We start from the raw sequence: 72,089 nt of genomic DNA, 5'->3' as shown, positions 1-72,089 counted from the left end.
AACATCAATATCCTTCAAATCTGAGATAATCCTGTCAAACCTATTCACATATTCTTGAATAGAAGAACCCTCTTCCATTCTACATGTGAATAATTTGGATTTTAAGTAGACCCGATTCGTTAAAGTTTTCGTCATGAAATTGCTTTCTAGTTTTAACCACACACCCGCCGCCGTTGTTTCTCCGTCTACTAGGAACGCCACGTCCCTCTCAAGACACAACATAATGGTAGCCCGTGCTTCGAGATCTAACTCCTCCCAATCCTCATCTGACATATCTCCTGGTTTCTTTCCCGTCAACGTCTTGTGTAATTTCTGCGAGATTAACAGATTCTTCATCTGCATCCGCCAATAAGAAAAATCGTTTTTCCCATTGAACTTCTCTATCTCATATTTCCCTGCTTTGACCGTACCACTTCTCGATCCCATCTTCTCTTCGTTCAATCTCAACAAGGCTCTGATACCAATTGTTAGAACTAAAAGTCGCGGAAGCTATCGAACCTATCCTAGAAATTGATCCGATTATGAAGATTAATCGAAAAACTAAGTCAAAACCAAATATGCGAACAGAATTTAACGAGGTTCGGCTTTAAAGCCTACGTCCTCGGGCGAACAAGAAATCTTTATTGAAGGATAGATGAAGACGACTAACACAACCCGCAAGTTCGTCCCAAGATGGTACCGTATAGAATTTAACCTTCTATACTAGATCTTCGAAAACCGAGAACACCGCTCAAAACTATGAACAAATTTCTCTCTCACTTGCTCTCTCTCTTTAGCTCTCTCTAAAGAAGAGTTGTTGTTGCTTGTGTTGGTGTGTATACATTGGCCCTTAACCCCCTATTTATAATAATATAAGCCGGGTCCAATTTGTGAATCCAATTCACAATTAGAAACTGCCACAAATTGGCTCCATAAACCGCCATTGGACAAACCGCCACAAGTCACCTAAACCGCCTCTCACAGTTCATATTCATAAATTCATAGTATGCAAAAGTGGTAGCTAGTGTTAAACCCAACATAAAAGTCCAATAATCTTAACTACAAGATTTAGTTCTCAATCATGTGTTAAGTTCAGAAACTTTATGTTTGTGTAAAAATAAATGTTTGTGCAAACAGATAAGGAGAAAGGGGAGATCAGCTTGAGGGTGATGGTGGTTGATGAGATTGACAATGTTGGTGGTTGGTGAACTTGACAGTGGCAGCAGTCGATGAGGTTGTCGATAAATATGGAGAAGAAGGTGGTAGTTGTCGATTAATTTGTGCGACTAACACTTGGTTATAGAAAATTTACCAAATTAAATGTCTTTGTCAAGTTTCTTGAGTAGTTTGGGTATGTAGTGATAAGGCTACTAAATTCCGATTGTGCTCATAAAATTTTCTTAATCCATCGACCAATGGGAAAGTTCTATAGAGGCCCCCTTATAGTTTATAACTTGGCGAAGATTCATTTAGAAACGAGCGCCTATAGAGAGTTAAAAGTAGAAGTTGAATTTGGGTACCTTTTATAGGCACCTGTTGTAAATACTAACATTATCTCATTCATTTATCTCTTCTTCTTCTTCCGTGGCCGAATGGTTGTTAATTAGAGAGTCCTAATTCAATATCGAACCCTGAACTTAAAATACAAGTTCAAAATTCGAGCCATTGACATTCAGTATCGTATTTGACAACTTATAATTAATCATAGAAACCCATGATTATCATATCTATATTTTAGATTTTCTTACACATAAAAGTTGCCGCATTCATGACAATTTACCAACCATTTATAACAAAACAACCCAAAACTTTTTGTAGGACCATGTCTTTTTAGTGACAAAATGATGATAATCTTTTTCCTCCCAATATATTTTGATATGTGAATGTGATGCTTATCAGTTTTACCTATGGAGCTTTCGTACCATGTTTATAAAATGACCTTACAGACCAAAAAACGTACGTTACTATTATAAAAATATCACGTTTCGGAAAATTTGAGGTGTCAAATCATTTCAACATCCTAACTTAACCGTGTGATACTTGAGAAGGATTTCTTACAACATTTCAATTAGGTGTCTCAATTGAATACGCTATGAAAATGACCACTCTAAGAAGAACAGTTTTACCTATTCTTTAATTCTTTTATACACTTAAGTCTTTTATTCACTTAAACGTTTCCATCAACTTAGCATACTTTGTACGGATATTCTATGATGATGACCTTATTTTCATGTAATCAACAAATTATTTCTAGAAAAATAATAAACATATCCTTCATTTATAAAATGTAAGATTAATTTAATCCGGTATGTGAGTGAGGCTAAATGCCTAAATTATGAAATGTTTTGTTCTTGAGATCATCATATCCGCCCCGATTTTGTTATTAAACCTTCGTTTCGACCAACTAGTATTTTATTTTCCACCGACAAACTATTGCCCTTGATATATTCGTAAGCAAAAGCATGAAAATGATCTAAAAGCAAAATGGAGTCTACGCTTTATATCTAATATTGTGTCGTATATGATATTTTATTATCAATATATTTTACTATCAATATCATCAAAGTATATATACATACATATATATATATATACATACATATTATATATATATATATATATATATGACCCGTTTAAAAATAAATGGAGTGCTATTACTCTAGTGTTGGGTAAACCATATCGTTTTGGGTGGTTATAATATCCAATAGGAAATAGAAATGTGGGTTGTTGTTGCTTAAAGAAAAGAATCAATAAAGAAAGTTTGGTGGGGATATAATGGGGGACTGCATCTTAGTGAGGGAAAAAAGTGTGGCCTTTTTTCACTTTTTCTTTTCCAAAGGTGGGTGATGTGGGAACCTTTTTGACCACTAATTCTTTATTCTTATTTATTATTTATTGTTTATTACTTGAAGAATGAAGGCTAGCCTAGAGAAAACAATTATAGGATCAAATTCCTTTTTGTGTGGTTTTTCTTGTTTCCAAAAAGATTTTAAATTTATTAAAAACAATAAATTGAATCACTTGAGAAAGCAATGTCTGATAAAATGAATTTCATTGTATATTATTGTAATTTTTTTTGTATGAAATATTTTTTTGATAAATATGTGATAGTTAATTTGACTATAATACTAATTCATAATAAAATTTAGCATTGTGGTTGTTACTATTTTTGCAATCTTTTGTAGAATTAATAAAACATATTTGTACAAATTTATCTAGATATTTATTCGATTTTTTCGAGTGAACTAAATTAAAGAATCCTGACAACACACTTGTTGTAATTGAAAAGGTGCATTATAACTGCAAAAAAAACACCCTAAATATCTCCGGAGATTAAACAATAATGAAAAATGCTCATTGTATTTAGATAATTAACCATTGATTTTCACCTTTTATTCAATTTAATTGAACAATTTTTTTGTTAATTGTTGCTATTATTACTATTATTGTTCCTGGTATTATTATTAAATTTCAACAAAAGAAGGTATTATTATTAAATATAAAATTATTTTGTGAATTATTTCTCTTTGTTATAAACTTATATGTGGTGGTAGTGCAGCAGACTTTCCTTACTGGGAAGTCAAAAATGGCAAAAGTGTTTAGTATAGTGGGTCCCTATTTGTGTTCATATGTTATATAACACCTGGCGAGAAACTGAAGATTCCTCCTATCTTTACTAGTAATATTTAGGTTAAAAGTAGGATATTGAGTAGATTGTGGTTTAATTTAGGGCATGAATTTTGTTTGTATTGTCCCCCATTCTTTTGGGGACCTCATTTCCTTTTGCCATTGAACAATTTTTCATATGAAAGAAGAGGAAGTTGGTGGGAGGTCTTCTGTCACAATATTGTTAAAATCTTTTGCACAACTATGAGAATAAATTAAAAGTATGTTTTTTTTTGGTAAAATAATTAAAAGTATGTCTGGAAAATAGAAATGAAAAGAATAACTGGAGGACGTCGACATGATAGTTGCAAGGTTTAATATTTTTTACACTTATTTTTATCATTGACCGTCAACAAATAAGTTATGTACTTTTGAGTTGCCAATTTGGATATTTAGGACTTTGACTTGGTCTTGGAAGAAGGATAAAGAGTATTGGTTGTATACTAATAAAATTATATTCTTTCTAACTTATTGTTTTTCTCCTTAATGGATTTTTACGAACTTCTTATGACCTAAGTGGGTTGAAAAGGTAAAAAATACGTGTTGCCATGACAACTTGATCTCATAGCTAAATAACTTCATTATCCCTCCTTTAATTTGTCTGAATGCCTCCGACAAAATAAAGTTAATTTCAAGTAATTGGATGAATAGTATGTGAGGTCAAGGCTGTTTTAAACTCAATCAGAACATTTAAACTTTTTCACATTTTTTTTATCTTGATTTGAGAAATAGAATATAGCCCATGAAATTGTTGGACTTGAGCTCTCACTGAAGTCACACATTTAAATTTGCTACATTTTTTTGTTGTATGTTTTAATTTGTATGAAATCATTTTTTTTTTTACAAATTTCACATTTTTAATTGAGCCGTATTTGATGTTTCTTTAACTCCCATTCATATTCAAAAGATAAGTCGACCTACTATATAAAAAAATATTGGGTGGAATTTTAATAGGTCAACTTGTTCAGCCTGTTTTCACATGGTGGGACCTTGTTTACCCATGTCACTGTTAGGTCAACATAATCAAACTCTATCATTGTAGATAAGATTTTTTTTTCCTCATTACTTCAGGATATTAGTTTTCAGTTTTGTCACAATTGAACATGGATATGATAATATCCCCATGTGTCTAAAGTCTCTTTTTCTCAATTTTACCCCCTAAATTTGTAGAAGTCAATCTACTTTACCAAGATTTTGATAACTAAGAATTGGATCTAAAATCAAATACGGATATTTAAGTTTAGAAGAAATCCATAAAACTAGAGCCCTCCAATTGAACTTTGAGGGTTGTAATTGCTTTGTAGACGCCTTCATATGATCATAATCGACTTCCAAAAAAAAAAGATAGATATTAAACAATCCCAAATAGCCCCCAATTTTGTGACCAGCTTCCTGTCTAGCCCCCTACTTTATCAAAAATATCCAGATGACCTTCTTTTTCATATTCTGTTATAACACCGTTAACTAGTCATCACCTTTCTCTCATCCAACTCATCACCTCTCTCTGCCACATCATCTTCTCACCACCTCACATCTTCACCGGCAAAGGTCGCTGGCCGGCCAATTTTCCGGCCGGCGATCTTCCAACATTAAAAACAAAAAAAAAGTTTAATGTTTGAATGTCGTCGGCCGGAAAATTGGTCGGTCGGCAACCTTCGCCAGTGAAGATGATGAGGTGGCGAAAAGATGAGGTGGCAGAGAGAGGCGATGAGTTGGATGAGAGAGATGTGATGACTAGTTAGCGGTGTTATAACGGAGTCTGAAAAATGAGGTCATCTGAGTATTTTTGATAAAGTTGGAGGCTAGGCAGGAAACTGGTCACAAAATTGGGGGCTATTTGGAAAATAACCCTAAACAATATTATCTTTATCTCGAATTGGCGATATTCATCTTGGGCAGTGTATCTCTAATTGTAGTTGTCAATTTTATTGGCGGTTTTATATGTTTATCACGCATTCTAGTGGTTTATCCATGTAGTGACTTTGGTCTAGAGTCTTTCTCGCCTGTAATAGTCGTCTGTTATAGTCGTGGGTTTGTTCCACCAAAAAAGCTATTCAAGATGGGAAGTTTATCATCACACTTATAAATTCAACGCCTATTTCACAACTAATGTAAGCTTTCTCCAACCATCTTTTTTTTTTTTGGAGAGAACGGGGATGTATTGATTTCAAAAACCGTAAGATGGTCGTGAGAAGGACTTTTTTTTGTTGCAAGGTGAAAAGGAATTAAGACACGGTTAAATATCTTTCACAATTGAGATAACATTATATATTTCCAACAATTGTTTTTCGGATATTCGAAAAACACTCCAAGTTATATTCCAGCATCGCACTCTAAAAGCTAGCGTGAGAGGTAAGGTGTTTCTCACACTTATAAACTTACCTCCTTTTTACATAACTAATGTGGGATTATTCCACAATCTCCCCTCAAACATAAGTTATTAACTCCAATATTAGGAGCTTTCATAAAAAAAAAAAAAAAAAACCTCCAATAGTAGGTTTTTTTAGTGAAATAGGTCTTAGCCTTTCTTTATTAACATTCCCTCTCTTTAGAGAAGTTTGCCTTATCAATGGCTAATTGCCTTACAATACAACTTGGAGGTTGTAGTATCTCCTCAGTTGTTTCTAATTCCAAATTAAACACATAATGCGCTAACAGATGCGCTGTTAGGTTGAGATTTGGTATATTTGGGCTCTCATACTAATTTTGGGTGGTTTTGGATATCTCTCACTTCAAAAGCTAGTTCGAGAAGTAAAGTTTTGAGTTAATTTCTATTTGGCCCCCTACTTTGTGATCAACTTCCTTTATGACCCCCTATTTCTGTAAATTCAATTATGACCCCTTTTTTTGAAGTAAATGTCCTAACTACCCTTTCTATATTTATTTTTTTCAAAATAAAATCAAAAAGAAAACTTCAATTCCACCTCATTTCCCTCTCCCCACACATATCTCTCCACGTCACCTCTCTCTCTCTCTCCAACTCACCTCAATTTCTCTCTCTCCAACTCACCTCTCTTCTCCAACGAAGGTTGCCAGCCGGAACCTTCATAAAAAAAAACACTCATCTCTCTCTCTCTAGAAACTCCGGTGAAGGGGTCATCCTTCGCCGGAGATCTGGTCTGTTGAAGAACAGTTCTTCAACAGACCAGATCTCCGGCGAAGGATGACCCCTTCGCCAGAGTTTCTAGAGAGAGAGAGAGAGATGAGTGTTTTTTTTATGAAGGTCGCCGGCCGGAAAATTTTCCGGCCGGCGACCTTCGTCGGAGAAGAGAGGTGAGTTGGAGAGAGAGAGGTGGGTTGGAGAGAAAGAGAGATATGTGTGGGGGGGAGGGAAATGAGGTGGAATTGAAGTTTTCTTTTTTATTTTATTTTGGAAAAATAAATATAGAAAGGGCAGTTAAGACATTTATTTCAAAAAAGAGGATCATATTATAATTTACAGAAATAGGGAGTTATAAAAGAAGCTGGTCACAAAATAGGGGGTCAATTAAGAATTAACTCTAAAGTTTTGTCCACAATTATAAGCTCACTTCCTACATCTTCCACAATCAATGTGGTGTTGGTGATTTTTGGCTTCTCTCACCCCAAAAATTAGTTCGAGACTTAAAGGTTTTTTCCACACTTATAAACTCACTCCATGCTTTTTCCACAACTAATGTGAAACTATTCCAACAATGAGAGCATTAAGAGTTGTCTTCACTCCTTGAGATGCCCCAGTGCTTTTATATTTTTCTGTAATTCACCAAATTGAATTTTTCCAACTTCCATTGCTCACGTGACTTCTTGGACTGTTTACCCATATAATTGAATCACGATTGTTGCCCAAATCAGTTATAGGGAAAAATAAGTCCAAAATGTCCTTGCTATGGGGTACCTAACTAAAACGTGCTCATGTGACTCCTTCGACTGCTTACGCATATAACATCGATTAACCACTAATTCTTTTGTGGGGACTTTATGTTCAATTATTGACCACATAAAAAAGTTTGAAGGGATCATCATCTGCCACGACTTCTAGTCAAAGGTTGGCGAAGTCTCCTTTAATTCGTCCAAAACTTGGCGGCAAATTGAAAGTCGTCTTCTCAGAGAATCCTTTGACGGGTCAATCTCCATTTTCTAACATCTTATCCCTATCGGAAAAATTGGCGGCTGTTGATTTTTCCCAAAAATTCAATGAAAATCGATAGTACTGTATTAGTAAAAGCCTAAAAGGACGGGTAAAGTTCTAAACCGAACCACAAATGTCATTATCATACAAAAGATTGCCAAAAGGCAAAAGGGTCCCCTATGGACCCATCGATCCCCCAAAGGAAGTTCACGTTCCATTCCTGACCTTGATCAAGGAGTGTTTCCCAACTATTTAGACTTAATAAGATGGTTGGGCCCTAAGTTTCTAGAATCAATTGAATGCTCTTGATTCTAGACTTTACATGCATACAAAGCTCTTGATTATATATTGTACTAGAATGCTCTAGATTCTGTATTCCGGACATACTAGAATGATTTTGATCCCATACTCTTGATTTTATCTTCTTATTTAAGCATATTTCAAACACACATGAAATGTTTAATGTATTCAGAAGAGAATGAGAGACTGAATGGAATCCTTCGAATATTCGCACCGAGGTGCTATTGTAACACACTACAATGTTCCTAACTTTTTCCAGAGAGTTGGTATTCTTGACACAGAAGAATATAGATTTTTTAGTGTTGAATGCACTGGAGAAAACATAATAAATTTTGGAGTTCATTGGGGTGTTATTTGTAGGTTTTGAATAGGTGGGTGATAATTGACCCATTTAGTGTTTGTTGAGACTAGAGATTAGTGTATTACAAGTATCAACAATGATTAGGACCGCTAGAGTAGAAGAAAATGCGTGAAAGGAACGCGAGTCATGCTGACATATTTAATTTATCCCGATGATACAAGGCAACAACGGTTGATTTTGCTCTTCGCAAAATCCCACATTTGCCCGAAGTGTGGATGTTTCTGTCTATCATATCTCTTGATATGGAACTTTTAAACCCTTATCTCGAAGAGCGTCTGAAGGCTTACACACGAAATGGGGAGTCGAACATCCATCGTTGGATGTGAGCATTCTCGCTTCCCATTTAACCCCCCTAACTAACTGTAATACTTTACTATTTAGTCCTCAACTTAATGGAACTCGGATAATTTTAACCAATTTTTTTTTCCAAACTTTACACTTGAATATCTCATTTATGTGGTATCTAAATTGAGCGATTCGTGCTCTAAATTTAAGAGCTCAGCAAGACTAACACATTGATGTGTTTCGTTTATGAGTTTGACGAGCCAAACGTATCTAAAATCAACTCCAATTCTAACGTTTTGCATTCTTAATAATCTGACGTGTTTAATTCTAGTTTGGTGTATCTGATTCGTTATCATTTTGGCATTACCAGTATCATAAAAGGAAATGTTCTTGGGTATAGTCTTACTACATCTTCAAACTGTATGAATCCTACTGGTAGACTTCATCGTATCCTTAAGGCATAATCTCTAGTGCATTAGTAACTTCACCGTTTTCTTTGATTCTCTCATTTGCAATGTATTTTTTCCAACACAAAGTAGCAACTAGCAAAGTTAATGATATGGTTCTAAATACTAATACAATTTGAGAGCTCTATCTTCTCTGAGGACCGGAAAGATTTTTGCGATCATGGAATTTGATACGATTTTCCGTTGTACCCTTGGATGTTCCTTGTTTTCAAGTGGTTTTGTGCCTTCCTTGCCTCCAATTGTCTTGAAATGATGCTTTCCTGTATGGGTAAATCCGTAAATGGATAGAGCCTCAGCCTTAATTGATTGATATGAAACTGTCCAGAGAGGCCGAGACCAAAACTAAAGTAGAAGACACAGGGGCTTGCAGCCTGATGGTTGTCTATTCTCTTTGAAAATAAAAAAGAGTTGTGTTCAAAACTAGGGATACTTATGGATCCCTACTTGTAATTACTATTTATACATTAAATAAAGGAAGGTTTTGACCTTCACCCTCGTTATTATAGCTATATTTAGACTAAACCCTAGTCTTTTAAAACTTTTGATTATTACCCCTACGGTGACGGAAAACATCAAAACTCTGTTAAGTTTGAAATGTGTGACTATGGTGTAATAAAAACACTCGAAAGTGCAAAGAACCCATATGTGGGCTTTACTGTCCTATGATCATAACCCAATGATAAAAAAACATGATTTATTTTTGTCATGTTAGAAAAATTATGTTTAGATATTTTTTTTGTAAAGATCGTTTGAACCCTATCTAGAAGTACATTGAAACACTTCAATTAAATTATAGCACAAATAAGATGCAAACAAATAACTAACAAGAATGATGGAAATACTTAGATTAGACAAGGGCTTGAATATTTTTTTTCATGAACTTGCAACTTTGCAGGGGCGGCCCGTGATCAAAGCCACCAAAGCGGCCGCTTTGGGCCCCAAATAATCAAGGGTCTCATGTTTCCTATTTCGTATGTAACTTTCGGAAAACTAATTACACTTTAAACCAATTTCAAACATAATTTAAGGCATAGCTTAATGGTAAAGAGTTTACATCTTACATAAAAGGTGAAGGGTTTGTGTTAGAGAGAAGAAGGTGTATTTGAAGTGTCATTAGAAGAAGGTGTAATAGGAGTGTTAGTATAAAGTAAGAACAAGTATTAGGGGCATTTATGTCTTTTAACCCTTCTCATAATTCTGTTAGAATTAACAGAAATATGAAAGTTTGTTATAATAACAAACTTCCATATTCTCTCTCGAATGAACTCTGCATTTGGTCTATATAAGGAGATGATCACTCCTGAGATTGGTTAATAAGAAAATATTGTTTCTCTCTCTATCTTACTTTGAGTCTCTGATCTAACATGGTAACAGAGCTTCTAGGTTTTTAATTTGCTTCCGCAACTAAATTCTAGAGAGAGAAACCTTCGTTGATCATGGAGTCGTCTTCATCATCATCTTCTTCTTCATCACAACCTTTAACTCTTAATATCACAAATTACATCTCTGAAAAACTTGATGAGAATAATTTTTTGGTGTGGCGTGATCAATTCTAATTAGTAATGATCTGATCGGTTATGTGGATGGATCGATATCTCAACCAGAAACCTCGATCATCGATTCCGAAGGAAGAGAAATTCTCAATCCCGCCTTTCAAGTTTGGCGTAAATATGATCATTTTGTTAAATCATGTCTCAAAGCTACTTTTTCAAGATCAATTTCAGCAGATGTTCTAGGTCTTCCAACTTCTCACAAGATCTGGAGTTATTTGAATGAGGTTTATGCTGAGGAATTTGAGGCAAAACAAGACTTTCTTCGCAAACAAATTCAAAACATCCAAAGAGGTAATGCTTCTATCAATGATTATCTTCGAAAGATCAAATCCTTAGCTGATTCTTTAGCTTCAGTTAATGATAAAGTTACTGAAAAAGAGATGATTAGAATTGTTTTGGCTGGATTAGGAAAGAAATTTAGTCAATTTGTGATTGCTATAGATAATAGAAATGATAGAATTCGATTTCCTGAGTTAAGATCAAAATTACTTCATCATGAGCAGTGGCTTCTTTCTCAAGAAATTGATGAACAAACTGCCTTTTATGTTAATCAAAATTCAAATCGAAATTCTACATCCTATAAACATGGCTTGAATCAGTCAAAAACAAATCAACAACATAAACCTGTGATCTCTAAATCTGTGCAACCTAAAGGGTTTAAAAACCAGATAGAGTCCAAAAATCAATCTTCCTCCCAACAACAATCTTCTCATCCACTTATGAACCAGAAGGCAGTGAATTTTGACTTCACTTCGATTCCTTGTGGTATCTGTCACAAATGGGGACATCAGGCAAACAAATGCAGATTTAGGTATACTCCTTCAAAACCCCTAAATTCTCAAAGTTTTGCTGGTCTTCATATTGAAGAAAATATAAATTCAGAAGAAAATACTGAATCTTCTCAAGAAGAATGTAATGTTGCTATTGAGGAATGTCAATTAGCTGAGGCTACACCTATCTCTTCAAAAGTGTGGCTTGCTGATTCAGGAGCCTCAATTCATATGACAAATGATCCTAAGGTACTAACTCAATCTGCTCCTTATCTAGGTCATGAATCAGTGATGGTTAGTAGTGGTTCTTCTATACCTATTGTGAGCACTCGTCATTCTCAGTTGAATACTATAGATCATGATTTTGACTTGCATAATATTTTAGTTGTTCCTCATTTGAAGAAGAACTTACTGTCCATTGCCAAATTTACAAAAGACAATGATTGTTCTGTTGAGTTTTTTCCATGGGGCTATAGCATAAAGGATTTGCTATCAAGTGATGTTCTCACAGAAGGTCCAATGGTTAACAACTTATACCCTATTGAGTGTATCACTGAGTCTTCTCCATTGAGTCTTAACACTACTTTATCAGCCTCTCCTTCCTTATGGCACCATAGACTTGGTCATACTGCTAAAGGTGTGCTAGAGAAACTAAACACAAGAGGTCTTATTCAACTAGACTCTAATGATTTTGTAAAAGTCTGTCACTCTTGTCAGCTTGGTAAGAGTAAATGTCAACCTTTTACATTATCTACTAGTAGCACATCTTCTCCACTTGAGATGATTCACTGTGATGTCTGGGGTCCAGCTCCTGTTGAAACAGTAAATGGGGCAAGATACTATATTCTTTTTGTGGATGATTACAGTAGGTACTTTTGGATTTATCCAATGAGGCAAAGATCAGAAAGCTTGACCTGCTTTAAGAAGTTCAAAGCTATGTATGAGAATCTCTTGTCCACTACTGTAAAAAAATTTCATAGTGATGGAGCTCCTGAACTATCTAAAGGTGATTTCAAGCTTTTCTTAGATGAAAATGGTATTCAATTGAGGTGTTCATGTCCTTATACTCCCCAGCAGAATGGGATTGCTGAAAGGAAGAACAGACAGATTACTGAGGTTGGGAACACTTTATCTTTTCAAGCTTCTCTTCCTAAGTTTTATTGGTTTGATGCATTTGAAGCTGCAACCTATGTCATAAATCGATTACCTTCTAAAGTTCTTGATCAAAAGTCTCCTTATGAGGTATTATTCTCTCATACTCCTGATTATTCCTTTCTCAAGGTGTTTGGGTGCACTTGCTTTCCTCATTTGGCCTCTACAAGGCAAGATAAACTTTCACCTAAGTCTGTTAAGTGTGTTTTCTTGGGCTATAGCCTTACTCATAAAGGTTACAAATGCTTACACCCTGAAACTTCTAGGGTATACATATCAAGACATGTTATATTTGATGAGGATTCATTTCCTTTTGCTGAATCCTCTTCTCCTATTGCTAATACTTCTCCATCCACACAAGTGGTGTTGCCTATGCTTACCACTTCTTCTGTCTCTCCTCAAATTCAGAATACTTTTGTGCCTGCTCCTTCCTCTTCAAATTCTCAAGTTCCTTCAAATTCTCAAGCTCAGACTACTCCTGTGTCTGTTCCTTCTCCCTCTACTTCTCAAATGCCTATTCCCACAGAAAATGCAGGTTCCTCATTGGTTCATAATGTTCCAATTCATCCTATGACTACAAGATCAAAAACTGGCACTCTTAAACCAAGAAATCTCTCTGATTTTGTCACCCATCATTCTGTGTGTCATCCATTACCTCAATGTTATTTGACTTTGCTTGAGCATCCCTCAGACCCTACTTGTTATACTCAGGCTTCTAAGTATCCTGAATGGAAGAAAGCTATGCAGGAAGAAATTGATGCACTAGAGCATAATCAAACATGGACTCTTGTTCCATCAACTTCTTCTATGAATATCTTGGGTTGTAAATGGGTTTTTAAAACAAAACTAAAAGCTGATGGTTCAATTGAAAGGTATAAGGCTAGGCTGGTAGCTAAGGGTTTTCACCAACTTGATGGTTTGGATTATTCAGAGACCTTTAGTCCAGTTGTGAAGTCTTCCACAATTAGGGTTGTTCTTACTATTGTTGTAACAAATCAATGGCACATCAAGCAGTTAGATGTGTCAAATGCTTTCCTCTATGGTGTTCTAGATGAGGATGTCTTCATGACTCAGCCTACTGGTTTTGTGGATTCCTCCAAGAAGGATTGGGTTTGTCACCTTCATAAGTCCTTATATGGACTCAAGCAGGCTCCAAGAGCCTGGTATACTAAATTTGCCTCTTTCTTACTTGATTTTGGATTTCAGAAAAGTGCAACAGATCACTCAATGTTTGTTTATCAGGCTCAAGGTGACACATTGGTCTTGCTTCTTTATGTAGATGATATCATTCTCACTGGGTCTTCTACTGATTTGCTTCATTCTTTGGTGTTATCACTTCAAGAAGCTTTTGCTATGAAAGATTTGGGTAGCTTGCATTATTTTTTGGGGATTGAAGTGTCTTCTATTTCATCTTCTTCAGGCCTTTTGTTAACTCAAAACAAATACACATTGGAGCTTCTTCAAAAAGCAGAACTTCTTGACTCGAAACCAATGGCTACACCTATTCCTTTTGGGAAAAGACTCTCCAAAGATGATGGTATTCTGCTAGAAGATCCAACTCATTATAGGAGTCTAGTTGGTGGACTTCAGTATCTCACCATGACTAGACCTGATATAGCTTTTGGGGTTAACTATGTGGCTCAGTTTATGCAAGCTCCTAGAGATGTTCATCTTCAAATGGTTAAAAGGATTTTCAGATATCTTAAGGGATCTCTTGGCTCTGGCATTTCGATTAATCCAGGAGATTATACCTCTCTTACTGCCTATAGTGACTCGGATTGGGCTGGATGCCCTGATTCCAGAAGGTCTACATGTGGGTTTTGTGTATTCCTTGGTTCCACATTGGTTGCCTGGTGCTCCAAGAAGCAACCAACTGTGGCTCGATCCAGCACAGAAGCCGAGTATAAAGCTCTTGCACTTGCCTCTTCTGAGCTTCTCTGGCTTTCTTATGTGCTAACTGAATTGGGTGTCAATGTTCATACTCCTTATGTGTTGAAATGTGATAATCTTGGAGCTCAACATTTGGCAACAAATCCTGTGTTTCATGCTCGTACCAAGCATGTCGAAATTGACTACCATTTCGTGAGGGAATTGGTTGCTTCGGGTACACTTCGATTGGATTATGTTTCTTCTCAAAATCAACTTGCTGATGTGTTTACTAAGGGACTCTCCAACCCTTTGTTTCTCTCTCTTCTATCCAATCTGATGCTGTTTTCATCAAAATCATCTTCAGCTTGAGGGGGAGTGTTAGAGAGAAGAAGGTGTATTCGAAGTGTCATTAGAAGAAGGTGTAATAGGAGTGTTAGTATAAAGTAAGAACAAGTATTAGGGGCATTTATGTCTTTTAACCCTTCTCATAATTCTGTTAGAATTAACAGAAATATGAAAGTTTGTTATAATAACAAACTTCCATATTCTCTCTCGAATGAACTCTGTATTTGGTCTATATAAGGAGATGATCACTCCTGAGATTGGTTAATAAGAAAATACTGTTTCTCTCTCTATCTTACTTTGAGTCTCTGATCTAACAGTTTGATTCCTACCCTTTGCATTGTTTAAATTTTATTTAATTTTTTTCTAATTATCCATCGTATGCGGCTCCAATTTTTAATTTCGCTTGGGGCTTCCGATATACTTGGGCCGGCCCTGCAACTTTGAGTTGTAAAATTTTGTAGCTGGTAAAACCTTTGAGACCTATAGAAGCAAATTTGCAAATACTTTGATCTAAAAAATGATAGAAAGCTTAATACTAATAGTTCTTATTGCTTTGTTTTTTTGTTCAACAACTTAACTAGCTCTCCTCATGTTTAGGTATGGAATAATGCATGAATCAATTATGAAGTACACTTATTGGTTATATTAAATTGGCCAATTTGGAAGTTTAAAATGGTTGAAAACAATGTAATGGATGTGGAGCTTTTTGACATGTACTTGTCATCAACCAACCAAATCCCTACTTTAAAATACATCAAAAAATAAGTTTTGTTAGGAGTAGTGGTGATGTTAGTTTACCTTTTTAATCTCTTAACAAAAAAAAAAAAAATAGTTTACCTTTTTAATATTGCATATAATATGATATACATATATATAAGTATAATATATATATAAGTATAGAATAGTAGGTAGGTGAAGATTGGGTAAGATAAGGTCTAATGATTGAATAGTCCATGGCTTTGGCTTCAATGGTGACCCAATGTTAATGAAAGGGCATTAGTTAGTTAAATCATTTTAATTCCTTAAAAGAATAATCAGCTTGACTGCTTAAGTATGCAAGAGAGAATAAAAGGCAGAGAAAGGGGGCTCTTATTGTCCTATGTCAATGAAAATTTCATAGTAAATTGATAGAAAGTTTAGGTAGTTGTATTTAGAGAGCAAATCTTTTTTTTTTTTTACTTTTTGTTCTTCCTTTCCAAATAAACTTTTGGTATCGAAAAATTACTTAAGGGCTAAAATGAAATTTTTAAGGGACCAGATTGATATTAAGTGATACATTTGTTTTCTAGATCAAGAAGATACTTTTCTTTCTTCATCTTCAAACTCCACCATTACCAATCACCAAAGCTAAAGGCTAACACATCACTTAAGAAGTTTATTTTTGCAATAGACTACGATCTACGTTAGTCACTACATGACATTGATATATATCTAAATGTGATAAGCACGATAACTGCCAAAATCAAACTACGAATAGAAGGGACCTAACGCCCAATAACATTTATAATAGGAAATGCAAAAAAGACGTAAAAAGGTATGTCGGTATTGAACAAGACTGTCAGCTCACAAGGTGCATGGATAAAAATGGACGTAAAAATAAATATCATCGTTACGCAAAAAGACTTTGATTCTTGTAGCAACTCTATTCAACTCGAATATTTTCGAAGAGAACAACAACAAATAATATAAAAAAAATATTGGAATATATAGGTGGTCAATCATGTGACATAGTGTTAAGTTTGTGGCCATCCAACTCAAAACCAATTGGCAATGAGTGGAGAGGACCAATACTTTATATTCTTGGTTGCTAGTTACCCATTCTCCCATGTGGGACTATTCTCACACGCCCCCTCACGTGTGCCGTTCTTTGAGCCTAACACGTGTGTTTTTTTTTCTTTACGGGTGACGTGGAGCACGTGTGGTTTTTAAACCTATCACGTGTGGGCCTAGCTCTGATACCATGTTAACTTTGTGGCCATCCAACTCAAAACCAATTGACAATGAGTGGAGAGGACCTATACTTTATATTCTTGGTTGCTAGTTACCCATTCTCCCATGTGGGACTATTCTCACACATAGCAATTACAATAGCTTCAACCAACATGAAGTTGGGTTCAACAAAAAAAAATGAAGGTGAAGTTGGAGGTGGCTACAATTGTGGAGATAGCTACAGGCTTGGGGATGGACGCAGCTACTGTTGGAAAGGAGAAATACCACCTGAGTTTATGATTCAATTTAATCCTTTTGTTCTTTAATGGCCCAAGTTTAAGTTTTTATAATTCTTTCAATGTCACATCAAATGAATTCTACTAATAAGTTCCAAATAATTCAATCAACTTCATTAAAAAGTTATTTGAATTTGAATGTTTAATTATTCTTATTTGTTGAGTTCGAAATAATAGTGTTTTTTTTTTTTGTTATTCCTATTTAACTATCGATATAGACAAATAAAATTTATTTATGTAAATATATATGACAGCTATGTTTTTCTAGTATAATTTTGAAATTAGACATGTACTGGGAGCTGCATTTGTAATTGCCTTTTCAAAACAAATTTGATTAGTCATACGTAGGCCGTAGCTATCATATTATCAATTTTTTGCATTTCACTTGAATGCTCTAACGAGATATATTATGAACAAATGATAAACTCCAAGTATTAACATTTTAAACACAATACAATTGAAAATATGTATTATAACTACGTAACCAAAACAAATACCTAGAAATTCTTACTCATAAATAAAATTGGTAGAATAGTACTGAAAATCATCAATCATTTATAAAAACTAAATTTCATTAGCAAGAATAAATAAGTAAAACAATATTGTTTTATAGAGAATTATACAATTTCATGGGCTTTAATGGAGGCAACTGCATCCAACAGTCTTGAATGGGGAATTAGGAGCTTCATTTATTATAACTTGAAATACTGACAAAGGGATCATAGCAATTAATATTTCATGTGCCTTATCTGATTTTAATATTCATTTAATAAAAGAAGTTTGAGCTTTGATTTCATACCAATCAAAACTTCTAACATTGGTGGCACAACTACCTCTCATCGAGTTATGATTTACTCAACAATCTTTCCATGAATGTGGTCAGAAGAATTTTTGTTGTTTTTTTCGTTAGAGAGATGCTAGAATGACAAAAGATTTTGACAAAAAAAATTTCCCAGCTGATGTGGCGGTTGTGATTTTCATCTCTCAACGACCTAGATTTGGTCAAAGTTTGAAACCACACCCGCCACATCAGCTGAGATTTTTTTTTGTCAAAATCTGTTGTAACTTTATCATTTCCGTTTTTGTTATGAGTTTACATGAAGATGATTTAACTTTTTTTGTTTCATGAAGTTCATTTTAGAGCATCTTAACTATTTTCATACATGCATGCGTCCTAAATGCTAACCTAAAAGTTTTTACGAGATGCACAATTTATTTTAAGAAAAAATTTAACAAATGTCATGATTCTGATTGATAATACTACATAAATCAAAGATTTCTACCAAAAACATGAATTGACAAATTCACACTTTTTTGTTTGATTATTTAAGATATGATGTTGTTTGGTTGATTTTATTATTAAGACGTACAATGAGTACGAGTTTGGGGTACCCTTGTCGAACTAGGAATATCCATTTGTATTGAGAAATAATTATTTTTCTTCCGACCAATATATTTTCGTCAAATACTTCTTGGTTATGTCAGTTATATAGAATTAAATGTGCAGATTGTGTCGTCAATATTCTTAAACTAATTTTTAAGTAAACTTTAATGAGTATAACATTAGACTCATTAAAGTTTACTCGAGACTTCAATAACTATAGAATCTATCACTTTTAGAATCGAACTCGAGGCTTCTAAGATGTTATAGTACATACACCATCAACAAACCTATCAGTTGTTGGCTGAAGATTACTCGATAAACTTGCAAGCTATTCACCTGTAATTTATTTCATGATAACATTGAACTCTTATATTTCATCAAAAAGGTATATAGCATCGTAATTTAGGCCTGACCTTTTTATACACAACATGAAATAGAAGGTCATTAAAATGTCAAAAAGGATCCTTGAATGTTCATAGACTTTTCATTATCATTGAATATTTGAAAGTCTGTATATGTTTGAAAAATCTTCTTAGACTATCCCTCTACAATTCTCTTACATGACTCTCATGGATTTTTAGGTTACATGTTTGTACACATTGAGTTTGTATGTGTTTTGGACTTAACACAAGTGTCAATGAAAGTCAACTATTATAGAAAGAAGAAATGAATGCAGATAAGACGGATCTATGTATGACATAATTAGTCTAGCCCCTGAAACACTCAATCAAAAATTCATGAGAAATGTCAAATCCTCAAAATTCATAATAACCCCCTACAAAATCGTAGGTTATTGGGAATCGATAATCCCCATCACATCGTAATATATATACTTACAATCCCTAGGAACTTAAATGGTGGTCAGGTGGGTTTACTGATTTTGACTCGTTTCTCAAAGTATAAAGGGTATTTTTGTCATTCTCACTCACGTCTTGTTTCCTCTTTATTCTTCTTTGTCACTTCATGCCAGTGCTTCGTTGTTTAGACCTTGGATGGATCCCCTGTTTTCTGGGTTGTCGGTGCAGGAACAGGAAACATATATTCTTCTTTTTATTTTTTCACTTTTGAAGATTTTCCAGCTCAATTTACACTATAATAGGAAAATTTCCACGTAGATATCACCACGTGGATTTTCCAGCTCAACTTATAATGGGAAAGTAATAACCCTCACCTAATATAGTTGGACCTTTAACAGAAAAAAAAATAGAAAATATAACTTTGACTTTTAAATGGAGTATCATTTGTGTTTTTATATTTTTATCATAATCTTTTTTTTAGGACCGATATAACATCTAATAGTTTCGTGCAACACTACACTGACAGAAAACTAGATCATGGACGAAAGATTTTTGTAAAAGTATTGTATATCCAGTTTGGTCGAAAATTTGAAATTAATTCTTTGTATGAACATGATTATCGTTTTAGAACAAATTGTTCACCTACACATTTGAAGAATTTCAAAAATTCCCCAAAAAATTGAACAATTGCGTCGACATAATATTCTCTAGGAAATTTTGTCACTACAAGTGAAAATTATGTCCATATGGCCTTAAATTAGTGCAAGACTAAAAAATTAAAATTCGAAGACCTTTGAGTTTTAAGTGTATTTTGGGTAAAGTTAGTAGACTTTTACAGTATTTTATTTATAATTGTAAGAGAGGCTCTAAAAACAATGAATTAAACTAATCATTTGGTAGATGTCATGATCGGATAATTACTATATTTATTTATTCTAACTAATTGGAATATGATTTTTTAATGTATAATTATTTTATGCATATTTGATTATCATGAAGTGGGTTTCAAAATCGTTTCTCCTTGTGAAATTGTTAAAATATGATGCCCTATAAAGAGAAAAATCAACAATTATTGGATTACATGAATATGAAAAAGTGATGGTTTTTTTTTGTTGAAATGAAAAAGTGATGGTTGTTACATTAAAACAAATTTTTATACGTAGATGGCAATTTCTAACGTAAACAATTTAATCAAATATTTTATACTTATTCATCCATGATTGACTTGATAAAGATAATAGTCCTCTCGGGATTTAGAGGAGTTTATTTCTTTCTTATTATTTTCTCCAAGTTCCTTCCCCTCACTTTAATTATAAGCCAGAATGGAAAGTAAAAAAGGGGATCTATACGATCGTGAATTTCAATTTTTATTTTGTTACGAGCAAAACTTTTTCCTGTATAAATCTCAAAACAAAATAGTCTCGGTAGTAAAATAGGCATTGACTTCCTGCTACAGAGATATTAAAAGAAAAAGGATTCATGGGTATAACCGTATAAGGCCCAAAATAATGTTGAAAAAGGGTTTAGGGTTCAATCTTCTCAAAAAATAGGTTTTTAGTCTTTTTGCACTTTGGACAAAAAACCCTTAGTATACTAAAATTTTGTTACGAGCAAAACTTTTTTCCTATATAAATCTCAAAACAAAATAGTCTCGGTCGTAAAATAGGCATTGACTTCCTGTTGCGGAGATATTAAAAGAAAAATTACATCCTTCTTTATAAAGAACGTCAAAATTAAATATTGCTACATATTTTACTATTATTCGAGAATACGGACTTTCTGCAACAGAATCATCACCTCCAATTTCATAAAAGGAACTCATGTAAGTAAAGTAGTACATCATTTTAAATGATTGTGGTTCACTTTTTATTGGAAAATTATCTTTACATATCCCATGGCCAAACACTACTGAGAACAACTCCACTCGTTTGACTTTAGTTCAACAAAAAAAAAACTCCACTCGTTTCACCATTTCACCAAAATTAGGTACAATAACACACCAACCTCTTGCTATACCTTAACACGAGACTAGGATTTGGAATCAAGTTGTTATAGCCTAAAACATAAAGACCCATAAGAGTCTGTTATTCGTAAAACAGTTTTACATAACTTCAAAGTTCTGCAACTTTAAAATTTTTAGAGCTTTTAGGAGATTTGGGACATAAAGGTTCTTGAATTTGAAGGTTCTAAAACTTAAAATTCTGAAAGATGAAATTTCTGAAACTTTAAAGTTTTAGAATGTTTTAACTAGAACTTCAAACCTAGAATTTTAATTAGAACTTTAACAATTCAACTTTAAATCTAAGTCGTTCGAAGAAATGGTCGAGATCAAAACAAAAGCTAGATTATTTTAAGACTTAAAATTTAAAATATCTGACATCTTCATCTTTGTCATCACCACCACCACTAGTGCCACCAGTCTCTCTCTCCCTCCCTCCCTTTCCCGTCTTTCTATTTAACTTCTCTCTTGATCGACAATTGAAAAGTTTAGGTAGTAATTGTGATCTCAAAACTAGCCTCCCTTATGTAATGGTTGGATCCTCATATCATGTCTGACATCTCATATAATTTGGTTTATATGAAACGGGTTGTAGTTCGGGTAAAGCTTTTGTACGAGGGGTCTAAACTTGCCCACCAAAATGTAACCGGTAATGTCCGTATCAGACGTTAGACCGTCTGTTTTTCCTTCAGACCTAGGTTTTCCGGGTCCGACTCTGGATCCCTGACTCGAGTTCCACCTTTACCCCATGTCATCCACATGAAGACAACAAATAGGTGCCGCTGTCCATGTAAGCAGTCTGAATAACCAGTCCAAAATCTTTTAATGTGAAAAGAAGGAATCTACTATGACATGTGGAGAAATAATAATATTTATAAAGGCACAAAATTATAAAGGCAGTTACCAAAAAAGATAACAAAAATGATAAAAGACAAAATTATTAGGATGACTTTCCTTCAATTTTCTTCTTCAGGATATAGTAAAATAGATATCCTGTGATCTAGACTTTGGTACAATATGAGTGAAAGGAATTTGTTTATTCTTAGGTGGTCTTTTTCTTTTTCTTCAACAAAAAAAAAAAAAAAAAGTAGTCACCCATAACTTCTTGTTTTCTAAGATTGGACTCCAAGAGTCATTACATTTCAATGATATTGATACATCATGAATACAATATACAATACATCATGAATACGATATGCAATACATCATGAATTTGAATAAACATTATAACCGTCAATTAAGACATCTTTGGTCCTAAAAGCCATATAAAGGCGCCTAGGGTCATTCTAGGGGGCATGGGAACCCATCTACTCCTACCTCTACTTTATTTAGTGCTTAAATTGCATGAGATAAATCTTGATGACAAACTGCGTCCACCGAAACTCGATCTCACAATCTCATGGTCTTAAGAAGGAGTGTTCAACCACTACACTAAAGGGTGGTGGACTATTAACCATATTTTGTTGCAACAATAAAACTTCCCAAAAAATTAAAATTAAAATTATGTGTTTAACCTTATTTTGTTGCAACAATAAAACCTCCCAAATACTTTTTGCTGGTATTAATTTTTTTTTTTTGTTATCAGTAGGTTATTGACACAAATGGATTTGAAATTTTGATATGGCCGTGGCTTTGGGGAATAAAGAATAATCTCCGAAGAATAAATTCTTTAAGGAATTTATGTTTTTTTTTTTACATTCATGGGGGAATATTTTTTTTTAGTCCAAAAACTCACTTTATCAAACATTGCCTCATAACCTTCATCTTCTCTATCACCATAACTTTCCACCACCACCATTACTACCTCTCTCTCATTAGATCATTCTCTCTGTAAAATTAGCCAAAAAAAAAAAAAAATTAGATCCAGATTTACATCTGAAATCTGTTGACGGAAAGAAAAGGATTAATGCATTCAAGATCCAAATAATCTGATTAATTTGCAGGGTGAATGATCTAGTAAAATCCTAGGTTTTCGCTTGATAAACCTTTCTCTATGTTGATGAAAAAAATAGGATTTTACTTAATCAATGAGAGTACGAAAGGGGGGCAGTTTTAGTCTTGGTTCAATTATTGTCGACCTTTAGGGTCTTTTCATTCTCGATCTTTAAGATTTTTTTTGTCGACCTTTAGGGTCTTTTCTTTGAGTCTGTGTCGTGTTAATTTCTTTCCCTTCATGAGGCACTTTATATTCGAAGTTCTGTGTAGAACTTTTCTTATGTAACTCTCATGTAGTTCTCAGAGGAATAATAATTCTCATACCATGTAATATTGTGGTTCGATTTCATTATAATTGTGGTTTTAAAAAAAAAAAGTACGAAAGAATTTCCTATCTCTCTCTCTCTCTCTCTCTACTTCCATCTCTCTCTCTCACTCTCTCTCTATAGACCTCTCTACTTCCTCTCTCTCTCTCTCTAGACCTCTCTAATTCCTCTCTCTCTCTCTCTAGACCTCTCTACTTCCTCCGAAAGAATTTCAAATGATACATTTTAGGGTTCGATCAAACCTTTGCTGTACCGACTTCACTAGAAAGAAGTCTGAAGTTTGAAGAGTAATAGCATTTCATAGGGGTTTTAGTTTTGTATGTTGGCGAGGTTGGAACGCAAAGATAGACAGGGACATAAGAGAGAGGTAGGGAAAGAGAAGATGAAGATTAAGGGGCGATGTTTGATCAAGTCAATTTTTTAGGTAAAAAATAAGCATGCCCCTAAGTCAATGTTTATTGAATAAATCTTTGTTCCCCGATGATTTTTTTTGTTCCCCAAAACTGCAACCTTTGATATAGAGATGGAAGTCATACATCAATAGACTATATATATATTCTACCGCGTCCGCAGGACACGGTGAAGACCTAGTGTGTGTGTATATATGTCTAAACGGTAGTTCATTCGATCAAGTACAGGGCATTGTTGTTATGATATTAAATGGAAAACATAATTTTACATATAGATAGTGTAAGTTTATCCGATATTGGTTACTACTTCATCTTTTACTATACGTTGTGTTAATTTCTATAGTTAGAGAAAAATAACTTAACCTGAAATTTTGACTATTATAAATATACAACATGTTTACACACAAATGTATGTATTCTAAATAAAAGTATTTATGTATGTACAAAATACATGTATTTTAGATTAAAAGTATTTACCTATATGTGCAACCGATGAATGTAACTAAATTGAAATAGAAAGTAATGATAAGATAATTAGCAAATTAAATAATGTCATATCCGTATCAGAATATTGTAAGTAAATATTTATCCATAATAACATTAAAAAATCATAAATTTAGAAAAATAGCGTTATACTTAATTATTAGATACGAAATCGTATATACATAAAATTCTTATATATTCACCAACAAACTTAAATAGACTTGCAACAAAAAAAACAACTTAAAATAGACTACCATTTATAGTCAAGCTTCAAGAATCGGTAGGTTTGAAGCCCCGGCGCTGAGGCATATGAGCCGATAAATGACCAAGCTTACGCCACACTTCAAAGTTTCGTTTTCGCTGACTAGAGAGAGAGAAAATAAGAACTACTACTACTACTAGTAATCATTACACCCCAACCTCCGCGTAACAAAATCAAAACCGTCAAACTGCCATTAGACGGGTAAATCAAAACCGCTGATCCAACCCGAAAACCCAATACGAGAAACCCGAAACCGGATTTTGAGAAAGAAACTGGTAGTAGTATTTAGGAGGTCTCGTGAGTTTTGGCGCGTGAAAACTGCTGTAACGGACAGCTAATTCCGTTCTGTCACTTTTGCTTTTATTCCGCTAACTGCACAAAGCAACAATCAACTCAAAATAACAAATACTAAAAAATTTAAAAAGTTGGTATCAATGATATGTCCAATATCTAGTTTTCTATTGGTCCATGTTTATATCCATTTTTTACAAATTTGTTCATATTTGTTTTTCTTTTTGAAAATTGAATGTGAAAATCACTAGAAGACAGTGTGACACATCGAAGATGTGATAAACACGATAACTATCAAATTTTAAACTCTTACATGTCCGGGTCTAAAGTCTAACTAAATTATGGCCTAAAGCCAACAAAATTACGTGTTTAAAGCTCAACTAAACTTCTTTATTTATATTAAAATTTAATAAATCATGGACTTCACCTCATTTGGATTACCCACTTGGGCAACCAAATGTTGACGTTCATATTGGTTACTACGTAGTACATTTTGTTCGAATACAATTACTCATATCTGATTAAATACTAAGTATGTTACTGTAGAGGTAGGATTTCACGTTTCTTGAATTTATTAAAGAATGCAAATAAAGTAAAAGCATAAATAAAATTTCGTGTCTCTATGACGATCTTAAAGATCCATATACGGCTTGTAAGGTCCATATAGAAAAACAGAATTTCATTCAGAGTGATTTAAAAATGTATCAAAAAACACATTTTTGGTAAAAGAAGTAATCACAAATTCAAAGGTGAGTGAATTTACGTTTTTTCCCTTTCATTTGAAATCATCAATTAAGTAATCTTTGGACGAATATATCGATCTCTTCCATTTATACTTCCGACTAAATTATAAGCCGAAGAAAAATATTCGAATTATAAATAGTACATGATATGATTGTTATTCCTTATAATTGTATTTTTCTCCTGCATCCCATGCCTAATCTTCGCTTAAGTTTTAGATTCCATAAAAGTGTTTGCAACTGGCCACTATGATGGACCGACGAGAGTTTTTAGCCTCTATCATTCAAAGGTAGAAGGAAAATATACCTTTAGTGACCCAGACACACGAGGACTATTGATTAATGTAGAAACTGCTAATCCATAATTTTATATTAAACACTAATTTTCATAGCTCGAGAAATAGTACCAAGAATGGTAATCTTGATGAAAGTGAATTTAAAGGATTCCGTTGTTGTCGCCCTCTGTTTCAGAAAAGAACTGGCAATTTAGACACCATGTGTCTTTTGAGTAACAAACCAATATCAAGTTGTTACCATGTGTTTCCACAGTTTAGATTTTGGATTCAATGCACAGATGGATATCTTAGAACATCTCTAATAGAACGCTCAAAGTCTAAAACTCAGAATGCCACTTAGGCTATAGAGTTTTTGCTAAGAAAACCTTCTCTAATGAGACACTCTATGATGGTGTGGATGTATTTATTATAGAGAGTGTTAATAGTGTCTTTTTGAGTTTTATAAGTGCCACACCTATTTTTTTTTAGTTTTACAAGTGTCGCACCTAGCAGGGGCGAGCCCACATAGGGGCCCGTGGGGGCGCGTGCCCCCACGACCCTAATGCGGCTCGAATGTGTTAAATTCCACTTGCCATTATATTATGTATCTATAGTTCCGCTTTTTAAATGGAAATCTTCTCTAGCTTAACCGGTGAACCACGTGGATTACATTGCGGAGGTCTTGGGATCGACCCACACACAACACTTTTTTTTCTAGAATTTCCACTACTCACATTTTTTTCCTAGAATGTCTATTTACGCCTGGCCTAAAATTGGTTCTTATTAAATGAACTAATTAAATTTTGACCTCCTCAAAGTGACCAACTTAATAAAAACGGTTTCGTAAAGATGATGAATTTTCTAAACAATTCTGTTAATTTTAATTATGTCTGATTTTTCAGTGACTTGTACTTTCGATTTCAAGATTGTTTTTTTACACGTTTGTTATAGTAGACATGTTATTAGAAAGAAAAGTTTATCTTCATTTTTTCTTCCATTATGATCACTTCCTCTTCATCATCTCCACCATCGTTTTCTTAATCTTCACCACTATCTCTTCATCCCTTCCTTTGTTTTTTAATTTTAATATTTTTTTGGAATCTATTTGGGAGAAAGATCCCCATACTATATTGATGAGAAAATTAGAGATTACTTGTTATACATCAAAAGTACTATGAAATATCTTCATATGAAATTCTTTCACTAACTATAACGAAAAAGTGCCCCCACTCATAAAATTTTCTGGCCTCGCCACTGGCACCTAGTTACAATATAAAACTTTATTTTTAAAAAAAATTTCTTATTAAACTTACGAGTGACATGCATATCAAATAAAGTTATTTTAAAATATCTCCACGGGAGCCAAAAAAAATGTAATGTGCCCTCTTTTTACTACTTATGAAAGAGTATCTTAGTTGACACTCGACAACTGAGTTTTTTAGAGTTTTTCTTACCGTGTTCCATTAGTTATACTCTTATAACACTGTGACCATTAAGAAAATAAAATAAATATGGTGCAGTTAAGACCCTTGATTTTTTTTGAAAATGAACTACGTTCTGCGTTAGTCATTACATGACATTAATACATCATCAAAGATGCGATAAACATGATAACCGCCGAAGTTAAACTACAAGTAAAAGAGACCTAAAACGCTATAAAAGAGACCTAAAGCCAAACAAACGTAGTTCAGAATTTTTAAAATTTTATGTCAATACTTTCAACCTCTCCAGCAATGAAGTGTTGACAAGACAGAGGCCACACAGGTGAAGTCAAAATGATGTGGTTAATACATCAGACTTTGATGTAACAAAAACACAGCAAACTTCTATTGACCTTTTCCATCTCAGTTTCTCTGACTCGTTCAGGAATCAGAACACTTAGGAAACACCGTCCATTGTCAAATGACAATAACACCCTTATAACTTCACAACAATTACTAAAATTTCTTTAGTTATTTTCCTTTTTAAGAGTGTCAATATCGGTAACAATTTATCGGAAAACGGAAAGTTACGTTAAAAAAACGCGTTATTGACGGACCAGGCGTTTGGTTGAACAACCTAACTACTACAGAACTACCGCTTTCCTTCACACTTCTAAAACACTTTCTCTCTCTAAAACTGTTTCTTTCTCTCTCTAAAACTATAAATAACCGTTTTATTTCATCTTTTCGGTTTTCTTAAGCTTTCCTTTTAATTCCGTTCTCTTTACTGTTCCTCTCTCTCTCTCTCTCTTCCCTCCTTTTTTTTCTTATCCTTTTTCTTACCGGAAAACCTCTTTTCTGTTCCGCCGGAAAGCCACTCCCTAAGTTTCCATAATCGGATTGCTTCAAACTTTGAGTCGAAATCTTTGCCGAAGATTTTGGTTCATTCATTTGATTTGGAGAGAAAATTGCTCAGATCTCTTGATTCTATTGATGTGTTCGTTTGGTTTTTCGCGGAATGTGGTGTAACTAACTGGTATTCCGGGTATTCATGACGGAGATCCTCTTTTAGGGCTTCGTCTCTGGTGGATTTTTCCTCTTCTTTTTTAGTTCTGATTATCGAAGAATTACCACGGAGGAATTTCGAGAAACTGCTCGGTATGAGATGGTATGTTGAAAATTAAATCTTATGAACTTTTTTCTGTTTTGGAAAGTTTTTTTTTCGTAAATTGATTTGATTTTGATTTTTTTGTATTTGATATTTTTTTTTCGAGATTTTGGGCTTGGTTATTGGATCTGAATAGGGGTTCTAATCTATTAAAACTCTCATGGGTTTTCAGAAATTATTTTGAAAATTTTCAAGATGAGCAGTAGTTAGTTGAATGGAAGAATTGTTGAAATCTGTGAGGGTAAAACCCCTAAAACTGTTTTGGCATTATGGATTTAGGTTTATATATTACCTTTTCTTGGCTTGGTTTTCATGTATACTTTTGTGATTTTAAATGAACTTTCTGGTTACCCTAAAATTCATATAGTTTTGTGTACAAAAGAAGAAGAGCATTCATTAAATTTGTGTTTTTTTCTGCAAAAATGGCAAAGAGAAGATCTAAGGTTGGGTAGATCTAGTGAGATTAGTAAGGAAGATTTTGGGGATTCGTCTCATTAAAAGATATGGGTTTTCATAGATTTACTAAATCTTTGAGAGATTTTGGTGTTAATAAATGATATAAGATGAACTCTTCATTTTTGGAATGAGGTAAATTATTCATCACCCACAAAGTGTTGATTTAGACATTAGGTCCAGAAACTAGTGCTCAAATATCAAATTACAAACTGAATTAGGGTCCCATGTTGTACAATACAAAATGGATTTTGGTTTGAGAATGTCCCATGTTGTATAAATTGTTTTGAAGGAAACCCATCTTAGTAAACTCCTTCACTACAACAGCACTTTGAAATCAAGTTTGGTAAATTTGAATTACTCTGTGTCTCTGTGAATCTGAAGTGATCCCCTTTATTGAGTTTCTTTTGTGCCTGACTCTTTGAGGGTGTTCAAGCAAGCTGGTTTCTCGGATAGCGTGTTATGAGGGAATTAGCAGGCAGAGTTCTTAGAGGCCATGGGCCTGCTGATTCACAGACTAAATCTGTTGGGAATCATTTTGTCAAAGAGGCACACTCGGAGATGTTAAGTGCTTTATTTTAGCTCGAATTTTTTTGTCTTAACATATTTTTCACAACATATACTGTTCCCTTAGTGCATAGATGTTAGCGTGCTAACCTTAATCTTAGTATGTGGGGGTTGTTAACTTTAGTGGCTGAAACTTTTATGGTGATCATAATATTAGTTCTACTTGGATATGTTATTTCAGTTTCTTTATGACATGAGTTTTTATTTTAACAGGTCGAAGGAAAGGTTTATTTGTCAAAAGAAGCTGAAAATGGGTTGAAACTGCTGAAGCGCAAAAGGCTTCAGCGTATGAGTTCAGGTGTTGTGCCCGAAGTTGCAAATGTTACTAATATGATGACCAGAAGTGGAGGAGATGCTCTAAGAGCTGCATCATGTGGGGTCCGAATGCATGGTAATATTTCAGAGCGAGCTTCAAGTGGAACGGATGCTTTTGCTAAGCGTAAAGTGGACAAGTTTGATACAACTGATCTGGAATGGACTGAAAAAATTCCAGAGTGCCCCATATTTCGTCCTACAAAGGAGGAGTTTGAGGACCCTTTGATTTATTTGCAAAAGATTGCTCCTGAAGCTGCCCAATACGGTAATTTTCATAGTAATTTGATTGTTTAATATGATATGAACTATAATGGACCGTTATTGTACTTTCTACGTTTCTTCTGAACTGTGAATGATTTGCTCATCTATTAAGAGCCCTGATAGCTGATAGGTATATAGTAACATTAACAGCGATTAATGAATTGAGAACTGGAAAAATATGAAAGTTAAGAAAAATCAAAGAAAGGGTTATCATTTATGAAATTAATGAATTTGAAATCCATCATGGATAGTGGATATTGTGTATTCAGTTAGTACTTTCCTTTCTCTTTGCAATAATTTATTCTTTATGGTTGCATGCTTGATGCTTTTAACCGTTGTGTTGATCTTATCTGAAACTAATTTTAAGTATGCGGAGCTTGTTATTTATGTACATAGATTTAACTAAGTAACAAATTTCAGGGATATGCAAGATAATTTCTCCCATAAGTGCTTCAGTGCCTGCTGGTATGGTATTGATGAAGGAAAAAGCTGGGTTCAAGTTTACAACTAGAGTGCAACCTCTTCGGCTTGCTGAGTGGAATACAGATGACAAAGTTACTTTTTTCATGAGTGGAAGGTAAATTCATTATTGAGAGAAATTCTGTCAGCTAATTATTTGTTACGGTATTTGAGAATCAGTTTTGTCTATTCAGAAATTATACCTTCCGGGACTTTGAGAAAGTGGCAAACAAGGTGTTTGCTCGTAGATACTGTAGTGCTGGATCTCTTCCGGCAACTTACATGGAGAAAGAATTTTGGAATGAAATAGCTGGTGGCAAAACTGAATCGGTCGAATATGCATGTGATATTGATGGTAGTGCGTTTTCGTCTTCCCCCACTGATCAGCTTGGGCAAAGTAAATGGAACATGAAGGTTTTTATTTTTACTTCTTACTTGCTCTTTTTTGTTCTCTATCTTACTGATGCTAATCGACAGTTCTTAATTGATTGGTTTTACATTCTATTTCTTGGCCAATTTGACATATGTGAAGTTCAATAGTTGGTTAATTGTGAATTTTCTTGTGTTCGTTGCGTTCTAATATTTAGGTCAGATACCGTCACCCCTATTTTCCTTAGATGGTTGCCTCCTTCATCCACATTTTTCTGATATTCTTGACATCTTTAAGAACCTCCAACTTTAATAAATATCTTACTAGTATACCCATTTTCCAATTATTAGTTAAACTTTCCAGTCATTAGTTAACTTTCCAATTGTCGGTCAAATTTTCTAATGTGACCTTCTACAGTTTTCTCCATCTTGTTCTACTGCATTTTTCATTAATTGAAAAGGACACAACCACTAATTATCTTTCTGAGTTATCCCGTTTTGGCTTTTCCCTAATTTGAAGTTTTACTGATATACTTCGCATACAACATTTATGGTTGTTTACATGATTTATTATGGAAATTACGTGTATTTTTGGCCAATAACAAACTTTGTTTTTGTTGTATTACCAGACACTTTCTCGCTTACCGAACTCTATATTGCGTCTTCTGGAATACGCAATCCCGGTACTGAGAGTTTTCTAATACTTGCCACAATTAAAAGTTAATTTTATATGTTACGTATATCAAGTTTTGAACATTACAATATTAATTTAAATTTCTTCTAGGGGGTAACGGATCCTATGCTTTATATTGGAATGCTTTTTAGTATGTTCGCATGGCATGTGGAAGATCATTACTTGTACAGGTATTAGTCAACAACGTTCTCTTTTGTGCTTCCTAATTTTCATGATCTTTTCATCGGATTCATTTTTTGATTGATATTTTAACATCTCAGCATAAATTATCATCATTGTGGGGCATCAAAGACTTGGTATGGAATTCCTGGTCATGCAGCTCCGGAGTTTGAAAAGGTAGTTCGTGAGCGTGTATATACTCGAGATATTCTATCGTCAGAGGGAGTTGATGGCGCATTTGATGAACTTTTGGGTAAAACAACTATATTTCCTCCAAATATTTTATTAGATCATGATGTTCCTGTATACAAAGCTGTACAAAAGCCTGGAGAATTTGTTGTCACCTTTCCTCGAGCATATCATGCAGGATTTAGTCATGGTATGATTCATCTTTTAGCTTTTCTCCTAATAATTTTCACACTTCCCGTTGACGTTCTAGAAACCTGTTTTTTTTTTCGCTTCTAACTGTTATTTTCCTACTTGTACGAAATAGGATTCAACTGTGGTGAGGCTGTAAATTTTGCGATTGGTGATTGGTTTCCTCTTGGGTCTGTGGCTAGTCGAAGATATGCACTTCTTAACCGCGCACCTCTCCTTCCTCACGAAGAACTTCTTTGTAGAGAAGCCATGCTTCTCTCTAATTCATTGTCAACAACTAATTCATCACCAAGCTTGGATTCTCATCGTTGCCTTAAAGTTTCATTTGTTCATCTAATCCGATTCCAGCATCGAGCTCGCTGGTCATTATTAAAAAGAAGAGGATGTTCAAGTGTTTCTTGGCAAAGCAGCAGGACAACTCTCTGCCGCATATGCAAACGAGATTGTTACATTTCATCCATTAAATGCCACTGCGACGTTCAACCAATTTGCCTTCTTCATGGTATGCTGATTGCCATGTTGAATTACCCTGTCTTGATCTTGGATGTATCGACAACATTTCGCCTGTTTTTCTATGCTTATTTATTACTTAATTGCAGGAAATGAATCATTATGCGCATGTGGGAGCGACCGTGTTTTATTTGTTAGGGAAGACATTTTGGAAATGGAAGCTTTGGCGAGAAAATTTGAACTAGAAGATGGAATTAAAGAGGATGTTGAACAGCAAATAAAATCTGGAGATGATTTGTGTTGGCAATCCAAGTTATTCCCATGCTCTGAGGACGCGGGTTATATACCTTATTGTGAGATAAATTTCAATCTGAACTTCCAAGTTCGAGCCGATGTGCCCAAGTTTTCACCTTTATCCCACAAATCTGAAGAGTTGATCAAATCTGATGTTGCAGAACCTTCTATTTCTTCTGCAGCATCAACTTTATGTTCATTTCTAGCGACAAAAGAAACCTTTTCCATACAGAACAATGTAAGCAATATCTTCTGGATCCTATAAGTAGTCGACTTAAGTTCTGATTCGGATATCTTTGTAATCAAATTTGGAAACTTTTTTTGGATTTCATTTTGCAGGATCGTGGATATCCTACTAAGATTTCCGAGGATGTAGCAGTTAGTACAGTAAAATCTTTGCAAGATAATCAGCTACACAACAAATTCTCGACTTTAGTTGGAGAAAGTTCTCATGGATCTCAAAATTTGAATAGTGGTGATCAGCAAGATGATGATTCTGATACAGAAATTTTCAGGGTGAAACGAAGATCAGTTAAAGTAGATCATAGGTCTCATAACAGTACTGCGAGCTCAAAAATTTCCGAGCAACAGGTACAGAATATTGACATCCTTTCCTAGCTTTTTTATATCAGTATCAACTCTTATTACTTGACTGGAACAAACCAAAATTCAGGTACCAAATCATATAACTATATAATAACTGGATCACTAATACCTGTATTTTAATGTTATCAGAGGCTGAAACGGTTGAAGAAGCCCAACCTCGAACGAAGCTCCCATCAATTACAGACATTAGACTGCAACAATAGCAAGATAATTGACCGATGTTTTGTCTCAAACTCAAGAGACAATGTCAGTGGAGGAGATATCGGAATTCGAGCAAACCCAGAACGATCACTTACAGAAGTTGGGCCGAAGCGGATTAGAATCAGACGTCCAATAACGAAATATATTGGCAACGAGCAGGCAGGATCAAACAGTAGTAGATAATCAAGAGCTGACAGAAGCTGGACTAATTTTTTCTTTCACTGGAGAAGTTCATTCCAGTGCCTGACTATGCTAACTTCATTTTTAACTAATGAAAAGGATCTAACAAATTGGAGGAAGCTACTAAAATTGACAGTGAAGATCAAATGACAACTATTAACAAGATGGGTAAGTTCTTAGAATGAAAGATCCGATTCTTTTTGTGCACTGCTTTCAAATCGAAGCAATGTCACTGTTAATTTTTTTTAAGTTCCCTGTCGTCTCAGCCTTTTTTCGCTCTATCGGCCGGGCAACTTTCATTTTCATGTAGGTGTTTGTTTCTAAGAAATCTTTTGTATAAATTGGGTTTGGTTGATAAGTCAATTCTAGTAAGAGAAAAAAAAAGAGACTAATACTTACCAAAATTTCTTAAGAAAAGGTCAGACTCTTATTTTGGTTTGCTTCCTCTGCACAATTCCTTCATTTTTTTTTATAACAGTGGATCATCATTTGTACCTTGGGACTACATGAATAAGAAAAAAAGAGAAACTTTAGATCGTTTGTTCTCTTGTTTTCTTTAACAATTTTTTAAGGCAGTTATAAACTGTTTGATGCATTTGTAGTTTATATCTTCATTACACATGTAATTCGATGTAATGTTGACTTAATGTGGTATATGGTAATGCAATAATTCTTCTCTATATAGCAGACATTGACAAGTGTGGGAGGGTCTGAGCTATAGATGCACGACTTACAGGCTTAGTAAGTGATGTGGCATTTTGGGTGGATTTATAGAGCCTTTGCCTATAAAATCGCGTACCAGTTGGGCTTGGCCGCTTGGGCGGTACAATATAGATAACTACTAAGGCTTGTGGCATCACGAATGGTACCAGAGCAGAGGGTGGCTGGTCATCGATGGTGGGAGTCGAGATAATCTCACATGCTCTGCTTGCTCGTCGTCAAGGGCACACAGCTAAAACTTAGTAACTGAGTTGGGTATACGGAGTTTTCGCCTAGAACAACACCCTAAACCTGTTCAGCTTGGGCACAAGTGTCTAAAGTAGGGACAATATCAATAACTAACTTGAGGCGTCACAGTAAAATTCTTCTCGACTCAGCAATCATGCCACATCATCACTTTCAACTTTTACATCTCATTTTATGTCATTTAGAGACCCCACCGGGGGTGATAGTGCTAAAATTGTACGATAGTACTTTCAACCTAAAACGCATATGTTGATGGAAATTTAAAGCATCCTACTTAGAACTCCTTTCTTGCACATACTACTACGAGTCAAGGGAGTTCATGGAAGTTCAATGTAAGTACATTCGAATTTTGCTAAAAGAAATAACATATCAGACGATTGAAAATAGATACAGAGACGAAGGGTTGAGAACCAACTTTCTTTGAAGGGAAGAGTATGAAAGCGGTTTAAAATTTTAGGTGGTTCCCTTAATAAATTGGGATTAGATTTAGGAGTTCGTTGTTATTTTTCATGTTTTTTTTTTTTTTTTTTTTTTTTTTTTTGGGTTAATTCCGTTTTGGCCCCCGATTTGTGACCAACTGGCCGTTTTGGCCCCCAATTGTGTCCGGCAGTTCGTTCTGGCCCCAATATCCTGTTTGGCCCCAACATATTTTTGTAAGCTTCTCCATTCTACCCTTATGGCAATTTTGTAAATTAAATGTATTTTCTTTCTCTTTGTCCACCTCACTAAGCAATTGCCACGTCATATTCGTCCACATAAGGTCGCCGGAAAATGTCGCCGGCGACATCATTTCCGGCGACCACCATTTTTTTTTTTTTAACTTCTTCTTCTCCAACCATCTCCTTCCTTCTTCTTCTCTCTCTCTCCTTCCTCTTCTCTCTCTCTCTCCTTCTTCTCTCTCTCCTTCTCTCTCTCTTCCCCTCTAACTTACCAAATGTTTAAAGGGCGGATAGACGAAAAGACGCCCAGTAGAAGTGGTTAACCCTTTGTAACCCCCTTCCTTAGTGATGGAGGATTTCCAACATGGCATAGAAGGGAGGAGCTAAAACATAGTGATTTTAAGGGAGGAGCTAAAACATAGTGATTTTTTTAGGGTGAGAGACTGAGAGTTCATATGTACACTTTTAAAAATTTACTCCATAAATAATATAGGGGCATCTGCTGTTTGGACCCCTTTCGTATTATTGACTTGCCGGTTGAGCTCCCTTTTTTCCTTAGACTTCCTTTTTCAATTTTTTTTAAAATATAACCGTTCAAGAAGGGAAAAGAATATATGGAATTTTGTTGATTGTCTTGTAAAACGACGTCTAGGTACCACTAGGACTATTGCCCTATAAAATGGATGCTCCTGTGCACCAACAGAAGTTATAGAGACACCTCCTACATCTGTTTTTTCTCATCTTCGTTAATTCCTTCATTTTCATACATCTTCTTCACCATATGGTAGTCATCTTGATCTTTTCTTTCATCGTCATAATCACCACCACCATCACTAAAGGGTCATTATCATTATCGTCGTCTTCATATTCATTTTTGGGGTGGATTTAAAAATTTAGGAGGGAAGTCAAGGGAGGTTCTTCTCTGGAAGGGGCCCATTAGCATTTAAGGAATTTATTGGGCCCACATGGGAAGAGGTTCCGTTAGCATAAAATAGAAGGTCCCTTTAAAACTTCCCCGAATCAAATAGTTGCCATTGTACATGGCCAGATGCGATGTCAAGTTTAATAGTGGGCTCAATATTGTAAGATTGACTTTCTATGAAGCCCATATAGGCTATCCATGCCGCAATAGACAGTTTTATACCCTCGAAAAAAAAACTTCTTTACGATAACCCCCAATATAGAGGTATGCGGTAGTGGGTGATGATGATCTATCTTGATTGTAGACTGCTTATGAAGGGCAAGAAAAGAAACCATAGGTCTTATTATTCCTACATGTTCCATTAATAACATAATACAAAGGGAGTAACGACCTATCTTGCTTGTGCTTAACGCTTCCCGATTCTACTAGAAATCATAAACTTATTATGTGTGGATTTATTGGATTGTTTCATCAACAATAGAGAGGCCCAACCATTTCTAGTACTATGTATGGGCTTCCTTAAGGTTTTAGTGGGTGCCCGTAGTAAGTTTGGAGTTTCAAATTTGATGGGTGCCTTCACCATTTTTTTATATACAAATACAGAGACAACTCTTTTTTTTTTGAAAGGGGAGACAACTTCTCATTTTCATCAAAGATAAAAATCCCTGTTTTTGTTTGAAATTAATAAAAAGGATACTGAATTAAAGATTTCACCAAATGTTCTTACTCGTAATTGGTCCTTACAAGTCACAAAGAAGGCGTTATTATGCACGATTTCAGTTCCGAGGTTTCCATTGATTATCTTCTCTGTGAAAATATTAATACTAAATTAAATAAACTAGTTTTCATTGCTTGCTTGTTGTTCTATTTTTCACACAAGTATATACAATTTTCATACAATATATTTATTTGGGCCTTCTAACTAATTGTTTAAGTAGAGTGGGTGAAAGTTATAACTCTTTTTTAAATTTATTTACCGCTTTCAAACACAACTTTAGTATTTTAATGACTTCATTTCTAATTTTTGTACAAGATAACAATAACTCAAAATCACCAAAATGGATTAGCCAAAAACCTTAAACTGGGTTGGACCCGGTTTTTATACGGGCCATGTTGGCTGGTCACCTAAATTGGGTTAAGTTCTTCCATGTCAAGCCCTTTAGACTGGCCAGGCCAAAAACCCACCTCAGGTCCACGCTAGACCTACTTATTTGATTTTCCAACCCAATTCAGACGTTAGCCCGACCACAATGCCCCCTCTATAATTTAGCCTTTATTTTTCAAAATTTTGAATATTACCGATATAATTATAAAGACACAATAATTATTTTGGGGGTTGAGACTTACTTATTTACCGGATCCATACCCGACCCATATTTATGGATGAAACAAAAGTGATATCAGAACAATAGGGTTAAATTGGGACCATAAAATATGAACAGTGTGGTACATTTTATGCAGATAAACATAAACACCACAGTAAAAAATAAAATAAAAAAAGAATTCATTGAAAGAAGAGAATAAAGAAGAAAGAGAAATAGCCCGTCTTGAATGCCGGGCAGACAGAGACAAGTCTGCCCCGATTACAGGAAGTAGTACAGTCTCTATCAATACCCACATTCCTAGAGAGAGAAACAACTCCTCTCGCAACAAACAAGCAACAAAGAAAGAGAGTTTAAAGAGTTTTAGAGAGAGAAAGTGTTGTAGTAGTAATAGTACTACTTACTTGGTGGTGGTTTAAGAGAGAGAAAGAGATGGGGGCATGATGAGGCAGGTAGGCTGGGGCTTCTGATTTGAAAGGACAAAGTTTTAATAAGTGGGTCAGAGTCAGCGAGGCGTCAATCATAAAGCAATGGAGTGCAAAATCATTGACTTGATATTTACGCCCCTCTCTTTTCTCACCCCCACCACCACTTTTATTGGCTGTCTTTTCTGCATGCATTAATTAAAACTCATCTTTCACTTTCTCTCTCTCTCTCTATTTTACTTTTTTTTTGTTTTTGTTGTAAAACAAGACTACAGACAACTTGATACGTCAACTTCTTTTATGACACGTGTAAAGTTATATTGACCTCTTATGCCTTCTGTTCTTCTCTTACTCTCTCTTTCTCTCTCTAGATGGATTATTGTTGTTGTTAACCAATACCGTTTTAAATCCCGCGTGATTCTCGCTTTATTCTCCGTTATGTGTATATATATATAAAGACAATGTTAACTATTAATAAAAGAATGGAATTATTCTATATTGTACTATGTTGTTGTATGTACATTTCATTTTTGAAAATAAAGTTTTGGGCCTACATTATATATGTATATTTGGGTCATTCAATTACTTGATGTAAACATTCAAATTTCAAAGTCAATGAAAATGAACTACAAATCAATTTGATAAGTTCAAATTTAATGGATGATGAGTTGGTTATCGTATTTACAAAATTATCTATTTGAAAAATACAAATAGCATGTTAGTCCCTGATTTACGACAATTTGTTGTTTTACACCAATTGAGTCTGTTTTTTCTTTTCCTAGTCTATGATTTTATTTAGTTAAAAAATAGGTGGAAAGAAATAAATGGTCGGCCGACGATTTATTCCGGCGATAGAAGGATTGAAGCGATCCGCTTACTGACTTTAATTATGATTCAATCCCAACAAACAATTTTAATTCTCTCTCTAACTCCCACTACAAAACTTTCAATTCAATCCTCTCCCTTTATTGCCAGGATTGACCCACAATGAGTATTTTGTTGTTTATGAGGGGGTGTATGTTATATGTAAAATTGAAGTAGTTAGTGTTGCGTCTGAGCATTAATAGAGTTTGTCATTCTCTTTGTTTTATTCTATTAAAATAGAATTTCCATCTGTACTTAAAACAATGTATCCATTATTTGTAAACCCAAGATTCAGTATATTTCCATAAGACATTTTACACCAGTAACAACACTAACTGTAGGGTGTATGCTTCACAGGATTCAACAATTTACTTTCAGATAGATTATGACAGTTCATGTGTTGAATGCGTTCGACCCTTCAACCTTGTTATGAAATTATTTCAGGAACTCACTCTTCTCATTTGACTTATTAGATAACCAGAATGCTCTTTACTAATAATATACATTCTTGAAACCTTCTCAATTCGAATTTTAGACACACTAAAATGTGCTTATAAGATCAGACTGATATTTCAGACACAGTTCTAATATTTTCTGACTTCGAAAGAGAAGGGAAGAAAAAAATGATTTTGATGATGCGCTATCATGCAAAACACCTTATCATACATACAACAGGTGAGTAATTTAATAGAATAAAAGTATTATTCTTATTTTTGGTAGATGTAGTACTCTAAAGTAAACTTCACTGCTTTAGATTGAACTAGTATTCAGGGTAGTGTTGTGGGGAGTTTGGGTCGTGCGTCTGCACTCGACCCAACTAGGGGTGAGAAAAAGGCGTGAGAGCCCGGATATCACGAATCGGTCGGGTTCGATGAGTTTGAAACACATTACCCGCCTGGACCACCAAGTTTAGTAAGAAGGTCAGGGACAAAAGGCTCTAACCGACCTTCCGTTTGAGTCCGACCGATAAGCCCGCCCGTATAAGCGTGGAAAGACTACGTTTCTTATTTATAAAGCTTTGTACCTCTTTCATCTCAAAGAGTTTACAATGTGGGACTATGTTATCGTTTCAAAATAAGTTTTGGTCTCCAAATTTTAATTCCACGTCAGTAGTGATAAAGAAAAAAGTGATTGGGATTTCTTATAAAATAGTTTAGGATAAACTACTTTTGGGTGGGCTATGTTTATGGGTCTTGTTTGAGTGAAATCTTAATGAGTATCTTTTGTGGGCACTCAAGCAAAAAATAAACGTTGTGCCTGGTCCAACCGGGCTGATACCCGGATTGTCGGGCAGTTGAGGCGGGTACAGACGGGCAACAAACACAAAATTTTTTCAAGTGTCCATCCAATCTGTCAAGATATCCGAACGGATAAATTGAAAATTCGTTTGTTCCACCCAGACCGGAAGAGTAAGTGACCGTAGACTATCCGTCCGGTCCGTTTACCACTCCTAGTCCCCACCACAAAAACCACTGCAAATAATATTAAACTTTATTTGAATAAGTATGAATAGTAAGTTATTGCACCAAAATTGTATTATAAATAAAATCAGTACAATTATTAATCCTTTTTGTTGTATAGGGGATCTCAATGCTATTGCTACCAGAACCGAAAAGAGTGGGGGTTCGTCAAATATTCCATTCATGTCACAATTTCAGAAGTTCATATCGGATGCAAATTTGGTTGACTTGGGCTACAATGGACCCGGATTTACTTGGACAAATAGTAAATCGCTTCATCATTTAACTAGAGAACGTCTTGACAGAGTACTCTGTGACGCCAATTGGTTACTTGAATTTCCAGAATCGGGTGTTTTTCATCTCCCAAGATACAACAGTGATCACGCCCCTATCCTTTTGAAATTAAAAGTCAGGGGTCAAATCATGAATACTATCTCAAAGTACGAACTTTTTTGGACTAAACATGTTGACTACGATTCAAAATTCAGTTCTGAATGGGAGAATAAAGAGGGAAATCTCTTGGAAAAACTGCAATTAATTAAAAATTCTATCCAATTTTGGAGTAAGAGAGCTTTTGGTTTGATTAAAAATAGATTGGCTATTCTTAGGAAGAGATTATCTGATATCCAAGCTCTTATTCCCTCAGAATCTTCACTTTCTTCTGAAAGTAATATTCAGGAGCAAATAATTTATTTAGAGGAAGTACAACGTACCAAGGCTGAACAAAGAGCCCGTTCAAATTGGGTGAAGAATGGTGATAGAAATACAAAAGCATTCCACCTGGCAGCATCGATTAGAAAACAAAAGAATCATATCCATCAGATAAAGACTTTATCGGGGCAAACAGTGACAAATGAGGAAGACATTGCAACAGAGATAATTGGGCATTTTCAGAATTTATTTCAAGTTGAGCCGGTGAGACCGCCCCCGATCGAGATTTTAAATGCTTATAAGGTAATTTCGGACTATAATCAGGACCACTTCTCAAGGGTTCCTACAAAAGAGGAAATTAAAGACGTAATGATGGAAATGGGATCGATAAAAAGTCCGGGGCCAGATGGTCTACCATGCTTTATTTTTCAACGACATTGGGACATTATAGGCGACGAAATTACTCAGTACATCCAATCGGCTTTCCATACAGGTTCTATCGATCCTTCTCTCAATCTCACTACACTGGCTTTAATTCCTAAGTGTCGTCACCCGAGTTTGGCCTCAGATTATAGACCGATTTCTCTTTGCAACTCGATCTATAAATTCATCACTAAATTAATAGCCAACAGAATTCAACCTTGCCTTGAGGAATCTATAATGTGGACCCAAAATGCTTTTGTTCCCAACCGTCAGATCATGGATAATATTATAATTACTCAAGAATTGCTACATTCCATGAGTAACTCTACAGCCAAAAATGGAGCTTTTGCTCTTAAAATGGATATGGCTAAAGCGTATGATAGAGTAAATTGGGATTTTTTGAAAATGGTCCTTACTGCTACTGGGTTTTCCGGCCGTCTTTTGAATCTGATTTTGTCTTGTGTCACTACCACTAGATTTAATATTAAATTGAATGGGAAATTAGTAGGGGATTTCCAGGCCACTAGAGGCCTGAGGCAGGGTTGCCCCTTGTCCCCTTACCTATTCATCCTATCCTCTCAGTCTCTCTCTCTCCTTATTTCTCATTATGAAATAAATAATCAGTTTACAGGTTATAAGATCAATCGGTCCAGCCCTAGCATTACACATTTGTTTTTTGCTGACGACCTAATTATCTTTGGGAGAGCTACATTACATAATCTAGATTCAATTTTAAACATGATGCACAGATATGCAGAATTCTCAGGACAAAAGGTCAATTTCACCAAATCTTCTCTTTTCTTTAGCAAAGGAGTTCAGGAGAATATAAAATCTTCATTCATCTCCCAACTACACGCTCCACTTATGACAGATGAGGCAAAGTACCTAGGTGCATTGATTCTCAAGCCAGGTAATCGTATAAAGAGTCATCAATGGTTAGTGGAGAAATTTGAAAAAAGTCTTGCTGGATGGAAGCAGAAATATATCACTCAAACAGGTAAAACTGTTCTAATTAAATCAGTGTTATCTGCATATTGCACTTACCCATTTAGCTATCAAATCATCCCTAAGAATATCATAAACAAACTAAATATGGCAGAGAGGAGCTTTTGGTGGGGTCATCCTCAAGATATTTCCAAAATGCATTTTATTAAGTGGGAGATTATTTGTTCACCCAAACATAAAGGGGGTCTTGGGATTCGTAATCTCCAATTAGTTAATGAGTCATTGGTGGCTAAAATGACTTGGAGATTATTAACTAATACTAATTCCATTTGGGTCAAACTGCTTAAGTCGAAATACTTTAAGAATGATGATTTTTGGACTACAGATAGTCCATCATCTTGTTCCCCTTTCTGGCACTCGGTTTTACATACTAAAGCAACCATGAGACAAAATATAATGTGGCAGATTGGTGATGGTACTAGTGTTAAAATTAAAACAAACCTTTGGATTCCCAATATATTGAACAAAATCCCTACTATCACCACGGAGCTACCTAGTAATATTTTTTGGGTTGCAGATTTGATAAACAATAATACAAATAGTTGGAATAATGATCTTCTAAATAGATATTTTGATTAAGAAAGCGTGCAAGCAATTCAGGATATTATTATCCCAAATAATGATATAAGGGATAAACTCATCTGGTGTCCAACAGACAGTGGTAAGTTTAATACTAAATCCTATTATACAGAGATCGATACTTATCCTATTCTGAATCAAGAGGCCTATATGTTCCCATGGAAAAAGTTCTGGCAAGTTAAAGAGATGAATCCAAACATACATCAATTCATATGGAAAATCATACATAATGGTATAGCCACCCTCAGCAATATAGGTAAAAGAATTCAAAATTTACCTCAAGATTGTCTGTTATGTAACTCAGGAGTTCCAGAAACTATAAACCATCTTTTTGGGGCTTGTCCGATTTTCAAACAACTATTACTTCTTACGGGGGTCATGGATCTGCAACAGTTGGGAGAAGAAGTTAATACAAATCTAACTCATCTTCTGCTAGATAAAGATAACAGGAAAAATTGGTTTGTATACACTTATCTCATTTGGGAATGGTGGAAGATGAGAAATAATAAACATTTTCGTCACCAAGAGGTAGATCTCCATCGTTGCTGGTGGAACACCAAAGAAGCACTAAGGTATGTTCCAACTTTAACCGAATCATCTTCATCATCATTTACTCTAACCTCTGAAACAGATTATTGGATCCCCCCTTCAATGGGGAAAATTAAAATCAATTGTGACGGCTCGTTTAAGGAGGATAGGGCATCAGCAGCTTCGGTAGCGAGAAACTCAAGTGGAGAAATAGTAGGTTCTAAGAAGATGATTTTCAGACCAAAATCGCCTCTTCATAGCGAGTTAGTAGGGTTTCGGCTGGGAGTGGATTTAGCAGAAGAATTAGGTCTTCAAGATTATATACTGGAAGGGGATTGTAGGGTTTTAGTCGACCTGCTCTCCTCCGTCGATCTGGAAACACCTTGGATCTTAACGGACGAAATCGAGGAGTTAAGAGGAAGGCTGCAGACCCGACACGTGAACATCACCTTCACCCCACGTAATGGAAACCAGTTGGCGCATTCTATGGCAATTGGGGAATAAGCCCTAATATTGTCCTATTTGTTATTTAGTCCTTTACGGTTAATTCTTACAATACACTATTTGGAGTGTTGTAACTTTTTATTTTTTATGGATCTTTCTTCCCTCAAAAAAAGAAAAAAAAACTGCATCCATGCTTCATAACCTCATATTCTAACGGTTTAAGGTTCAAATATTGGTTGGGGCATTTTATTATTCTTCTTCTTATTATTACTATTATTATTGTTCCAAGATGAGTAATGCGCTTGACTGATTTGGTAACCTAGCGTGTCTGCAAAGTAACTACAATCTCTTGTTTCGCTTTTCCATTTTTATTCTGAAAATATTTAGCCATTTTTCATTTTTATTATGGAGCAATGTTTCTCGTATTTATCGCAGTTTCAATAAATTTATGGTTGCGCGAATTTTGTTCGTAAAGATGACAGTATTCCAAATAACCATGATTTAACGAAGTAGGTAAGATTAAGGTTTTGGGTTAATTTCGTTTTGGCCCCTAATTTGTGACCAACTCGCCGTTTTGGCCTCTATAAGTGTCCGGCAGTTCGTTAGATGAGGTGGACAAAGAAAAAGAAAAAAAAATTACAGAAATGCCATGGGGGTAGAATTGGAAGGTTGAAAAAAATTTGGGGCCAATTAAAAAATTTTTGTGGCCAAAACGAACTGTCGGACACTTATAGGGGCCAAAACGGCGAGTTGGTCACAAATTAGAGGCCAAAACGGAATTATCCCTAAGATATGAGACATCACAGTTTCAATTAACATTTAGTTTACTTTATTAACTTATTTCAAGTCCTTGAGAAATTTAATCTTTTATGATAATTAAATGTGTGGGATCGTATAATTATTTCAAAATGATAAAGTTATTTTGCAAACAACCTCCCTCAAAATTTGGCAGAAGACCCCCAAAATTTCATGACAATCTTGCTGATACTGTTTTTATAGCCAATTAAAACCCCTAATAAATCATTCAATTGGAACTAAGGGAACCTTAGGTCTAAATTCAAAAGTTTGAAGATACGAAACCAATAGAGTAGAGAGCTTCTGATTTCGACATCTTTCGATCTTTCATACCTTGGAAAAAACGAACCCGCTAAGTGTCTGATTCCAACCGTTAGAAACTTATATAAGATAACATTAGAAAGTCGAGGGTTTGATTTACATATTTGATTTAGATCAACCTAATGCTAAAACTATCATGAATTACTTCAAATATTTGAGAATTTTTTAAAATTTTGGGTTTCATCAACTTGACGAATATGAGAAATGCTTAGAAGCTGATGTCGTATGATCCGAATCACATACTTCTAGTAAATTATTTTTTGAATCTCAATAATTTGAAATGAAATTACGTGTAATTAGTGTATCAATATATTGAGTACGACTACAAGTTAAATTTTTAGGTCATTCTTTTCGTTTTATCATTGTTTGAGTTGTACCCGTCTAATCTAACTTTTCTAATGAAAAGGTTTGTTCATACCCCCGATGAATTTTTTGTTTTGAAAAAAAAACCACTCAATTTCTTAATCTTCAACCATCTGGGTATTTTCGTAATTCGCAACTGTTTGCACGAGGTTTGCAACAATTTGCAAATTGGTTGCAACAACTTGCAAAATGCAACTGGTTTACAAAAGGGTTACAACTGCTTGCAAAAAAGTTGCAAAAATATTAGATTTTTATCCAAACAAATATAAATTTTTAAATTTTTTAACCAAACAAAGTAAAAATATTAGATTTTTAACCAAACAAATTGTAACTTATTGTCTTTTTAGCTTAAACATTTTAAATTGGGTCTTCGGCCAAATTTCCTCTTTTCAACTCAATTAAACCTAAAGTCAAACCAGACATTCAAACAAGTCAAATATTTTCAAGTTAAATAAAAAATAAAATTTGATTTGAGTTAGCTCGAGTGTAAGAGCGTCTCCAATGCAATACTCAATTGGAAGATTTTTAAGTGGCACCTATTTTATTAAAAAAAACTGTCTCCAATTCAAAATTCGATTCGAGTCTGAAGCTAATGCGACACCATTTACTATTGAGATGTCTCAGAAGAAATTCAATACTCTGTATTTGAGATTTCATTCGAGAATTGCATCTGTCTGATCAATATTAAATATAAAACTACTTATCTAAAAAATGATACTCAAGTAAATATTAAATTTTTAGAGTGTTATATTGGAAATGTCTTTTGAATTAAAGATCTTATCCCTCACAACGAGAAAATGAAAATCTCTATTGAAATGTGAGCAGGCAATCTGAATTCTATTTTTCTAGTTTTGCATTTTAAATGCTCAAACAGGAAGATCTGCCATGATTTGGTATCAAAATTTGTTTTGTGAATCTCGAGGCCGGTCAAAATTGGGTACTGAGTTGACTGGATACAAATGGTGGTTGCAGTGGGCAGGATCAGAATTTATAGGGTTGTCGACACGTGGTCAACTAATCAATTAATGATAGGTGTAATCATTCTTTAATAATTTGACTTCCACAACCCAACCCCCCACCTCTGACCCCTCCCTATATGTACTGGTACCACCCCCCATCCAGGGTTCATAATTCTAGACTTTTTCTTTTTCTCTCTCTAGCTTTGTCTCTCTCTCTCTCTAGCTTTCTCTCTTTTTTGCTCTGCAGGCTTTTCCGTGCACTTTGACGAGTAATTAGGGCTTCTTTTTTGTTAAATGTCTCTCTCTATTAGGTAGATTGTCTACAAAGGATCAACTCTTACTGGGTCTTAGGTTAGATGAGCCAAAAGTTCATTTTATTGGTTGGATGATCTACCTAAGTAAAGACCAAAACATATTAAGAGAAGATTATAGAGACTAACTAACAATTTCGGTTCCATCAATAAAAAATAGTGAGGCAAAAGACTTGTATTGCCCATGTAGGAAGAGATTGTTCTTGATGAATATGCTAACAAAAATCTTGTATTACCCATGTAGGAAGAGATTGTTCTCGACCATTATGCTAATAAAAGGTAGCACTCGGCGTATAGGGAACCATCCATCCTAAGGGTGGGAATTTTGCTTGAAATCCAGAACACGATACTGAATGCCCGGATTTAGTCGGAGACGCCTAGCCTGAACCTGACACTGGTATTGTGGCGTTGATCCGCCTGTAGATAGTTGGTGGGTTTAGGCTCAATCGAGAAAACCCTACCTGCTCATTAAACCCGATCGATTAGTCCGTCACCCACACCCGCTAAATTTTAGTCATCACATAAAGGGAGTCGTTAGATGAGAGTCTTGAGTTTAGGGTTATCTTCAGGGATCCCACTTCCCATTTCACCCTGATCTTATTACACAACCAAATACTAAATATTCTTCAAATATTGTCTTGAGAAAAAAGAGACAACTTTTGTTTGAATGAAGAACACAAAGCTAGATTTGAATATCCGTCGAGGACAAATCTAGATCATATAGTCGGTTAACTCTCTTTCTCGCTCTCTCTCTCACAGATGGAGATCCAATCCAATCCGCATCCGTGTTTCCTTCATTATTCAAGTTTCCATTGGGACGACATAGTAAATCACGACCAGGTGCCCATTAAAGATATTTGAGGTTTTGAGTCGCTGCATCAAGATGAGGGCCACGAGGGTTAGCCATGAATTGGCTAACAACACTCACAACATAAGAAAAAAATTTGAAAGAGAGATTTACCTTGCAACACACGAGAAGACATGCGGTTTAAAAGATAAACTGCAGTTATGACAACACCCCCCAGTAAAATTTTAGAACACTCATTGCAGTAAAAGTCCAAGAATAATGATAGTGATTGGACCGTTCTTTCGTTATACTCAACTATATTGTTGAGGTGTAGGTACAAAAGAAGTTTGGTGAATTATTCCCTTTGATTTCAAGAAATATTAGGACAATTCACCAGATTTGTATTCTTGTGCATCGTCCGAACGAAAGATTCAAATTTTAACTTTCAATAAATTATTTGCTCTAGCATAAAAGATTGGAAAGTGGTAAACAATTGAGAACGATCATTTAAAATATATAGCCAAGTCATTCGGGAATAATTCTCTATAAAGGTAACAAAATATTTAGCCCCACAAAGACCAGTTGGTCCTACTGGGATCCCACATACCTGAATGTATGAGTTCAAAAGGTTAAAGTTTATCACTATTAGGTCGAGGTGAATAAGTAGATATTTGATGTTTTTTGAGTTCACATATTTCACACTCAAGAGAAGAGAAATGCGGTAAATCGAGAATGAAAAGACGTAAATTGTCAGTGAAAGGATGCATAGTTTGCAATACCATTAAAAACAAACAAAAGAGGTGCGCAAAGGAGTAGACTCAATTGGTTGAAAATAGTAGAAACCATTCTTTTCAAATCCTCCACGAATCTTCTTCTTGGTCTTTAGATCCTGAAAAGCACAATATTCAGGATAGAAAGTAACAGAATAGTTAAGTAGTTTGGTAAGTTTACTAACAGACAAGAGACTAACAGAAAATTCAGCAATATATAGAACAAAAGAAATATTAATCTCAGAGGAGAAGATGGCCCAAATGCTACTGATTTTTGATTTGGTGCCGTCAACCATTGTAATAGAGGAAGGAGTTATGATAGTTTTGAGCTTTCCTAAAAGGGAAGGACTATCTGCCATGTGATCAGATGCTCCCAAATCGATTACTCTTGAAGTGAATGAAATAAAATGAGAACAAGTGTAACCTGAAGCCAAAAAAGTAGCAACAGAAGAGGATGGAAAGAGACCAAACACACACATATTTTCAATCATATACTCGTATTCCTCGTTAGAGAGAGTTATTTGACCAAAAATAGTTGGTTGAGTCAAAAGCTCCATATTATGTTGGGCAATTTAGTAATACCCCCTCACCACTAATGTCTAATTAGCGATACCCCCTTTTTTAATTGGATATTAGTGAAACCCCCTTTTTACACTTAAAAGTACAAAAACGCCCTTACGTTTGTTGTTTTATCTATCTTTTTTTCTTCGATCTCTAATACCTCTTCGATGCTTTGCCCACGCATCTTCATTTTTCATACCTATTTTTTTCCCTCATATCAATCTTTTTTATACTTTACCATAACATTTATTGAAAATTTAAAAATAATAAATCACAATATTTGAAAATAAAAATCGCAAATTCTAAGAAAAAAATTGAACTTCTCATCTGTTCTTTGTTTACGTTAAAATTAATGTTCTCAAGTGTAATCAATTTGAAAAAGTGATCTTGATATCTGTTGTTTTTTCTATTAAATATAACTCGTATGCATTCAAAAAATACAAATGCAAATTGAAATAATGTATTGAACGAAAAATTAATATGTTAGAAGAAAAATTTAAATTGAACTTGCAAATTAGATAGAAAAATTCATGGAATGACCGAAGTTAGAATGTTATGTCGATCATGAACTCACAAATTAGATAGAAAAATTTATGGAAATACCGAAGTTAGATAGTTATGTCGGTCGTAGTCACATGAGAAGGAGAAAAGGAAATATAATAAGTATACATGCTGCTTACTAACCATTTCTTATCTTTACCTTATTTTTGCATGCTTGAGCTCCATGAACGGAACTAGCGTACCTATGCAAATTATGTGCAAGTTATGTCTAATTTTAAATTTAAATGCTTCTAACAAGTTTTGCAATTTTTTTTAGAAATATTCAAAATAAAAATAAAATAACATATTTACATCCATTAACCATTCACATAAACCTGCACACTCACATAAATTCATAAACCTTGTGCACGACCTACATATCATAGAAAGTGTGACCGCAAAATTTGGTTGAATGTATTCATCCATTCTTCACACATAAATTGATCTAAAATTAATACATTTATAATTTGTTCATAAATATTAAAATATCTTAGTGTTAAAAAATAATCTCCATCAATATTCAAGTAGCTTAGTGTTGTTCAAAAAGATCAAAAGATGTTAAATTTTACGACTATGAATTGGAGAATAACATTTTGTATTAGGATAATCCAAGTTTTGGGTGAGAAAATCTTATATGAACCCTATCACTGTCTCTCTTCATCTTCCCATTGTCCCGATAAAATAAGGAAAGTTCCCTTCTTGGCAACCCGCATGAAGTGTTTTAAGATTTTAAGTGAAACCATTTCCATCTGCCGCAACGATTAGAAGAGAGAAAGTGACAGAGTTATGGAGTAATCTCGAACGATTTAGGATTTCACATGAGACCCTACCAGGGGCGGCCCAAGCCCAAAGCAGTCAAAACAGCCAAAGCGGCTGCTTTGGGGTCCGACATACTTAAGAGGCCTCCTGTTTGGAGTTAAATAGACTAGTCCCTATTTAATAAATAAAGCTAGAAGCAGATTTTCAATAAAAATTAACCCGCAGTTCAGTGGTCGGGGACTTGGGTTGGATAATGATGGGTAGAGGTTCGAATTTTCAATCAAGCATGGTTATTTGATTTTTGAGAGGGAGTGAGAGAGAAAAAGAGAGATAAAGAGAAATGGTGGTGGTCAGCGGAGAAAAATGCTGAGTATCTAGGTTTATGTAAAGATATTTTGTGAATGTAATTAGATTTTTATTTTTATTTCGTATAATTCTCAAAAAAAAATTGTAAAAATAGTATTAGGGACACTTGAATTTGAAAATTAGTGTCCGGGGCATCAAAATTTATATAAAACTAGTGTTTGGGCCATTTCACTTTTTTTGACTAATGGAGAGAGTTAACTAATGTTAATTGTTGTTTGCCAATAAAACGTGACAAAGTAATAGAAATATGTCCAATAATTCGACCACAATAGTCAAATATTTCATCTTTACCAATAAAACGTGACGGAAATTCTGGCGACAATAAAAACAATTAACTATGATGGCCGAAATTTTTACTTTTTGAGGCAAATCTTCCGACAATGTCACTAGTTGAGTCAAATGCTATTAAGTTGCAAAATAGTAAATAATTGTCATTTGTACATCATCTTCAATCGGTGAACCATCATTTATGTATTGAGAGATAATAAATGTATTACATATGAAAGAAAGGAGAAGTTAACTTAAGAGAACATATGAATATATTGTTTATAGGTGGCGGTTGTTGGTTGTAGAAGAGGTTAAAAATAAGATTGTGTGCTAGAACTGTGAATTCAACAACAAATTAGACTTTGTGAGCACGGCACACTCTCGTATTTTTAAACTTTTGTACCGAAGTATTTATATAGTTTTCAATTTTATACCATAATAATTTTAATATTTATTGCATTTCCAAATCAATCCTGATTGAGCTATTTTTATTTGAAGTTATCAAAATTTCAAATTACTTCGATTTAACAAAATTGGTAAATAGGTAATGATTTTCATAACGTTAGAATTAATTTCTAAATTGTAACTTTCTAACAGTCTCATTGGCGATTACAGAAAAAAAAGAAAAACAAAAATATTATTAGATGGTTCCGATAGGCAAATTGTTCTAAGATGGTTTCTTAGGAGCACTAGTTGGCGAGATAAAATTAATTTATAGCACGTCAAGTTTATGTTAGCCTATTTTGACGTGAAATCTTAGTTCTGCATGTTTCCATTATAATATCTAACATACATTATGTTTTCTTTGATCATCTAAGATTTTAACTATTCAGTTGCTATACTGCTTGCATATCAATAAATAAACTTACTTAAAAAATAACTGAAAAGTCATTTAGGAATTTTATGCAACGAGTTTGATTTCATCAACAATTTAATATCTTTTATACTATTTAATAATTTTTATTGTGACCTACATTTTCAAATATATATTAAAACACCAGGGAGCCTCATAAAATTTGGCACCTGACCTTGAAATTCTCAGTCACAACTATGTGTTAGTTATTAGAAGAGCTCAAATGTGCATTTGACTTTTTTTTTTATTGCACGGCATTTGACCTAATTCAACAACAAAAAAATGTATATGTGACCTATGGCTACCCTTTGCCTCATATATAATCAGGGCCATTTTCGTATTCTTAGCCCAGGCCTGTGGGTATTTTTCCTTTTCGATTTGTCAAATATTAAATTATATGGTTAAGATAACAGTGCTCAGGCAACCTTACAAAAGAATGAAATATCCATGTGATGATAAAGAACAAGTTGATGCTCTCTCTGTCTCTCTCTCTCTATTGATCTCTTTACATGCATGTAATATGTGAAGTGATAGTACTAATCAGAGAATTTGGCATCTTATGTATATGGGGACGAGGATGATGCTACTGAATGCATGCATGCTTGTTGTAAGAAATTTTTGTCTTTCCCATGAGAATTAATTGACTCCCAGGCTTGACATAAGTTGCCCTAATTTGGGGAGGCAGAATTTCTGTTGAGAAGGATAACTCATTTCGGGCATTTTTTATTACTCTATCTTTCCTCGTGACCATTAAATATTTTATATCATCAACAAATTTATTCTCATCCTTTCAAAAAAAAAAAAAAAAAAAAATTTATTCTCATGTTTCACTCAGTTTTGGTCCATCTATCAATCACCAACTATTTCTTTTTTTCCCATAATTTCAAAGAGGATTAATAAGTGTGCTATAAGAATAACAAGCAATTGTCATTATTTCGAACCTTAATTTTAACGAACACTGATTTAGTCTTTATCTACGTATTAGTTTGGATAACCACTTCTGTAGAAAAGTTAGATTCTGTCCTAAATCCCAAGAAATACTTATAATATAAGAGATTATAAAAATAAACCTAGACTTAACATTAAGCTGCTGTTTTTCTAATTACATCCATAAAATATATAGAGTTAATTCTTATTTGGCCCCCTAGTTTGTGACCAGTTTTCTTTATGGCCACCTGCTTTCCTTTTAAATATGACCCCCATTTTTAATGTAAATGTCAGAACTACCCTTCCTATAAATATTTTTTCAAAATAAAATTAAATAAAACCATGAATTTCCACCTCACTTCCACCTCACCTCTCTCTCCACCTCACATCTCTCTCCACCTTACATTTCTCTCTCTCTCCACCTTACATTTCTCTCTCTCCACCTTACATTTCTCTCTCCCCACCTTACATCTCTCTACAACTCACCTCTCTCTCTCCAAGTTACCTATATCTTCTCCGATGAAGATCGCCAGCCGGAAAACCCCTTCGCCGGAGTGTTTAGAGAGAGAGATGAAAGATTTTTTTTATGTTTGAAGGTCGCCGACCGGAAATTTTCCGGCTCGCGACCTTCATCGGAGAAGAAATAGGTGACTTGGAGAGAGAGGTGAGTCGTAGAGATGTAAGGTGGAGAGAGAGGGAGATGTGAGGTGGAAGTGAGGTGGAAATTCATGATTTTTATTTAATTTTATTTTAAAAAAAGTATTTATAGGAAGGGTAGTTCTGACATTTACATTAAAAAAGAGGGCCATATTTGAATTTACGGAAAATAGGGGGCCATAAAGGAAGCTGGTCACAAAGTAGGGGACCAGATAGGAATTAACTCAAATATATTTACAAAAATATGTAGCATTTCTCTCTGCTGACCACCACCATCTCTCTCTCTCTCTGTACCCGCTCTCTCCATTTTTTTCCTCTCTCTCTCACTCACTGTCGAAGATAGATATTTCCTTCGCCGCTACTCTCCTTCGTCTCGGACGAAGGGAAAAAATTTCATGTCAAACCCTAATCTCGAGGTTACTTCATGACTCTCTCACTTTCTCTCTTTTAATTGTTGCGGTGGGAGGAGAAGGGTTTCACTTGAAACATTAAAACTCTCTATGCGTAGCAGATTACCAATAAGGGTACCCTTCCCAATTTTGTCAAAACAATGGGAAGATAGAGAGAGACAATGGTAGGGTTCACCTAAGAATATTCCACCCAAAACTTGGATTATCCTTATGCAAAATGTTATTCTCCAATTCATCGTCATAAATTATTATATTATGATCGTTTTGAACAACACTAAACTACTTAAATATTGATAGAGATTATTATTTTTAATATTAAGATACTTTAATATTTATGATAAAATGAATTTTTATGGATGAATTAATTTTTAGATTAACTTTTGTGTGAATGCATGGATGAAGGCATATAAACAAATTTTGTGGTCACTTTCCGTGATATGTAGGTTCGTGCACGAGGTATATGAATTTACGTGAGTGTGGAGGTTTATGTGAATCAGGAAATTGGAACGAAGGTCCAAATTTAATTTTTTTTTTAGTAAAAAAGACAAGTTATTTTTTTTGTTAAAAACCCAAATACTTGTATTTTGTTTGGTTAAAAACTCAATATTTTTTACAAAGGTTTTCCAAGGCGTTGCAAAGTTGTTGTAAGGTGTTGCAAGACACTCCAAAACTGTAACAAAACAGTTGTAAAATTGTCGCAAAGCATTGCAAATCTGTCGCAAGGTGTTGCAAATTAAAAAAAGTACTTAGAGAGCTGAAGAGTAAAAAAATTGACTAACCATTTTTAACCAAAATAAAAAAAATTTAGGGAGTTTTGGCCAAATTTCTCGAATCAGGAAAATGGTTAATGGATGTAAATATGTTAATTTATTTTTATTTCAATTTTTCTCAAAAAATTGCAAAACTTGTGTTAGGTGAAATTGAAATTAAAAAATTCGTTTGGGACATCTCATGTTTTTAACTAACGCCAAAGTCAACAAACGTTAAGGGTTATTAGACGTCTTTACTTTTTGGTTGATAAAATTAGTCAAAATTAGTTCTTGCCCCCAGAATAAAAAAAGAACATCTCCATACACTAAACTCATCACCTGGTACTTAAGTTTTCCCAATTCGCAAAATTATATTTTTATTGAAATAAAATCACATTGTTTCTTTGGTTGATAAACTTACTAAAAAAAAAAAAATTCAATCCTGGCCCAACACATCAGCCTGCCGAAATTTGAACGGGACTCGTGTCGGGCATAGCACCACCGCTGGTAGACTTCTCAATTTTTTTTTCTAGAACGTTTATACTAAAACAGTTTGAGGTTTACAAATTTATAGATTTTGTACCTATTTTCTAAACAGTGGACTAAACCTATTAGGTGGCTCAAAATGGATTTTTGACTCATTAATTCACAATATTGTTATTAGAATCGGTGAACAATTTTCTTTGATAAAACCAAAAGAGGCCCATAAGATATGATTTAGGCATCAACCAATATTTTTAGGGTGTTTTGAGTTTAGGGATATTTAGTGTTAGGGTCAAGGAAAAGTGCTGACATTAGCATTTAGATTAAGAGCTTCTCCGTTATAGGGTTGGGTCACAGAGTAACCGTTGACCCAGTTGACTAGAGACGGTCGTTGACAACCGTTAGTTTGTAACCCAAATGCTAATGCCGGTACTTTACGTTGACATTGACATTAAATATGTCAGAAGTAAATTGTAATACCAAAATAAAAGTATATTGATCAATTTAGCAGAACTACGATATAATTCAAAAACATAAATGTTCATCGAATTTAATATGTCGATCATAGACGGAACAGCACTTAATGCGCACCCTTAATTCGTTGTGTCTTTCCAATACGAAAATTTTTATACTAGTGCCTCGAAATATTAGATTTTTTTCCTACAATTCTCTAGATCACTTTCTCTTTGTTCTCATGGCACTCGTTTTTCTTATCGTGGAATTCTCTATACTTCCCAATTTTTTTCACAAATATCACTGATTATACAAAAAATGTCCAGACGTTGACTGACGTCAAGAAGTCAAGAATAGACCAGAAGTCCAATGGGTCAACCGGCTTAAGGCAGCAGGACTGCTAAACCTGCAGCGTACCGCCACCTACGCCCAAAACTGGGAGGTCGGTAAGGATCAGCTAAGAGATATCAGCCTTGTTTCGCCTACAGCACGATCAGATCAGCCCTGGAATCTCCAAAGGAATGAAGGGGGTCCACGTAAGCTAGGTCGATGCCTCACGCCCTAAACTGGGGAGGCAGAAACACGCCGCAAGCTTACCGACTCAATCCTGGAATCTCCCTAAAAGATCTCAGTCGGTTAAAGATCTTAAGTGTTTAGGCAAGCTTGGACTTCAAGAGTCTCGAAGGAGGAAACATTTCCTAGAAGATCTATCACCTCGGCAGGATATCTACGAAGTATCCTTGAACTTAGGGGCTTCTATTTATCCAGGATACAAGATAAACTACAAGGGAAACCTTAACCACGAACAGTGAGAAACTTCCCTAAACGGTGGATCACAGCCGCCTCATCTACACCGTCTATCACAGTTCGTCCAATTTAGCCTATAAAAGGCCTCCCCCCATCGTCTTCCACAAGACACGATGACTTACAATCACTTTGACTAAGTAAGCAAAACTCGCCCCTAAATGTTTCAATCAATATGCTACCTATTACTGCAAAGAAAAATCTGTCTGTCTTGAGCGTCAGAGCAGTTTTCGAACCATTTGCATGTTTCCCCTAGGTTTCTTAAGAGCTAGAAGCAAGGAGCGAGGAGCACGGAGCGGGAGCAGGAGGGAGGAATCTCGATCTACATAACAAAATATTCTATCATAACGGACGTTGTCATGCATCAAGTCCCTATTCCTTGACTAATTAACAGAAAGCCATTTTTCGACATCAGCAATCACATGGACATATTTTTCTTCCCGAGCGTTTGATATAGTTGATCCCTGGGAATCTCATCGGACGAGTTCTTACGACTATTTCATTGATACATTAAAGGGGCATATGGTCAACAGTAGATATGTTGGAGTGACCTATGCTAACACAACTTGTCTTTCGGCCAACGGTAGGTCATCGGTGTCCATGACTCTCTACTAACGGGTTCGTTGGTCAGGGTTCGTGTCTTTCGCCGCGCTAAATATGGTGAAAGAGCTAGTTTAGATAGGCCTCGCTCTACGTTTGATAAGTTCTCAAATCTGACAAGTTCTCCCTCGAATTTGTACACCCCTGGAACCCACACATCTTTCATCAATTTCCCCTAAGACGTCCATGTTCCAATTATTAAAAGGTAAAGTTAGTATTAGGGTCAACAAAAAAAATACCGACATTAACAATTCGGTCACAAACTAATGGTTGTTGACGACCGTAGTCAACGGTTAGTCAGTGACCCAAACCCTATAACGGACAAACTCTTGACCCAGATGCTAATGTTGGTACTTTTCTTTGACCCTAACGCTAAGTATCCCATGAGTTTATATTAATTGGGTTAATTACATTTTTGACCCCCTAAAGATGACCAACTCACTAAAATGACCCCTTAAAGATGTCCAACTTCTAAAATAGCCTCCTAAATCACTTTTCCGTTAGAAATTCATTTTTTCTTTTTTATTGCCACTTTTACTCTTCTGACATGCTTCCAATATTTATGGTTTCAAGATCATTAATCATAAATCATGTCATTCATTATTAAATTTCTATTTTCTATCAACTATTAATTTTTTCTCTTTTTAATTAGTTTCTTCATCTCCTCCATTATCTTCAACATCTTTTCATCACCTTCATCACCATCATCATCTTCAATATTTCTTTTCTTCATCATCATCATCATCATCATCATCATCATCATCATCATCATCATCATCATCATCATCATCATCATCATCATCATCATCATCATCATCATCATCATCATCATCATCTCTTGAGATGAACCCATTTGCTTCTCTATACTTTCTCTAAATTAGTTGGATTTTTTTTGCTTTGCTGTACTTTCTCTCTCTACCTTCATCGCCATCATCATCTTCCTCTTCACCATTTATTTTTATCTTCATCATCATCATCATCTCTAAAGATGAACCCATTTGTTACTCTATACTTTCTCTCTAGATTAGTTTTTTGTTGCTTCTTTGTAATTTATCTCTCTGCCTTCGTCACCATCATTATCTTCAACATATATATTTATCTTCATGATCATAATGTCTAGAAAAACCCATTTGATTCTCTATACTCTCTAGATTAGTTGTTTTGTTGCTTCTTTGTAATTTCTCCCTCTACCTTCATCCCCACAATCATCTTCATTTTTAACATTTATCGTTATCTTCGTCAATATCATATCTAGAGATGAACCCATTTGCTTCTCTATGCTTTCTCTCTCTAAATTAATGTTTTTTTGCTTCTTTGTAGTTTCTCTCTATAGATTAGGGTTTTGAAGTAAAAATCTTTACCTTTTCTTCACACAAATATGATCCATCTTCAAGTAGTGGCGATTTATGAGAAATAAAATAAATTTAGAAAAAATGATTTGGAGAAAAAATGTAAAAGAAAATGTTGAAGATGGTGACGATAAAGATGAGGTAAATATTGAAGATGTAGTAAGAGATGTTGAAGACTTGATAATTGAAGAAACAAAAAATAAAGACTTGATGATTGAATATTTGAAGAACAATTAATTAGAAATAAAGAAAATTAGTTGTTACGAGAAACAACAAAGTTAGTAATGGATTAATAAAACTTATAATGTTTATTTTGGGACAATAAATATTGGACAAGTAATGTGAGAAGGGTAAAATTGGTAACTAAAAATGAAACGTTAATATTTGATGGTTAAATGGACGGAAAAATGATTTAAGGGGTTATTTTAGAATCTAACCATTTTTAGGGGGCTATTTTGGCGAGTTGGCCACCCTTAGGGGGGCAAAATAGAATAAACCCATATTAATTAGTAATTGAGTTTATCCTCGATAATTGGTAATTGAGTTTACCTCCTTAGATTTATTACTTTTCTTAAGAACACTAAGACAATATTTGACGTGTGGACAGAGAATATGTCTACCAAAAAAAACATGACTACCAAAAATAATGATCGGGTAATGTGATTTAAGTAATTGTAATACTTATCCTTTAGTGTTAGATTTAGTCAAGAATATGACTCGTAAAGACTTATTTTGTTTGTAGATTGTTTAATTTATCATTCCAAATCCTTTACGCCAAACATGACCTTTGTATTTTGTCTAAAATACTCTTCATGGAGGTAAATTCAATTATCAATTATTGAAAGAGATATACTCAATTACTAATTCGTGTTGAGTTAGTAAACTCAGAAGACCTATCTTTTGAAAGATTTTCTTGGTGAGAATAATCATTATAGGCGAAGGGTAGTCCTATAACAAAACTTCTAACATCTTCATCCTCACCACTCAATAACAATTGTTTTTAAATTCGATGCCCACATATCTACAACTTTCATAGTGTATGTCTTATCATTTACCCTCAGGCCTATTCTGGGAAAACTCATTGCTTTAAGTCACTCAATTTAAGGAACAAATGAAGTTAATTCATATATCGATCATTATCAGTGAAATTATACTTGGTTGTTTTGTACTTAGTGTGCTCATTTTAATTAGGGGAATTTAGTCAAAACTCCCTATAAATTTTTTATTTTGGTGAAAAAAGATTCGTCAATTTTTTTAGTCTTCATCTCCCCGGGTACTTTTTAAATTTGCAATACTTTGCAACACCTTGTAACAGCTTTGCAGCACATTGGCACATTGCAACAACTTTGCAACACCTTGCGATAGCTTTGCGACATCTTTCCAAAAAATGTTTGATTTTTAACCAAACAAAATACAAATAATTGAATTTTTAACAAAAGAATAAAATTTTTGTATTTTTAACAAAAAAATGACTTGTCTTTTTAACTTAAAAAAGATTAAAATTGAGATCTTTGACCCAATTTCCTGCTTTTTTTTATTATTTTTGAAAGGTACAAATAAATATTTAAATGTAAATTAGATCATGTCCAAGAAAGAAAGATGTGAATGAAGAAAAAAAAACACAAAAAGAGTCCAAGGGTCAAATTGATAAAATCAAATTGTTTAGAATATATTAAAAAGGGCCACCCATTAAAATGGGGAATTTTCTCATTACATTCACCTAAAATATCTCCTTTGAGTCCCTCTCATCATCATAATTTAACATAATAAAAGAAAACCCCCTCTCTCTCTCTCTCTCTCTCCTCACCATATAAAGATAAATTAGATTTTCATATTTACGTAGGGAATATTATAGTTGATGAGGTCTTACAGCTTGATAGAAAAGACACTTTTTTTTCACCCTTTTCCTTTTCTTTCTTTCTTTCTTTTTCTGCTTTCTATCTTTTTTGTCTTCTTGTCTCTCTCTTTATTTATTTTTTTCTCTGATTTTGAAGTGGGTACCTGATTCTCATCACTAGCTGCAGCAACTCTTCACAGATTATAATGATTTCAAAATGAGTAGTAAGTCATAATTACTAGCTAGCTAGATAGAAGATCTTCAGCATCATCATCATAATCATCAATGTGGCCTGCCCAAGGTAAACTCCAAGTTTGGTCTCTTGGGGCTTGTTGAGTTAAAATTTGATACTCTTTCATTACTTGTGCACTTTGGGTCAATGTCATTCTGTATCAACAACAACAAAAAGAAATTACAAAATTAAATACCAATGCATATAATGAAGCTCACTCTGGTTGTGTGGTTAGATATGTATCTCTATATTGAAGAAATCTAAGATTCGAATCATACTGTTTCAGAAATAATCTATATATATTCGAGAGTATAATATGTGATTAGGGTATAAAATTCTTTTATCTCTTGTGCGTATAGGAGAGGGTCGAGTTGTCTTTTAGTCGGGAGATATGGGTCGTGGTGCCCATTCGCCCCTCTCGTACTCGCCCGTGGTGCTCATTGAACTATCTTGATCAAAGACATGGTTTCACTATAGAATGTATCACATGAGGGTCAACTAATCATGCTCCATCCTTTTGATTATATATACCTATCTATCTTGATGGGTCATAAAAAGCCTAAATCACATTTTATACCTATTTTGAATAAATGCAAGTTCAAATGAGATTAACTTTATGAAAGATAGAAACTACAAGTCTTGGTCTTTGAAATGCTTTATGATTGACATAAAATTCATCTCTTTTGGAGGTGAATTTTTATATTCTAAAGTAGTTTTCTACATAAAAATTATCTCTTTTGGAGGTGAAGACTTCAAAATTTTAAAAGTTTGCCCCTACCCTAATATCTCAAGTGGCTAAATCACCCTTCTGAAAGGTTCTTGTCTTTTGTCTCTTTATCTTGTTTTTTTCCCCTCCTTTTGCTTCATAGAAAAAGAGGGGAAATGGACTAGGTAGGTTTTCTTATTTCACACTTTTTTTCATTCTAATGGGCAAAAACTCATTTGGGGGGAACAATATTTGAAGTTCAAAGACTTTTAATCTGTTTGGGGAGATGGGTTTTTCAAGTGGGTACCTCAAAAGGGGGTGCATTTCCTCCACAATCTCTTCTCCTCCCATGCAACCAAGCTTCTCTACTGCAAAAAAGAACATAAAGAGAATAATTTCAATAAGTGGAAGCCATGCAAGAAAAATAAAAAGCAAACTCCAAAAAGAAAGAAAAGCAAGCTTTAACTATTTAACTTGTTTAATTACAAGCTTAATTATATAAATTTTTGGTTGATTGGAAATAAAGTTGATTAATCAAATCTATCCATGTGGTAATCCATTACCCATTACAATAAACTACAAGGAACTTCATCAATAGGCTAATTGCTTTGCTACTACACACACTCTCTCTCTCTCTCATTATGTGGGCCCAACTTGACCCTACAAAATCCAGAGGAAAGAGAGACTACCATCATTCAGGTTGATATGTTTCAATATGATATAATTTCTTGTCTTGGAAGAACTTGTATAGTAGAAGATATTCATGGTGATTTTTCTTACTTGCTTTTCAACTATCTGATAGGTTTATTGGTCTATAATAGAAACTTACTATTTATGTTAACTTGATTTCAGACAGAGAACAAAGCTGGGCTTTAGGTTGGCCTTCTTTTATGATTACTTGCATCATGCATACACATATACTCATCAAATACATACTTCAATGCTATAAATTGACACATAATAAATAAAGAAAATACACATCATGCATCATGTACAAAATGCATAGCCTTATGTTAGCAACAATCAATTAGCCTAATAGCCAACCAATAGGTTTTCCATGGGTGAAAAACATTAGATAATGAAAACCTAATTACATAATATTTCTCTATTTTTCACAGTGGAGGTTCAAGACTACTTAAAAGCAAGCTATGATGAAAGGAAATGTACAAATATAAACATATAGATAAGAGCTTCTGGTGCAACTTTATATGGAACCAAACCAAACTAAACCAAACTAAACCAAACTAAACCAAACCGAGTTAGATTTTATTTTTCTAGTTCTACACAAGAGGAAACCCGTTTGTATTACAACACGGTATACTTATGGGGAAAATTGAATAGCTACATATGTTTTCCGACGCTTAACAAGATCTCGGAAAACTTAATTCTACCTCTCCCCCTAAATTCGCTTTCAGGACCCTTTTTTTTTGCGTATGGCCTAAAATGTTGAGAACCAGACGAAAAGTACCCAAGAATCAACACAAAATCAGAACAAGAACAAAATGTATACAAGCTCAGTTGTATTTGGTACAAATTTATGCAAGAGTATATGCCCAAATATACTTAAGATAATCTTCACTACCCACATTGATCACTTCAAACAACATTTCATAAACTTATAAAGACCCATTAAAAATCCTTGTGCAGAAACATTGAAACTAAAGAATTGGGTTTCACCTCGAAGAATTACTCCAAAGGCTGCAAAAATCTTGATCTTGGTTCATGTTTGGTCGAGTTTCATGTGGTAGGGATGATAATTCAGAGACATGAGGGTTTTGAATCTCAAGGGCGATATCATTTGTTATTTCTCCTGCCGATCCATTTTCAAATCCATCTGAATGACCTACAAAAATATTTTTAAACAATGAAGTAAGAAAACATTCCCCACATTAATAATTCCGTAACAAATAAAGTACTTTTTAATTTAATATCGAATCACACTATCAAAAAGCATAAGCTATAAAAATTTAGGAAATTACCCGAAGAACCAGAGGGTCTGTCTGTTGTTTTCACTGTCCGATACATCTATAAAAAAAATATAATACATTGATTTCAATTAAATTTTAATTTATAAAAATAAGTAAATAACCCATAAATTAAAATTTATAAAATCTAGTCTAATATTAATTGCTAATGGGACAATAACCAAGAAAAACAACTCAAAGTACATATTGACCATATACCCTAGCTTTTGTACTTGTACATATATGAATGCCTTGATGTATAGGTATATCATGATGAATGTATATATGAATGCATGGTATGAAACATATAAGTTTTTGGAAACCCAAATAGATGAAGAAGAAATCATTGATTAATTATAGCTTTTGCTATTTTCCTGCAAAAAGATTTGGAAGAAATATAGTAATAAACTTATTTTATATATACTAGTTTCTTAAATTCTAGGGCTCTTTTTACAATGTCTTATCATCTTGACTAACTTTTCTTTTTCTTCTTTTATTAGAATGGTTTCTTCTTCCAAGTAAAAAGCTTCTTATTAACTTGCACAAATCTCAAATAAATAAACCAAACTTTTGTATAGAGAAAGAAAGAAAGAGAGAGAGAGAAGTTATTTTGTGAGACCCTATGCAGATGAGAAACCTTGATTCTTACAATGTCTGTTTTAATGACAATTATCCAGTAGTATCCTAAGCTGTATGTGTACTTTAGTTAAGAGAGAGAAGCTAGCTAGAGAGAGAGAGAGAGCGAAAGATGTTTGAGTAAGTAGTTATTATTACAAATTAGGTTATGAAAAACAAAATTAAGATTACTAAAGAACAAGGGTTTTGTTTATTTATACCTGTAAATGGGATTTAACATGTGCTAAAGTTAGATCTTTAACATCCATTAACTCAAGAACTGATTTTGGTGTTGCCCCTAAAAACCCATAAAAACAAAATCATTCATTTAGAAGATGAGAACTTGATGAAGATTGAAATTGAAATTAAATGACCTAATTAATTAATTATGAGATATTGTTGAAACTTACTTTCATGGCCACCTAAGAGTTCGACTGCGTGTACGAATCGATTATGGAGGGTTGTAGTCCACCGCATTCGAGGAGCTCTCATACTCCGTTTAGCCGGAAATCTTGTGAGAAATCTTGATCTCATCAGATTTTGTGATTGGAATGAACTTGAAGTGGTAGTAGTAGAAGAAGGAGAAGAAGAAGAAGAATCAAATGGTAGATGTTGATGAAGAAATGGAAAAGAAGAAGAAGGATTATGGTAAACTGGAATTCCTCTAATTGGTTTTAAATAACCTAACTCTTGCTGGTGATGATGATGATGATGAAGTGGTTGTTGTTGATATGCTTGATGTAGTACTTGATGATGATGATGATGATGGGTTTGTTGTGGTTGATGATGATTTTGGTGTTGGTGATGAGATTGGATAAGATTTGATTGATACCCATGTTGAAGATTATGAAGTTGATGAAGATTATTGGTGTTAGATTCGGAAACCCTAGTTGGATTTGATAAAGAGAGCTCAAAACAAGTGGAATCAGATTTTGAAGTAGTTGAAGCAACAGTGTTATTTGATGAATCCAAAGCTCTTCTCCAAAACCCTAGATCCATTTCTTCATCTGTTGTTCTTCTCCAACTAGATGTGGGTTTACTGTTTGGAGGACTAATTTGAAGTGAGAGATCAGGTTGTGCTGGAAAAAGTTCCATCACTTAAAAACTCACTCAAAACAATATAATCCCTAGCTCTAACTTTCTTTCTCTCTCTCTCTCTGTCTATATATATATATATATATATGTTAATTATTTCTTACTTCTTCTTCTTCTTGTGTAGTTCTTGTGATTAATTAATCTTCTACTTCTTTTTTCCTTGATGGATATTCAGTATGAAATCTAGGTTTGATTCAGATTGAGGAAATGAAATTGAGGTTGAGAGAAGTAGTTGGAGAAATGAGTGGGTTTGTAGGGTGAGAAGAAAGAAAAAAAGAAGAAAGGGAGAGAGGATATGACAAGCAAATTGTGAAGTGAAATAGTTGTGTATTTGCTTGTTTATGTGAAGTATATGTGAGATAATGACACCTACTAGTAAGGGGAGGGGAGAAACTAGAGGGAGAAGGAGAGAGAGAGAGAGAGAAAGAGAGAGAGAGAGAGAGATGAAGTTATTTTTACTTTTTTGGACGTGGGGGTAAGGATTGAAGAAAGTGAGCAAGAAAAAGAGTGAAAGAGAGAAGAGAAAAGAAAAAGGAAATTAGCTTAAGACTTGATTCCTTTTTCTACTCTCCTTTTCTTGTTTTCTGTGGAGAGAAAAGAAATTTTTTTTAGTGTAAGCTTTAACGTGTGGGTTTATCTCTCAACCACTAATTTGTACCTTCCCCCCTCTCTCCTCTCTCTATCACTCTCTATTCTATAATTCTATCCAGTCCATTCAATTGAAGTTTGGTTGTTGTTCCTTTCTAAAAACCCTAATTCTATTTCTTTAAAAAATTTGACTTGATGAAACACTAAATATTTAGGTAGAATGAGATATGTATACTAAAATTTTAATCACATTAATCATAAGTTTATACCAAGTACTCTCAACACATTCTCTTATTTTATTCAATCTATATTCCCATAACTCTCAATCTCAACCTACACTCATTTAGGAAGGATGGGCAATAGGTCCACCGGCCAGGCGCGCACAAATAGATCTCCTCATGCGTGCAAAAAGATCGATAGACCAAAGGTAAAAAAGAAAAAGTGAAATTCCTAAGAAGTCCTCAATCTCCATTAAAATCCAGTGAACAAAAATACGCGTAACATTTTTTTTTTGTTCACAATGTCTTTTCAACCGTTACGGGTGTACGTGATCATTTCAGGCATATCCATATGCTCTGTGATTATGAAAGTGTATAGGAAAACATAGTATATAAACAAAAAATATTTCAACAAATTTTGCAAGTTCACACTGCATAATACAATATTAATATATATCATATGTTTATTTGTAGTTCACATTATTGTATTACAATATTTATTTTTACAATATCAAAATTAATGTTACAAAATGAAAGTGTGTATAACAATATGAGTGTTTATTTAATATATGAATTAACACAATACGACGAAAGTTAGATTTCATATTTTAGTTCATATTACATTATGAACTTCATACGTTGTTGGGACACGTAAGCAACTCCAAATATGTATTTTGAATCTTTATCGATTTTTTCATGAATAGTGGGTATGATCATTAAGAACGAATATCCATTGGTGGAGAAAATACCTCCATCAATGGAGGTCTATTCAATTTTTTTTTGTTTGAATTTTTATCTAGAGAGAAAGGAGGCTCACAATTTTTTTTACTTCATAGTTGAAATTTGACTTTATAGTCAATTGGTGTAAATACACAAAAATGGATTATCTCGACATATATGATAACTTAGGGACCATGCATAAAGTTGATCACATTTTAGGGGAGGAAAATGAAAAGTAATCCAAATTATTAAGTTGCTGAAAGAAAACTATGTTGGGCCCTGTTTGGTTGAGCCCAAGAGAGAAATAGTTCTATCTTATTGGAAGCCCAAAAAAAAGTGTTTAAGTTGTCCAGCCCTCGTATTCAACGCTGCCCTAAAAAATTGACCAAAAAAAATGTCGGCAAAAAGTTGAAATGACCTGTTTTTTTAGCAACTATCATTTTCCCCTTCTAATTTATTTGTTGGTCCAAACAGACCCTTAAATGAACCCTTTGATTAAACCCTTACTTGAAAAAGTGTTTCTTTAGCCGAAAACGGAAAGATGAATCTTGACCGTAAGATCTAATCTACTCTTTCAAAGTTATACTGTTTTTGTGAAACTTTTCAATATTTCAGGAAAACGTTAAATCAGTGAGGGTTATGTATTTATGCCTTAGTTACGATTAAGGCCGGGAAAACGGTCCGAGAATCCAAAACGCAGCCCTAACCGTCCGATCCGAAGCGACTCGGAGTCCGAAGGAGATCCGGCGCGGGTTTACCCGGCCCGAAATTTCGGGCGGGCGTGGGCGGACATCGGGTAGGGGGTCTTACCCGAGGTCCGGCCCATACAGACCGCCCGAAATTCAAGCCCGATCCGCCCGACCAAAATTCAAGCACGACCGCTCGAAACTCTTACCCGTCTGCGACTTAAACCCGTTACCCGCGACCAATCGCCGCAACCAATACCCGCGCCCAATACCCGAGACACATTTCTTTAATCACTTTATGATCCAACGGTTGAGAATCATCAACCGTTGGATCAAAATATCTAACCTATATATACCCTCTCAAAAGACGACTCTCCCTAAACCTAAACTAAATACGCCTCACTCACACTGACAGTCACTCACCGCCGACGACCACCACTCCCGAACAACCGATCCACCATATACCACCACCACTACACCTGTAACAGTAACAACACCACTCCATAACCACCAAATATAATAGATAAAATTTAGTTTAATTTTTGATATTTTTAATTATGTTTTTTTGTGTATATTATTTTTAATTTAGTTTAATATAAACGGAACCCGAAGCCCGACCCGTCCGAACCCGTCAGAGCCCGAATGGGCACTCGGGCATAATCGGGCCGCGGACTCCCACATGCTCATATATACCCGCCCGATATCTCGATCGGGTGGCTTGCTATCCCGCCCGAACTCGCCCGGTTCCCACCCCTAGTTACGACTGTAAAACAATATATTCATTATGCCTTAGTATAGTGATTGACACCTATTCCGCGACACTGAAGTCTTAGATTCGATCATGTAAGAGTATAAATCCATGATTTATTGAGTTTTAAGTAGCAATAAAGTAGAACAAGATTAGTTGACCTTTCAATAGCTTTTGGAAATACATTTCCAAACTTATTTCTAATATGTATTGTAAGATGACTTTTAAGAGCATCTCTAATGCAAAACTCAAAAAAAATCTCTATTCGTTCTGTTTGTCGAGTTTCAATTGAGATTCTCACTCATATATGGCGAAAATATAAATCTTCAATTCTTGTATGTCTCCGATGCAAAACTCTAAACTTGTTTTTTTTACTTATATGACATGGTTATTTTTATAAAAAAATAATTAATTATTTTAGAAATATATGAAGACTTGATATCTATTGGTTGAAATTCAAATATTGATAAGTTGGACAATCAGAGACATCTCAAGAGGACACTCTATTTCCTCTTGAGATATCTATATTCCACACTCGACACATCATCTTTGAGATCTTAGTTGAGTTTTGCATTGGAGATGATTTTTCTAGAAAAACTCAGAAAATCCCATGTGGCACTCCGAGTTGCTTAGATTGAGTTTTGCATTGGAGATGCTCTAAGAACATATACATGGCCTTAGGGTTCGAATCAGGCTGTTATGACAGTCTATTTCCAAAAAATATAAAACTATGCAATATTATTTGCTTGATACATGGCATTTTCCAACCTCTTATGAGTTATTTTGTCATTCTTGAAGTTGGTGGAGTTTCACTTCTTTTAAAGTATGAAGTTTATTTAAACACATAAAACTTAAATTGTCCTCTGTGTTAAGTCTTAATTGAGTTTCTGTTTCTAAGAGCATCTCCAATGCAAATCTAAAACAAAAAAACTTTAATTGACTTATATGTCATGTCTCAATTGAGGTTCTCTTTTTTATGTGTTTAAATTGAGTGTCTCTAATTCAAGTCATTCTCCAACGCAACACTCGAAATTTTTTATAATAATTATACGTTTCACTCGTACATTTAATAAGAAAAACTAGTTGAGAGAGAAAAACTTTCGATTGATCCTAAAATTAAATTTGATGAATATGATAATTAAGATACTTAAATGTCAAAAATATAGTTTTTAATTGAGATATCTTAAAATTAAATGCTTCTACATCATCTTAAGATCTCAATCGAGTTTTACATTAAAGATTTTTTTTTTTTTTAAAACTTTGAAGTCCTAATGACACTTAGGTTTTTAAGATCGAGTCTTGCATTGGAGATGCTCTTAGAAAGTTTCCAATGCAAGACTCATTCTTAGAAAACCTAAATTCCACATATGATTCTTAAATGGAGTTGTCTTAAGAGGACACTCTATTTTTATAGCATCTTCTTGAGATATATCTAATTGTACAACTGATCAGCATTTTAATTTGAACCAATAGAATCAAATTTTCATATATTTTCAAATAATTAATTATTTCTTTGCAAAAATAGTCGTACCACGTAACTAAATAAAACAAACTTAGGGTTTTACACAGGAGAAACAAAAGAGTTGAAGATCTCTATTTCGTCACATAAGATTGAGAATCTCAATTGAAACTGAAGTACTTAACACATATGAGTAATAATGATTTTTCTTTAAGTTTTGCATTCGAGATGCTCATAGTGTTGGAAAATTATTGTTGTTACTAGTTTGAAATGGAAAACAGAAAATGATAATGCTGTTGTACACTAAACTTCAAAGCTCGATTATATCGATTCTTTTAGACAGAAATTCGTCCCCTTCTGGTAAAACCACGAGTACACAACGGGTATGGAATTTTGCCTTCAGGATACGATGAAGTCTTAACAACTATATTGGTTCAAAGTATGCACGCCTTGACCAAAATCGTGAACACTCTAGATATAACTGATAATGCCAAATGACTTGTTAATATAAAACCCAAACAATCTTCTCTGTTAGTAACAAAAGAAAAAGAAAAACAAAAGCCAGAGAGAGAGAGAAATTCGTTGGATGTGTTTTCTGTATATGGAGGGTTGATGCCACTTATAAATTTATAGTGAACCAAAAGATTCATATGCATGGGATGTAACCATTTCAATGGGGATTATGCCCATTCATGAAGCCTTACTGTGTGGCGGTGGAAGCCAGGAAATGGTGCATCCCTTCATTTCCCATGCATCCCCTTCCCTCCATCTTTTCAATTTTAAATAAAATCATCCAACATTCCCCCACCATTTTAAAACAAAATTGAAAGTTATAAAATAACTCAAAGGAAATCAAACATATAGACAAAATAAAACAACACAAATAACTTTGGCATTATCGTAGAAACTTGTACATACATGATAGGTATCTTATGGATTTGAACCTTCACTTAGTGCAAACAACTCAAAGCTTTATCAGAATGCTATGGTGAACGTATCTTGAACCAAGGATCCTTTAGTGATGAAACCGGAGCCGTCGCACATACTTGTTTCGGTGAATCAGAGTGTTCATACTCCGCACATTAATGGCCATGTGCAATATCCCTTTCATGAGTCTTCTTCGGAAACGGTCTTATTTTCTTAGGAGACGGCCTGATCTCCACACTCACTTAGGTAAGTCCACTTGAGGTGTTTCCGCGAGGCACCACTTAAAAAATTAGGACTTATTAAGGATTTATCATCCATCATTTGTCTTGCAGAAAACCAATACTAGCTCAGAAATGAGAGAATATAAATTGCTAGTATTCCATAATCGCGAAAGCTTTAACTTGTTGGTACCCATTGAACTTTGCCTATCTATTTCAAGACATAAGTTGAGTTTCCGTTAAAGGCGATCAACCTTCATTCACAGACCTGAGTCCCATTTCTTTATTCTTAACCGAGACCATTACTTTAGGAAGTCCTTTAGTCAATGGGTCCGCTAAGTTTTTCTTTGTTTCTACATAGTCGACTGTAATTACTCCTCTCTTGAGTAATTGTCTCACAAATTGATGTCTGAGACTCACGTGTCTCGACTTGCCATTGTAGGTCTTATTTGCAACGTTATAAAGTGTTGCCTGGTTGTCACAATTTATCATGACTGACAGAGATGGCTTCTTCCATATGGGAATTTCTTCTAGCAGATTTCTAAGCCATTCCGCTTCCTTGCTTGCATCTGCTAATGCAATTAATTCTGACAACATAGTTGAATCAGAAATTATGGTCTGCTTCTTGGATCCCCAAGACACAGCAGCACCACCTAAAGTGAAAATCCATCCAGTGGTAGATTTTGACTTTGTCTCAATATTATTCTAACTGGCATCGCTATATCCTTCTAATATAGCGGGGTCTCCTTTAATATCGTTTCCGTCACCGCCAACTTCGTAAGTCTTGAAAAGATTACGGTCATTGCAGACATGGATAGTAGCTCCTGTGTCGTACCACCAACCACTGTCAGCATCTACTGTATTGGCTTCAGAAACTGTGGCTATAAATTTTTCTTCGACCATGTTTGCTTGCCCTTTAAGATTTTTCTTTCTTGAGCGACAATCACGAGCATAATGGCCGGGTTTGTTACAATAGTAACAAATTACCTTCTTCTTGTCCTTTGGAGTTTGTTTCTTAAACTTTTTATCCTTCCTAGGCTTTAGAGAATCTTTCTCAGATTTTCCTTCTTCAACCACATTAGCCTTAGGTTGATAATCAGTTTGGGTCTCTTTTAATTCTCGAATACGAGAATCTTCTTCAATACGAAGGTGACGTTGTAAAGAATCTAATGAATAATTTTCTTCGTCATGCTTGAGTTTTTTCTTATAGTCGCTCCAAGATGGGGGTAGTCTAGAAATGATAACCCCCACCAGAAAAGCATCAATAAGAGAAATTCCAGCGTTTTTAAGATTGCTAACAATAAGTAAAAATTCATTAACTTGAAGCATAACAGACTTATTGTTAACCATCTTAAAATCCATAAAATTACCAATTAAAAATTTTTGATTACTTGCCTCTTCAATACGGTATTTGTTGTCCAGTGCTTCCCATAATGCTTTGGCGGAATCAATTGAACGATGAGCATTGTAAATAGAAGTAGACAGGGCATTCAGAATATGACCACGACAAAGAAAATCGTCTTCCTTTCGCTTCCTTCGTTTTTTCCGTAATTCAGAAGAGTCTTCAGGAGTCTCATCAGGAATTTTGTCAAGAACCCCTTCTATTATATAAAATAATTTGATTGAAGTCAGAAAGAACCGTAGTTTTTCTTGCCACCTTGTAAAATTTTCTCCATTGAAACTTTCAAGACGTGTGTAGTCTTGATTCATAACTCGTAAAGATTGAGTCATTGTCGTTGATGCTTCCATTTCAAACCAATTGAAAATTTTCTGTCTAAAAATTGTTG

At 34.5% G+C, this 72,089-nt stretch overlaps 2 protein-coding genes across 2 annotated transcripts; one reads left to right on the top strand and one right to left on the bottom strand.

Moving 5' to 3' along the window:
* The first annotated feature begins 27,666 nt into the window (after positions 1–27,666).
* LOC147536653 (Transcription factor jumonji (jmj) family protein / zinc finger (C5HC2 type) family protein) lies at positions 27,667–34,497 on the top strand. The gene is made up of 11 exons (XM_086639218.1): positions 27,667–28,571; positions 29,805–30,171; positions 30,588–30,744; positions 30,821–31,040; positions 31,625–31,678; positions 31,780–31,859; positions 31,950–32,227; positions 32,342–32,728; positions 32,826–33,208; positions 33,310–33,561; positions 33,706–34,497. Exons 1-11 carry the CDS (start codon positions 28,569–28,571, stop codon positions 33,958–33,960), a joined length of 2,436 nt encoding a protein of 811 aa, XP_086495344.1. The 5' UTR covers positions 27,667–28,568; the 3' UTR covers positions 33,961–34,497.
* A 25,436-nt stretch (positions 34,498–59,933) lies between these two features.
* LOC147536652 (putative transcription factor KAN2) lies at positions 59,934–65,330 on the bottom strand. Its single transcript, XM_086643347.1, has 6 exons — positions 64,054–65,330; positions 63,865–63,941; positions 63,044–63,089; positions 62,742–62,907; positions 61,372–61,432; positions 59,934–60,513 (listed from the first exon to the last, which is right to left on the bottom strand). Exons 1-6 carry the CDS (start codon positions 64,736–64,738, stop codon positions 60,409–60,411), a joined length of 1,140 nt encoding a protein of 379 aa, XP_086499473.1. The 5' UTR covers positions 64,739–65,330; the 3' UTR covers positions 59,934–60,408.
* Positions 65,331–72,089: the final 6,759 nt, after the last annotated feature.

This window comes from Eschscholzia californica, unplaced genomic scaffold (assembly GCF_041429995.1).
Source record: "Eschscholzia californica isolate CP2 unplaced genomic scaffold, dmEscCali1.0.p SCAF_5, whole genome shotgun sequence".
In the NCBI taxonomy this organism is placed as follows: domain Eukaryota; kingdom Viridiplantae; phylum Streptophyta; class Magnoliopsida; order Ranunculales; family Papaveraceae; genus Eschscholzia; species Eschscholzia californica.
The sequence above is the reverse complement of the archived record's forward strand: the minus strand, read 5'-3'. Positions and strand labels throughout refer to the sequence as shown.

Coding starts and splice junctions, on each gene's coding strand:
- LOC147536652 (XM_086643347.1), bottom strand. CDS start 64,738: ATGGAACTTTTTCCAGCACAACCTGATCTCTCACTTCAAATTAGTCCT. Junction 63,942..64,053: donor ACTCTTAGGTGGCCATGAAA/GTAAGTTTCAAC, acceptor ATGGGTTTTTAG/GGGCAACACCAAAATCAGTT. Junction 63,090..63,864: donor ATGTTAAATCCCATTTACAG/GTATAAATAAAC, acceptor TTTTTTTTATAG/ATGTATCGGACAGTGAAAAC.
- LOC147536653 (XM_086639218.1), top strand. Junction 30,172..30,587: donor TCCTGAAGCTGCCCAATACG/GTAATTTTCATA, acceptor AACAAATTTCAG/GGATATGCAAGATAATTTCT. Junction 32,729..32,825: donor ACCAATTTGCCTTCTTCATG/GTATGCTGATTG, acceptor ACTTAATTGCAG/GAAATGAATCATTATGCGCA.